Consider the following 72,089-nt stretch of genomic DNA (forward strand, 5'->3'; position numbering starts at 1 on the left):
AGGTCTACTAGGCCTAAATGATTGATTGCTTGGAAAGCATAGGCGAATGGTGATACCCAATTGGGGGAATGAAAAAATAAGTTCATAGAAGGATATTGGGAGGTGTTGGATACCTTAAAGACTAAAAAGATCCTATAGTAGATGTGTGGGGGTGCAAGCAAGGTATCAAGATACCTTGGAAGACCTAGAAATAAGTTTGAGATAAGGGTTAAAGTACAAAGATTCTTGTATTTGGGAGAGGAGAAATCTAGGTAGGAATCTTGTAGAGGTCCTAGCCAAATAATCCTAGGAGGATTGACTTAACCCTAAAAAATCCATTGTGGAGTGGATAAAAGAGCACCTAAAACCTACTACATCAAAAGGACACACATTTGGTGTGTATCAATTCAAGTATATTACACTTGATCAGAAGTGTACTAATAAAGGGTACTATAACAACTGTCATCTCTATGGACACACTACACAATAATGTATAGCTCATTATAATGAGAAAATGATTGATGACTATGCTTCTTTTGCAAAGGTCCCTATAAGTTTGGTCATGATTGTCCTATGAGGCCTAAGGGGAAGGCTAATCGGGCGATGTGGGCTTATTACGAAGGTTCAAATTTAGACATCTTAGAGCACCATGATGAGGATCCTAATGAGGTAAAGGGTGAACAAGAGGTAGATAGTGCTGAGAAAAAAGAGGCTCTAGAGCTACATTTATAGGAGGCACGTCTGTCTAGTATTCAAAGAGAGGGATCTTTCAAATCGGGGAGTCTTGGCTAGATAGAAGGTTATTACTTTGTTGGATATAGGTGCCATGCATAATTTCATTGATGCAAAATTTGTGGAGAGGCATGGACTCATTACTGAGGATTTTGAGGGACTAAGAGTCAAGGTAGCAAATGGATATACTCTTCATTGTGACAGGATGGTGCGAGATCTACCTTTGCACCTGAACAACTATGAGTTTAAGGTAGACTATCATGTGGTCAACATGGGTGACATGGACATAGTACTTGGGATGCAGTGGATACATTCTTTGAAGGAGGTCACCTTGAGATTGGAGGATATGGAGATACAATTCATGGTGGATGGCAGGACTCATGTGCTGAAGGCTATCCATAATGGTGATGTTAGGACTATCTCATTTAGGCAGTTGGAGAGATTAGCCAAGCATAATAATATAGAGTGGGTAGAAATATGTGCCTTGAACCCTACCCAGGAGGAGCAACATAAGACTGAATATCATCTAGATATTTAGAAATTGAGAATCAAGTATGAGAAGGTATTCAGTGAGATTCCACCAGGCAAGCCACTAGACAGAGGTATAGAGCACATTATTGAGCTAGAGGAAGGTGCTAAGCCTATCATGATCACACCATACCGGCACCCAAACTGACTCAAAGATGAGATTGAGAGGACCATCAAGGAGTTTCTAGCAATAGGATACATCAGACCAAGTAAGTCACCTTTTGCATCTTCTATTGTTTTGGTTAAAAAAAAGGATGGAACTCTACGAATGTGTATTGATTATAGGGTGTTGAATAAGAGAACTATAAAGAACAAGTATCCCATCCCACACATCAATGATCTGATAGACAAATTGCATGGGGCTTGTTATTTCACAAAAAATGATTTGAGATTAGGCTATCACTAGATCAGAGTTCAAGAGCAGGATATTGAAAAAAATGCTTTCAGATGTCATTGTGGGAATTTCAAGTTTGTAGTCATGCCTTTTGGTTTGACTAATGCACCTACCACTTTTTAGTCCACTATGAAAAAGGTCTTCCACCATTAGTTGAGGAAATTTTTGCTAGTGTTCTTTGATGATATTTTGATCTATAGCAGGACATGGCTGGAACATTTAGAGCACTTGGAGACAGTATTGAGCATTTTACAGAGGGAGTCCTTGTATGCTAAGGAGTCCAAATGTGATTTGGGGATGACAAAACTATTGTATCTTGGACACATCATTAGTGCAGAAGGAGTGCGAATGGATCCTAAAAAGATTCATGCTATTTTTGATTGGCCACCACCAGAGAACCTTACATAGTTAAGGGGGTTCCTTGGTCTATGTGGATTCTATCACAGGTTTGTCAATGGCTACTCATGACATGCAACACCTATGATAGATTTGCTAAAGAAAGGGGGATTTGTGTGGACTCGAGAGGTACAAGACTATTTTATGCGATTCAAGGAAATAATGACTACATGCCTAGTATTAGCATTGTCTGATTTCACGAAGCCATTTGAGCTTCAATGTGATGCTTCTAGAGAGGGAGTTAGTGTTGTACTCATGCAGGACAAGAATCCTATAGCTTATGAGAGTAGGAAACTCAGAGGGCCTAAGAAATCATTCAACATATATGATAAGGAGATGTTGGTCATCATGCATGCCTTGGCCAAATTCAGACAATATCTTGTGGGCAACAAATTTTGTATTAAAACTGATCATAATAGTTTGAGGCACTTTTTGGGATAGCGGGACCTAAATAATCATCAGAAGAAGTAGGTGGGTAAGTTACAAGCCTATGATTTTGATATCACCTATGTTAAGGGGACATAGAATATTATTGCAGATGCTTTATCCCATAGGTCACACCTCACTTCTATGATTCAGATATCAGAGGACTGGCGACACTTGATTGTAGCATAATATGCCAGAGATACATGGACCTTTGATATAATGGAGGGAAAAGTGATCGACACTAGGTACACTCTCATAGATGATTCGATCATTTACAAGAATAGGATTTACTTAGTCCTGGGATCAAAAGTGAAGCAATTGATTTTGAGAGCATTCCATAATTCACCTACAGTAGGCCATCCTAGGTATTTCAAGACTTACATGTTAGTACAAGAGTGGTTCACTTGGAAGGGACTTAAGGCTGATGTTTTGCAGTATGTACATGAATGTCAAGTTTGCTAGTAGAAAAAACAAGAGCACACTTATCCAAAAAGACTCCTACAACCACTTCCTAGTCCTGATAGGAAGTGGGAGTGCATCTCTATGAATTTTATCATGGGCTTGCCCAGGGTCCAGGGGCATGATTGTATTTATCTGGTGGTGGATAGGCTGACAAAATATGCTCACTTCTTCCCTATTGAAATTACATACTTATCAACTCAGGTGGCAGAGGTCTTTTTCAGGGAGGTTTTTACATTACATGGTTTGCCTCAGAGAATTGTGAGTGACAAGGACAACTGCTTCATGAGTCACTTTTGGCAGGAGATATTTTGGTTGTGTGGCACTGAGCTTACACCTAGCACCAATTGTCACCCATAGACTGATGGTCAAATGAAGATTGTAAACAAATGGGTGGAAGGGTATTTGAGGAATTATGTGGCAGATCAACAATGAGCTTGGGTCAGATGGATATATCTTTGTGAGTATTGTTACAATACTACCTATCATATGACTATACAAATGACACCCTTCATGGCACAATATAGTAATGAGGCACCTAGTTTCTTAGATTTGTTGTTGGGAGACAGTCAAGTACCCCGTGCATGTGAACTATTATAGGAAAGTAAGGATATAGTCGCTACTCTTAGAGACAACATTGCTAGAGCTCAGAACCAACAAAAGTAGTATGTAGACAAGAAGAGGACTGAGTGTAGTTTTGAGGTAAATGATATGGTTTACCTCATGTTGCAGCCATATAAGTAGTCCACTCTCAAGAAGAGTGGTGCAAATAAACTCAAGCCTTGCTATTATGGACCATTCAAGATCATCAAGCGAGTTACTGAAGTGGCTTATGAGTTGGAGCTTGCCACAGATAGTAGAGTGCACAATGTGTTTCATGTATCATGCCTCAAAAAGGTGTTGGGTCAGAATGTGATGCCTTCTGCAGTATTACCTCCCTTGGATGATGAGGGGAAATTGATGTTAGTGCCAGAATCCATTCTGGATAGTAGAGAGAAGTAGCTTCACAAGAGAGTAATTAGAGAGTATCTAGTTAAGTGGAAAGATTTACTTATTGAAGATGCTACTTGGGAGGGAGAAGTGATTTTGTAGCATCCAATATTAAGATTTCTTGAGGCCAAGCAATTTTAGGAGGGGCGGACCTATAATGTCCCATTTTTGGAGGAGTTAATTATTTATAAAGTTATCAATAAAAAAATAATTATATATATATATATATATATATATATATATATATATATATATATATATATATATATATATATATATATATATATATATATATATATATATTACAAGGTAACTTTATATTTAATTAACTTAATAAAGTGATATATTTTATTAAGTCATTAAACAAAACAATCTTCTAGAGGTTGCTAGAAGAAGCGGAGAAAAAAATTAAAAAGGAGGCCGACCTATCGAGAAAAAAAGAATAAATAGGCATTGAGGGCTCATTGCCTATCATCCAAATTTATTATTGATATTTTTTAATGTGCATTGTGGAGCCTAGGGTTTCTACAAGTAGTCACAATTGGCCATTGAGAATGAAAACTCTCAATTGGTATGCAATTATGAGGGTGTGAAAGATCACCTAAATTATTGCCACTGTCGAAAGGACATTTCAGTCCTTTCACTTGTGTTTAATTGGTGGCCAAGGGCCAAGTTCTTTTGCTAGTTTTCAATTGGATTTTTATTTTTATCGTATCTTCTTCAACATTCAATCTCCAACATTTGCTCATTCTAGGTTCTTTCATTTCAGTTTGTAGTTGCAATAAATTCTTAGTTGTATTCAACCAGTATGGTTTGTTTGTAATGTTCCATGTTGTAATGTTTTGATGCTGAAAATTGCATATCGTATGTAAAAACATTTGGTTATCATTCAATGAATACATTGGCACTATTTTACATCAATTATTTAAGTAGATTGGTGCCACACAAATTTTCTTTATTCAACAATATATTAAATTTAGGGTTTTTTTAGTGGCCTATTGGTAAGGGTTATTACAATATTTATCTTGCATTTATTATGCCATCACTTATTCTCTTGTAATGACTTTCCAAATATAATACTAGTGGGAGAGATGTTTCTTGTAGTTGATATTCTTCTCACTAATTGATTTCTGCTTGTTTCGTACTAACCCCTTGGTTATGTTATTTGTTCTTTGTTTTGTTTTTGTTTCCTTTATATGCTCATGCATGTGTGTGGAGTTATGAGCATAATTATTTGTGGCTTATTCTCTTAAACTAAGAAATTTCTTATCAAATTGAGATTCATCAAATTCTTCTTCTCTCTATTTATCCATAAGTGTATGTTGATTCACACTTTTGCTAAAATGGGGGCTGAATGTATCACCTTAAATTCAAAGCACTCTAATTTAATAAAGGTTTAGTACCTATTTATTGCAAGTTCATCATGTTATCCTCCTCTTTCATTTCTTTCTCCCTTCTTTGTCCTTTCTCCTAGGTAGAATTGGGATAAAATTGAATAGATCTCCTTTAAAGGTGCAATTTTTATGGTGACAAGCTTGAGGTAGGATCTATTTTCCATTACATCCTTCCTTTCCATCCACTTTTCCACTTAAAATCTAATCTTGACACTAAAATAGGGTTTCCTAATAACTTAGGCATGATTTCTAGATTTTGAGAAGTAGTTTGGGGTCCCCAAATTGTCACTGGGGTTTGTGTACCTAGAAATAAGGGGTGCATTGTGCCCTAGATGGGCCAATTAGGGTGTATTTCACCAAATATGGGTCAATTTGGGGTGCAATATTCCTCTGATTGGGTCCTATTTTGGACCCTTTTTCTCTAGGTCTCATATTTTAATGATCAAGTACAAACTCCTATGATAATTAGCCTACAGGAGTTAGTTGGTTCTGATATCTTTTTAAGCCCCTCCATTTTCTCTATTTTGAATATTCAAGCATCCAAAAGAACATTAGGAAATCCATACACAAGAAAATACATTCAAGTATTCAAGTATTCAAGTTCTCTTCAAGCATCCAAGGCATTTAAGATTTCATGCATCCAATCCATTGAAGGATTTTATGCTAGATCTTCCTGTTAGAAATATGACCAATCAGTCAAATTAGGTAAGATATGTGGTTGTCATTTATGGTAACATATGTTTTGTAGTTTAATTGTCTAAGTATTGGACAATGTTACAACAACATAATGAGATTTATTGATAGCAAAATATTCCCTTGGAATATTCTCTTGCACAGTTAACCATAGATGCATGACATCACTTTGATGATGCATACTAGTGTGCATGTCTGTACAAGAAACCAAGTTCAAGTTATGAAGGAAATACCCATGCAGTTACTTCATAGTACTACAAAATAGAGCATGTCAGCAAATTGAGTTGTACAACTTACAAATTTGTTTTGATTGCTAAATCTTGATGGGCTGACTCTAAGGATGATGTGTGAGCTGACTAAGAAATAATTTAATGATATGATTGATATAAGTAAAGAAATTCAATTGAAAAGTGAGATGTGAATGTGATATTATGATATGTGATGTGAAGTAATGTTATGATAATGTGAGATATGATGCAAATTGATATATGTGTAGTCACTTCTCATATGAAGAACTAACAATCAAAAGAATTGCAAAGTACAACAAGTGATCCAGTATTGTATGTATACCTATTCTATTGAAGAACTTATTATATAGTTGCATGTTAGGGTAGTGAGCTCTTCTTGCACACATTTGTATATGATCCACCAACTCCTAATAGGATTGAAGAAATCCTAACAAGGTTGAGGCTTCTAACAAGTCCTAGTCTCCTAATAGGGACTCAAGACACTATACATTCTTCATAGACTCGTAATAGGGTCAATATCCTTAATCAGATTCTTATATATAGTTAATCATCTTGTGGGTTTCATCCCCATTGGGTTTTTCCCTTGACCAAGGTTTCCCTAGTTAACAAAATATGATGTTATGAGATCTCATTGTGTATGGTTATTTATACTATTCAACATTATTGGTTTACTTCCTTATGTATGTGTTAAAGTAATTAATAATATTTAGTTGTGGGAAAAAAGATTGAAAATACTAATTCAAGCGCCCCCCCCCCCCCCCCCCCCCCACCCTCTTCTCAATATTATCTATTTCTAAAAATTGGTATCACAACCTACTTATTTAGAAGAGGCTTAATAGCTTGAATAAGATCCCTATGGATATGGAACAATTGAAGAATAATCTTGAAGAAACTCTTGAACAAATTAATCTCCATACTAATGAAAGAGATGGTCTAAAAGATAGATATAAAGATGCAAAAGCTTACATTGGTGAACTAAAGGACAAGATCCCAGCTAAGCAAAATAACATCTAAATTAGAATCTATAAAGTTGGAACATGCAAAATTAGAGAAATACAACACTATTGTGAAAGGTGAATTGTTGCAAACCAAACAACAACTTAATAAAATATATACTAGCAGTGAAAATATTGAAGAACAAATATTTGTACAAAGACCTAGTTATGATAAGACTAGACTTGGATTCTTCTTTGGAAAATCCACTAAGAAATCTATAGAGAGAAAAGAACCTCATAATCTTGAAGTCAAGAAGGATTTAAACATAAGTAAAACAAATAATACATCTGAAGATAAAGAGAATGTTATTCACTCTAAGAAATCTAAAGAATCTGATCAAGATGAGGATAATAGAAGAAAGAAATCTCATGCCAGGTGTAATGAACTTGAACATAGTGGAGATGATTGCAAAGGTAAGTCTTTTAAACCTATTTCAAATTTGTATTTTCATAATCATCATGGATATGGACATCATGTAATAGATTGTAAGAAACCTAAATTTGATGATGATAATCCAAATAGTAGAATGTTTAGGAACACTAATAGTTCATGAAACAAAAGAAGATCTCACAACAATGAAAGTGGAGAAATAAGACAATTTGTTTGTTATCGATGCAACAATCACGGACACATCGCAAGGAATTGCAGAGCACCTGACAACCAGAATCATGAACAAAGAAGGAATGTACTTGTATGTCAATTATGTAATAACTTTGGACACATAGAAAAGTTTTGTAGAATGGATAGAAGAAATTGTAATAGGAATAATAATTACAGAAGGAACAATAGAAGAAATGATGACAATTTGAAGGAAGAAATGAAGGAGCGAATTGAAGAATTTAAGGAAACATTTGTAAAGGCAAAAGAACTTGGAAGTTCTCATACAGTTTAGGTTGAAGCACATCCTAATGTACCTAATAAGATAGTAAAGTCACTTATTGTCTATGACCCATCTTACCTACATTAAGTACTCATAGTAAAATAGTGTGTCAATTAATAATAACTAATGTTAGAAAGAATATTACAAGCTATACAGTTAATAGTATATAATAGACATTGAGATGAGTCTACAGTGAAGTGTGCATTACTTAATATGAACAATATAAGGTTGTGTAGGAAAAATAACCTCTTTTTTATACAGAGATAATGTTTTGGACTAGTGTTAGATACACATTTAATGCAAAGTACAGATTGCAAAATATTTAAAGGACACAAATTGATTTATGAACATCATTTTCCTATGTGAAATCATAAGTGCAATGTTGAAGAGAGATTTAAAGTCCTAAAAAAGTTTGCAGATACATGCGATCGTTGAAAACCCTAAAAAAAAAAATTGGGCTATTTTTCAAATTTGTTGAGCATATTTTCAATAATGGCAACACAAGGAGTGTTTAATATTAGTGATAGACCTAGATATAACTTCTAGAAATACCCATTTGTTTCCTTACTTGATGACCCCATTGGAGCATTTTTGCAAGTATTAGAAAATGTTCTTCATGTTGAAGGCATAAGAAGTTACATTCAATATAAAATAGAAAGCTTAGGAGATACTAAGATTCATAAGGAATTGGAGAGAATGTGCAACAATTATTTTTCATTAAAATTAGAATATGCATACCTAGAACAACTTAACCTAGTTAAGAATATGTTCTATAGAGACTTTGATAACCATGAATGGACAAGAATCATTCTGAGTAGAGTTCATGATGACCTTCTATGGTTGGGAGATTCAATTATATACATTGATAATGACCTAATTCACAAGGTCATAGGTTTGAGTAATGAAGGATGCAATCCCATGAACATAAAGAATGTGTGCAAGTTAGTCGAATTAAATCTCAACACAATTTTTGATGGTAGAAATATGAAGATCAACTACATTCAAGATGATGGAGTGATAGTAGTCAGTAAAATTTTGGGATATAAGTTCATCCATGGATCTAGGATAGATTTAGTCCCTGCCAAATTTCTTCATGCAGCTTATGTGATGGCAATATATGGTGAAAAGGTTAATCTATGTGGTATTATCCAAACTTAGTTGTTGGATAACATATCAAAAATTAGGAAGTCTAGGAGCATAGTCTTTAGGTTTGAATCCCTACTGACTCATTTATTCTTCTATGAAGCAAAGATGTTTCCTGGTATCTCAAATTGATATTGAAACAAGTGCGCAATGCAAACTATCACTCGTACCTATACATTTAAATCAGAAGCAGTTAGGGACAATGATATTGACATAATGATTAAATCATTCCAAGTTGAAATGAAGCAAAGGTATAGGATACCTCATATGCTGATAGAAAAATATAAGGATGAACTATGTTTCATGGTAGAAATAGATTTCACATGTATGGATGTAGTAGTTCCTTGAGTGAAGTTCATTGAACCTATGGGTTATGAAATGAGTGTTTAATTAATTGAAAGATATGTACAGATAATTCTAGACTCTAAAGTTCATTTTGGATGCCCTAGATGGGGTACATATTCTGAAAAGATGAAAGAAGTAAAAAAAAATATAATGGACAAGGATATCAAGAAGAAAGTAGACAAAGTAATTGATTCCGTCTTGAAAGAATCAGGGATGTCTAGAAAGGAATTTGAAGAGGTGAAATGGATAGCCTCAGAAATGAAGGCTAGTGGTCAAACTAAATTACTAACCCCTACACTTATTGCAATGGCTAGACCTATTGAAGAGGTCAAAATTGCATAGACAAGTGTGCAAGCACCTGCAATACCATATGTAGCATTTGCACAACAACAACCTTTGAGGAAACCCAAGAAAATAGAGGAAGAATCAATATCAAGAAAGTCCACAAGGTTTGAGAAAACTAAACCTCCTCCTCAGAAGAGAGCCAAGAAAATAACAAGTGGACCAAGTAAAAGGAGAACAACCTTGCAAATTAATTCCTTAGAATCTAAAGAAGAAACTGGTGATAGACCTATAGAGCTAGGAGATCAAGAAGCAAAGACCTCAGCAAGAAGAAAAGCATGGAAGCCAAATGTAGAAAATATCAATATGCAAATTATTAATGACAAAAACTTTGTGCAATTAAATAAGTATTATGATTTTTACAATAACATGGATAGGAGAGAGCTAGAAAATGTTGTAGTTAGAAATATGATTCTGAAAGATAAAAGGTTTGATAGCATATAAGGTCAAATACCTAAGGATTTGTACAATAGACTAAGAAATAGAAAAAGTAGATCAATTAAGGAGGATGAATAGATAAGGATGGATATGGTGAAAAATATATGTATAGTAAATAATGAGGAAGAGATAAAGGAAATTCTGAAAGGAATAACACCATTGTTGAGAAATAAAAAGATATATATTCTTCTTATGGGAGGAAAATATGAAGAAGTGAATGTGGAAACTCAAAAGGCAATAGTCACATATGTGTCTACTATGGCTAAGGAGTCTAAGGAGAGTGTGCAATCAGAGAAGGAAAGCCCTACTGTGGCAGTAGTCAGTCCACCTCACAGTTTTGAGCAACCAATTGAAACTTCAATTCTAAGTGATTCATCACACATTACCATTGGCAGTAAATCTATGCAAGTAGATAACAAAAATGTAACAATGGATAGAACTAAAGACATATTCAAAGATTTTGGCTTTGTCATTATTGGCAATATTGTTGACTATAGTAGCTCTTCTGATGAAGAAGACGAGTAGGAGCAAAAGAAATAAGATGTAATTTCTAAAAGGAAATTTGAAACTATGATTGAGGCATCTACTACAAGTGTGCCCTTAGCAATAGCTATAGTAAAACCCTCTACACTACCTATACAAGAAAAAATGGTCACCTTTGTAGTATAATTAGATGATGAAAATGAAGCACAAAATCTTATATCTTCTTTAAGTAAATTCCTTGAAAAGAAGAAATCAGTTAAGCTAGTTGAGAAGACTTTAAATTCAGTTTTAGATAGATTGGAGAGAACAATAAGCTCTACTGATACATCTATAGAACTTCAGCACAGAGAAGAAATTGTGTGCAAATTTTTTGATAATGATTTTAGAATTCTTATCAATGTTTCTACAATTTAAGCATAGACAAAGTATGATGGTAAACTTCTTAATACTATGTGTACAAATATAAGAAATGATATAGAAATATTAAATGTATGCATTAAGGTATTGAGGTAGAGTATGGAAGAAGGGAAATAGATATATGCTAAGTGCAACTTGGAATACCTTCACCTTCATAGTTTTTATGAGAAAATCAAAGAGAAGATAACTAAGCTTCAGAGACTCACTAATAACTTTTTGAAACAGAATTAGAAGTTAGAAACCTTTGAGCATACAATGCAAACACTTCATGATAGCATCCAAGATATACAAGAAGAAAAGGAGAAAGCTCTAAAAATATTTACACTTTTGAGGGACCATTTATCCCCATAGGTTACATTATTACAAAATTAGTTAGAGTAATTCTTGGTAGCTAAGACCTCATATGACAAGTTTTTGGCTACAGACTTGAATGCAGCAAAGTTAGCTACGTATGCTTTATGTGCACTAATACGTGTGTCTAATGCACTAAAAGAAAGTTGGAAGAAACATATTATGTAGTTGAAGACTAACTTTAGTGATTTTTTTCTAGGATTTTGTGCATCTTTCAGATTTTGACAAAAAAATCTTTTTTGGTTGACACCTTTGTCATTGATGTCAAAGGGGGAGAAATAAGGAAAATTGTAATTACAAGTTATATAGTTGTACTTTGACATATAGTAGTAAGCTTTGCTTTAAGAAATCTTTGTAATTAGAGTTATAAGGGATGTAATCTTTTTCAAAACATGAATATAATGTTCTTACTGTGTTATGTATGGTTATTTACCTTGATTGGTAGGACAACATTTTTGGGACTTAGCCAATTTTCCCAAAATGTTGTCATCAATTCCAAAGGGTGAGATTGTTGGAAATATGAAAAATTAGTCAAATTAGGTAAGATATGTGGTTTTCATTTATGGAAACATATGTTTTGAAATTTAATTGTGATTATTTGTGAAGGAAAATTGTCTAAGTATTGGACAATGTTACAATAGCATGATGAGATTTATTCATAGCAGAATATTCCCTTAGAATATTTTCTTACACAGTTAACCATAGATGCATGACATCACTATGATGATGCATACTAGTGTGTGTGTCCATACAAAAACTAAGTTCAAGCTATGGAGGAAATACCCATGCAGTTACTTTACAGTGTAGAACAAAGCATGTCAGCAAATTGAGTTGTACAACTTACATAATTGTTTTGATTGCTAAATCTTGATGAGCTGACTCTAAAGATGATGTGTGAGCTAAATAAAGAAGAATGTATTGATATGATTGATATTAGTAAAGAATTTTAATTACGAAGTGAGATGTGAATGTGAAATTATGATATGTGATGTTAAGTAATGTTATGATAATGCGAGATATGATGCAAATTGATATATTTTCAATCACTCCTTGTATGAAGAACTGACAATTAGAAGAATTGTGAAGTACAAAAAGTGATCTAGTATTGTATGTATATCTATTCTCTTGAAGAACTTATTTTATAGTTGCATGTTAGGGCAGTGGGCTCTTCTTGCAGACATTTCTATATGATCCAGTGACTCCTAATAGGGTTGAGGCTTCTAACAAGGCCTAGTATCCTAATAGGGACTTGAGACACTATACATTCTTCATAGACTCCTAACAGGGTCAATATCCTTAGCCAGATTCTTATATATAGTGAATCATCTTGTGGGTTTCATCCCCACTTGGGTTTTCCCTTGGCTAGGGTTTCCCTAGTTAACAAAATATGGTGATATGAGCTCTCTTTATGTATGGTTGTTTATACCATTCAAAATTATAGGTTTACTTCCTTATGTATGTATTAAAGTAATTAATAATATTTAGTTGTGGGAAAAAATATTGAAAATATTGATTCAAACCCCCCCCCCCCCCCACTTCTTAGTATTATCTATTTCTAACACTTCCATTGCATTTTCAACATTCAAGATCTCCCTACATACATTCAATGTCCTTTGTTGCATTTTCTTTCATGATCCATCAAAGGTAGAGTTCAAGCACATACATTCAAGAAGGTTTTGGTGTCACTTTGATTTTCTTCTAGGGTTTCTAAGGTTGAACCAAAGCTATTGCATTTACACACTTGATTACATTCCAAATTCCAAGTTATATTCATAGATTTATATCAATTCATGTTAGATCCATCAGTACTACTTTCTAGCATCCAATTTCAATCATTTTAATTATAGGTTAATTCCTAAATTGGTGTTTGACTGAGACAACCCCCCCTCCCCCGAAAAAAAAACAAACAAACAAAATAGACCCTTTGTTTTGTAGGTTTTGGATCTTGTATAGACAAAAAAGTTATAGATCTAGATACCCTTTTCAACCTTCTTCAAAAATTAAAAATAGAATCAACATTGGACATAATCAGTCAGGCTCACATTACACCCCTAATGTGCCAATTCACTCCTGATGCACCAATTCTCTCGTAAAAGATCATCAAAAGATTTTTGGGTTTTGTGTTTCACACAAATTTTAGACTAGATCTTAGATTTTAGTTTCTTTCTACACTATTTGACAACATATTTTTAGGTTTGTATTCTACAAGGTACTATCTTTTCCTTTCCATTTCCATACTTTCCATCTCAAGCATTACTTCATCTATATATTCTATCCAAAATCCTCTTTAGGTGGGGGTAAGAGGGAGGTAAACCTACAATATCTATTCTTCTTTCTTCATTAGCTATTGGGTATCAACCTAATATAATCTCAAAAAGGGTTAGATCTCAGTATTCTCCCTTCTTATTAATGTAGGTGGGACTTGCTTCATTTTTTCTACCTTGCAGAAGTTAATAAAAATACTTTGTTTCTTTAAGGAATTGTGCAAAACTATCTTTTATTTTTTTATATAGATTGTCCTATTGGATTTATATTACCATTCATAGATTGAACTTCAATACATTCCTTGGATAAGTTAAAATTCATAGACTTTGTGTTTTTTATTTAATTGGTGTTTTGATATTGGAGTTAAAAATAATTAAACTAGGGTTTGGATTCAAGTTCTCTGTCTGGTGATTGATGGTCAACACACATCATCTCTGAAGAGTTTTGATAATCTTGGATCTTGCATTTAATTAACTTTATTCTTTCCAATAAGAGTAAGGAACTAGTCTAAATTTATTTCAATTAAGCACATTATCAATTGAAGTTGGTTGAGTTCTTTACCATACTCAAATTCTCTAAATTAATTAAACCTATTCAAAATATCTTTTAAAAATGTCCATTCAATAAATTATTTAATCCTATATCATTTATTTCTCCTTGGTAACAACTTTCTATCGCAAGAGCATCAAGCATAAGCTACATCAAAACAATTTCATTAGGTATACTCATCTAGGTTAGCAGATCCTAAAGTGAAGAGGGTTTGATCTCTTAGTTTAAATACTAATCATTGGCCAAATTGTGTTAGATTACCCAAAAATTGATCAAGCAAGTCTCATAGGGTTTTTGACAAAAAATTTAAGCAACCAACATGTATCCTTCACCTTCTAGGAGTGATGGGACTTTGGACACATCTTCAACTTGTGCTTCACTTGCTTCTACAACTTGTAGGTTGGCCTCTTCCATAGCCTTCAAGTGGGCTTCATGGTCCTCTTTCCCTACCTATCTAAGTTTCTCCTCCATGCATTCATGTCCTTCTTCTAAGTATCTCTATAGCTAGAGGCTTTCCTTTTCCTCTTTGAGACATAACTCATCCTTTCTTTTCTCCTCTTCTTTCTTTCTTTTTCCCTTCATGGAGGAATAATTCACCCCCTCTTTATTTTCTCTCTAGCTCAAAGGAGGCTTGTGCCACTACTTCTTCTTGATTTAGTTACTTAATCCCTCAAGAAGGATTTTTCCATTTACGAAGGCTTGATGTATCTTCAATGAGTACATCTTGGATGTTTGTCTATGATGGGTCCCCCAAGTTTTTTATATCAAGGTGTCCTATGGTAAGAGAATCCTTTTTTATGTTGATAGGCTACTTGGTGTTACCTTCTATGGAAATGGTTGCAACACTTCCCTTAGGTCCCTTGCTCTTATGTTTCTTCCTTCTGGTGATTAGGTGAGGTCCTTCATCTTCCATCATCTCTTCCTCAAGATCTATTCAGGTGGGCTCCATCCTTGGGTCTTCATGGACAATCTTAGGAGAACTACTTAGAGGGACAATAATTCTCACTACACCTACCTACATAACTACCTATAGTCTTCTAGATTCCTCTAACTTCTACCTTACTTGCTAGGAAATATTATTAGTGGGAACCTATTGCATCTTTGGCTAAACCCGAGGGTTGTTGAATTTTTTTTTTCCTTTATCTCAATCTTATAGCTAACAAAATAAGGATGTAAATTCTTCACACTCTTTGGGAAGAGTGGCACTTTTGGGATATGCCTCACCAAGAAGCTTGTGACTCAACATAATCACATCCTGCATTATCTCCTCCAATGACATAGGCTCACCCCCATCCCAAACTATTGGTGGGAAAGGAAGAAGGTCTAATCCTAATCATTTGTATTTCTCCATTGGATCCTCATAGTATTAAAAATTTATTGAAAACTACAGAGCCTATAATCTTCCATCTTCTTGGCAGTTATTTGATTGTACCTCTTCTTTTTCACATCAAAATTAGTGGGGATTTTTTCCTATTAATCCTCCATATGTACCATATGGAATTTGTTACCCACATTTCAACATCTATCTTGGCTATAGAAATAAAAATACTTCCTTTTTATGCAACACTTCTTAAAACAATAGGCCACCAATTCCTACTTGGCCTTCATAGCCTAGACCAAGGTTGAAGAGTATTTGCCACATCACAGAAGAAAATAGATACTTTTTGAGCTATCATTTTGCATGATGCTTAACAACAGGCATCCTTTTAGATCCCTCTCTTGAAAAGTTAATCTAGGATCAACTCCAAGGTTCTAGGTGACCTTGCAACCTACTAGAATCTGCTCAATTGAAGATAAATGTATTTGTACACAGGGAAGCCTTTGTTGGTTCTGACCAATTTAGATAAAATATTGAATCTACTTGTTGTCTCAAAAGGATAACCACACAAACAAAGAAATTTTTTATTTATTTTTTAATGTTTTTTTAATGAATTTAATTTAACAATGCAACTATATGAATTCCTAAATTAACCAAGGGTTAGAAAAGAAAATAACAAAGATAGGGTAACAAGAAGTTTAAGAAAATGACTTGAAAAGTAAATTTCCTAATGGACATAAGCCATGGAGACAAAATGTCTACAAGTTAAGCCTTTGAAAAGATCGATAGATAACCAATGAAATAGGAGCAATGCTTTCTTAATTCCACTAATGCAATTGTCAATGGGAAGTCAATAACCATAAGATGTTTTACATTTCATCAGATTGCAAGGCCATGGAAAGTGCACTCATGTGAGACAAAAAGCCATGCAATAAAAAAAATGATGATCTCTTCTAAAACTAAGTATGTCAGAAAAATTTGTAAAACAATAGCAAACACCAAAATTAAAAGATTGCACAATCAAAATAACACAATAAAACTAGTGGCTCAATTACATCCCATGAACATACATTCATAAAATATAATACACTTAGGCAAGAATAACTACACTCCAAATGTAAGAATCAATAGCATATATTATTACATCAAAATAATGGCCTAGAATACATATTATATTACTAAATTTATAAGAAATATTCTCCTTAATTTGTGTTGAGAGTGAGAGATATCTTTATGCAAACATATGTTTCTAAACTAATAAAACAAATCTATTTATGTACAAACTAACTCTCTGACTGGTGCTTAGTAGGAATACATCCTTATTTATATTATTAAATGGATTCATGAGCCTTTACATGTCTTAAAACAAAGAAAACATAAGAAAAAAAGAAAAAGAAAGCCCTTAGATGATGTAGGAGTGTCTAGAAATGCCAAAAATAGAAGCTCCATCTTCACTAGATATGTTTAGGAGTTAAGAATGTGTTTTCAATGCATGGAAAGCTTTAAATTTGGAATAGGTAGTTAACTATCAGTACACCTCTAACTTATTCAAAAAAAATTGGTGCACCTCAAAAGTAGTGCACCTACACACCTCAGAAGTAGGTCCAAAAAATGCAAAATTTCACCAAGTGTCAAAACTAAGATTCTAGCTTCTGGGTTTTGTTCCCCTTTATACCAGAGCTATGTTTGGGTATTTGTTCTTGAGTTTCTCTATAATCTCCATGACCTAGGTTGCATCCATAAAATCTAAATTTTCATATTTATCCTTCACTTTCTACCTATAATTACCTATCTTGATGCAAGTCTCTGCAAAATCTCCCAATTTCACATCCAAGTCTAGTAATGCTTCCTCAGTCCTAAATGCTTTTCTAATATCATCATCAATAGAATCTTCTTCATAATTCTTCTAGAACTATTTATCAACTACTTCTATAGTCATCAATTTGTTCCTTGAATGATCTTCAAAAATATCTAAGCACACATCAATGTAATTTTTCTCTGCCTCAAAAATTTTCTCCCGGGTTTAATCCTTGAGCTTATGAATATCCACATGTAATGTTCCCATTACTTTATTTTCATCTAAAATATTCTCTATCCAATCATATATTCAATCTAACTCTTCTATTGTATATACCTTCATTAACATCTGATACCTTTGACCCTTGATTGATTGTAGTGCTTGTAGATCCTTACCCCAAGTATGTACTTCATCCATTAAACCAAAATCCTAGTTCAATATAGCAACTGACTTATTTGCATTATTCTACATAATATTTCCTTATATAATTTGCACACCTTTCTCTTCAAAACTTTCTTGCCATTACTAACAAGCCTTAAAAAATGGATCAAGTTGTACATTCTCCTTATCCATTTTCTCAAGTGTTGCATTTAAAGTCTCCTTAGGATTTTTAGGATCTAATTGACCAATTACTTCATTTAGATATCCCTTTAGGATCTCATTCTACTTCTAAAGATTTATTAGTTTAGTCTCATCTTGTTCTAAGTTCTTAAACACTTCTTTGATTCTTGTTGTCACTATTAATTTCGCAATGTCCACCATGGGTTTTCCAAGCACAACCTCCCTAATTTGATAATTTTTTAGAGTTAATTCTTCAATATTTTCATGTGGAGGAGGGATAGCAACATGTGAAAACAAATTCTAATTCTGATCACTCATCACAAAGGCCAATGTTTGCACATCTTTTGGAGGTGACTTAGGTTTATTGAGAGCTTTAATTAATTACATCATATCCTCTTCCTCATAGAAATATTTTTGCCTTTTGTTTCTAATCACCTCTTTCCTCAACCATCTCAGAGTATGTTCCATTACAGATTTACCTTTTGAAGAAGAATGAGTTTGTTCAACTATTCTCTTTCCCTTATCACTCCTCTCCAAATTTTTCTCCTTTTGTGAGAGATCCACATTAGGAGTCTCTATATCTATGGAGTCCATGATTCTCACCTATGTGTCTTTGAAAGTTTGTTGAGGTGGCTCACATATTTGTCCTTCCTCGAATACTTTCTTGACAACTATCTTTTGTGGCTATTTTTATGTTCATCTTGGACTTGTTCTTCTTCATTTCTCAGAGGGAGAGGAGTAGCTAAACCTTTATATACAAAAAATGTTCGTTAATTTGGTGATGGTGGAGCTTTTTCAAGTCCTTGTGGCTGAGGTGGAAATTGACTCCAATCCTTTTGTTGAGGTTGATTAGTTAGAGTATCCCTTATCTTATCTCCTACCAAATTAGTGCCAACCAACATAAAATCAAAATCAGACATCTAAAAGACATCAACCCCTTCACCTTCTTATTGATCAATCTATTACTATATCTCATCCTCCAATGTAGTAGTTTGAATAGGCTGAGTGGGAATAGATGGTGGTTAATTGTAGAGCTTCTTCTCCACTCCAACTTTGTGGCCCTAGCAAGATGAGTCCTCTAACTCAATGGCTTATCTTCTTCATCCTCATCATCCTCTTTTTCTTCTTCTAGAATACTTATGGAACTAATGGAAAAGGAATACTTTTCTAACCACCTTTTGTCTCCTCTTGACTAGAGTTTTGATATTTCTTCTCTTAGGAGCTGATGCGGAAGCTTGTACCTCTTGAGTAGTTGGAGACACTTCTTGTACTTTTTCTTTAGTTCCTTTCCCTAGTTCTATTAATGGCACTTGAGGATTATCCTAAGTCTGTGTAGCTTCTACATTTTCTAACCCTTGTACATTATCTATCCCTTGTTGTGTTGGTGCTTGAGTTGTTCCTACTTCTGGCTCAACTTGTTGAGGTTTCTTTTCCTCTTGACTTTACCCTTTTGGGCCCTATAATATCCAAATTCTCTGTCAAGTTGGTGTACTATTTCTGGCCTCACTGTGGACTATGTTGTGAAAGTGGAAACTTTTACCTTGGCCCCTCTACTTCTTGTTGGGTGGGTTGTAGCTTGGAAGACTACTGCTAGAGGAATTAGATCCAATTTGAAAGGTCTTCTGTGTAGGAGTTGATGAAATCCAACTCCACAACTCACCAAGATCGACTGCATGCAAATAACTAGTCAAAGGGAAACCAAGAAGGAAGAGGTTGAGCTTGGAAAAACCCTAAATGAACTTGAGAGAGAACATATTGAAAAATAATGAGAATGTATATACAATGAAATATGGGTTGGTAAAATATAATGAGAGAGCCCGAATATAAAGGCTTCATGGAAGCTTGTAGAATAAGTTGGAAAGTGGTAGAAGATAAGGTTGACAACTAAGCACTCTTTCACCAAAAGGTGGAACATGCTAGAAGTGAAAAAACTCCTGTGTTGTTAACAACTCATCACTACAACTATTAACTAAATGCATTAACCTAAGTAAGCTTAAGTAATAGAATAAATAATAAATAATTATTTAATTATTTACTCTAACACCCCCCTTTAAGTGCAACTTAGGGGAATTACAATATCATTTAATATTTTTTTCTTTCTCAAAATTGACAGTTTTTTGAGTGTTAAAATACATGCTTGTAGAATTTTTTAATTACAATAAACTATATCTAATTAAAACGATATAAAATCTATATGAGAATATTCTTGACTTTGAGATCTATAAAATGGTGTTTATATGTTATTAAAAAATTTCATAAAAAATAGTAAGAGTTATTGAAATGTCAATTTTCTAAAATAATTTTATTTCTTTAGTATTTGGATACAAACTAGTATAAAACATGCATTTAATAAATATTTACAATTGGAAAAGTGTGAGACCATATATAATTTAGTTATAATTAATTTATCTAGGTCATATGTTTCAACAAAATTGACTTTTAGATAGAAATACTCAAATTCATTCATTTTGATAAGTTAGCCTAAAAGGGTGTTAATCTCAGATTGGTTTTGACAAGTGAGTGTCTATACACTTAAGTCATTTACTTAGTTTATTCTAAACAAGTAATATATGTTGAGCACAACATACAAGTTAGAGCACGTTGAGTAAAAAGTGAGTGCCAAGTCACTCATATGCTGAGTCACTCAAGTACTAAGCATATAGTATGTGCCAAGTGATTTAGGAGCTAAGAAAGAAATGCATGTTGAGTCATTTTGTTGCCGAGTGATAGCATTGAAGTCATAGTTCATGCCAAGCACCAGGAACTTCAAATGTTGAGTAACACAATTTTGACATAGTTATTTGTATTGGCACAAACTACTATGTAAACCATTTTTATGCCAACTTAATGATTGATTCATGATATTTTGTTGATAAGAATGAAACTTAAGACGGAATCACTATGTATTACATGTACCCAATTAGGTAAAAGGAAGGTTTAAGAGGCAATATGGGTAAATCATAGCCATTGATTCATACCTAATCCTAATATTCTTAAGGAGGGAAAACCCTAATCTTTTTATGAATTATTGGTAAGAGAGTAGATTTTGCATGTGCAAACATGACATTCATGGTGACCAAGGTATTATGATCTAAATTGTATTACAAAATTAGTTAAAGAAGAATAGAGGAAGGAAACAATAAACAACAAAGACACATATGATCAAGAAGGATCAAGTACACATTAGTATAGGGGTGATATGATGTCAAGAAATAGAATGCTAATCATAGGATCATTGTTGAGGCATTCTAATAGGTAATTAGTTAATTCTCTTAACAAAGTAGTCCTAATAGGCTATATTGAAATCCTCTAACAAGGTGCTTACTTAATTATGAGTTGAAGTCCTTTAACCAGACACACTTTTGATAGGGTATTGAAATCCTTTAAGAGGGTGAGACCTAATAGTCTTTGTAAGCTTTTAATATGGAAGACCTTTTACAAGGTAGATCATGTTTCATGATCAAACATTGTAACCTTCATTGGATACACTTTATTACTACAGTAGTAAAGATTTTTTATCCCCACCCCAATTTTACATTCTCATTAAAGGGTTTCTGGGTAATCATATCTTGTGTCATATATGTGTGAATGATTAATTTTTTACATACTTTAGATGTATATGCTCTACATGGTATTTCAATTTACATATTAAATTTGTGAGATGGATGTGTGGTGAATGATTTTATGGGTAAAATTTTAAAGCACTGATTCACCCCACCCCCCCCTAGAGTTTACCTTTCCTATTGTAATTCAAACAATTAATATCAAACCTTTGTTCTCTGAAATTAAAGCTTTACAACTTTTAGGAAAGATCTTGGAAATGGAAGTCTACAAGTTAGGAAAGATTATTGAGAACTAGGAGATTGAAATACAACTCAATCTACATCAATTGAATGAAGCAAGAGAAGATGTAAAGAAATCATTGAGAAGGAAGGAAATTTCTATTGAGGAGAATGAAACACAATACCAAGAGATGGACACTACTAAGCTATTATAAAATAGAAACTCCAATGAATTTGATGCAACAATTGCAAATCTAATGGAAAGGAACAAAACACTAGCTTAAGAGATCAGAAATCTTAAGATAGAGCAAGAATCACAAGCCATATTACTATGTTAGGTGACCAAATAGAAAAATAAATCTATGGAAGATAAAGTCATGATTGAAGATAACAAAAGAGTTTTGACCAACAGACTGGAAGAGAAATCATCAGAAGTAAATAGGATTACTCACATGCAATTGGAAAGAATGAATCAAGTCATGATTTCTAATCATGAAATAAATAGTATAGACATTGAGATCACAACACTGAAGTTGCAAAATGAACAATTGAGCAATGACCTAAAAAGGGAAAAGGAGTTTTCTGAAAGTTTTAATAAACCTAGTGAAGTCATGAAGTACTTTGAACAATTGATGAGATCCCCTAGATCTAACAAGAATACATCTGGAGTGGAATATACTAGTACTGAAGAAGGAGAATCATCCAAAGGTGTTGAAGAAAGAAGTAACAAAGGTAAGAACTCCAAACCTACTTGTCATAATTGTGGAAAGATAGGACATACTGCTAATGTGTGCAGGAGCAAGACTGTAAATCAGAATGGTAAGTAGAAAAATAGGGGTCACTACCACAAGTGCAACAAACAAGGTCATAAAACACATGACTGTAGAACCAAGACCATACACACTCAAATATTTGAAGGATACTATTATAACTATTAGAGGTATGGATATAGAGATTTTGAGTGTAGATCCAAACCCAAGTGGTCATCAAACAGGCTAAAGAATAATGAAAGCTCTTATAAATGGGATTATAATACAAGTTATAGTTGTCACTACTATCAATAATATGGACATGTTCCTAAGAATTGTATTAGAACACATTTCAGAAGTAAATACAAAAGGTGTTTGAGTCAAACCACATGTTTTAGCTATCTGAAGATTGGTCACATCAGTAGATATTGTCCAACAAGGTCAAAGTCACTGAGTTGTGAGTTCAATCAAGCAAAGGCAAGGTAGCTATTCAGAATATTAGAAACTAGATGAACAAGACATGAAAGAGAAAGGAATATTGCAACACATCAAGTGTATATGAGATCACTTCACCCAATAGGTCATGTGATCATACCTCATCAAACTAAGAAATCATGAGGTATGTGGGACTAATATTTGAAAGACATACCATACATTAGTTCCAAGGATTTAGTTTTGAAAATATCATATATGAATAAAGATGCAAAGTGGTGTTAGAAATCAGGGATAAATATTTAAGATTTGTCAATTTTTCATGTTACTGTCGAGCATGAAAAGTTTCATATGGTTGCCAAGTAAAATGTTATTGGATGTCAAGCTAGAAAATGTGTCAGTCAATGCTGAGCTCATAGTGGTTTCCAAGCATATGGAAAGACATGTGGATGTTGAATGAGCCAAAAATTTAATTTATGTTGAGCTTATAGTTATATAAGCACTTAGCATTAAATGCAATGTTTTAAGGGCTATTTAATCAATTTCTTCTTCATTTGACATCATTCAAATTCAAGCAAGAACATGAAGAGCTAAAGGTGATCTAGAGAATTTGATCTAAGAATTTATAGGAGATTTAAATGGTTGTTTGACACCATTTCAGTAGGATTTATAAGGTATTTATTGTATGCTGAGCTGCACAATTTCAAATTTTGTAAACCCTAGATATATGTAATGGTGTCTAGTTCTTTAAGGTAAAAAAATGTAGAGGGAAAAGAAGTTTTAAATGTTCAATTGATTAGCAATAAAATCAAACAACCTATTTTCAAGGCTATCCTAGACATAGCTTATAAGTAGGATCCCTTTGATGTGTTGTCTATGATACCACCACAAGTCTTGATGATTCAAGATGTTAGGAATTGTTACACATACAAGATTGGAAGCATAGGAGACATGGAACTCAAAGAAGTATATGGGAAATTATGTGAAAATAGAGTGTTGAAGAAAGAGTTCAAGATTATCAAGAAGAAAGGGTTAACTTGTGCCCTAGATTTTCCCAACATCTTCAAAATAGAGTGGATTAAGGTTGTTTCAAGAAGAATTCATGATAGCTTTGTGCAGTTAGAAAATGGGTAGTTAAAATCTCAAAGAAGATTGTTCATAGGGTAACAGGGTATCCAACCCTAGATCAGCCAAAGACCATGAGAAGTGAATCAAATGAAGTTATTGAAAAGAACATAGGGGCTATATGGGGTAAAAGGGGAATGCCCATTGATACTATCACAGATCCCTTAATAGCTTTTGTAGTGAGGGTAATAGCACACAAGTTCTATCAATATAGTAGATTAAATAGTGTACCTTGCATTGCAGTGGATATGGACTACAAAATTGTGAATAAGGATCATACCTATGATCTTGTCGAGTTGCAATTGCAATAATTGATTGAGAATTTGGGAGCCATAACAAAAACCAAGAGTGCTCAGTGTAAATTTGGATCTATTCTGATATGTATTTTCTTTCATGTACATAATACATTTCCTACATTTGGTAAGGTTGCATGGAAGGTGAATAGATCAATTATAGTTCAAATAGGAGAATTTATTGAGCAATTAGGTGATAACTTTGAGTTAGTGATGACTAGTTATTTTGAAGATTTTAAGCAAACAATGAAGAAAAGACTAAGGATACTAGTCTCACTAGTGGAGAAACATTTCAATGATGTTTTCTTCCTAGTTGATACTAATTTCACATATGTACAAGCATCAATTCCTAGGGTGAGATGGCTAAGGTGATTAGGTTATGAAATCAATGTTGATAAATCCTCCGCAACAATCACAATATTACTTTTAGAAGAAGTAGATATGGAAGCCCAAGAATTTGGTAATTATGACTTGGGAGCCATAAGGAAAACCAATAGTTCTTAGTGTAAATTTGAATTTATTTTGGTATGTATTTTCTTTTATGTATAGAATACATTTCCTACATTTGGCAAGGTTGTATGGAAGCTGAATAGATCAATTGTAGTTCAAATAGGAGAATTTATTGAGCAATTAGGTGATAACTTTGAGTTAGTGATGACTAGTTATTGTTAGGAATAAGGTGTCTCAACCTTGTATAATTCCTATTCATATTATTATTTATTTTTAAAATGTATTTTTGAAAATAATATGTAAATGTGAGTGTACATGTCTAGTTGGCATGTTGATCACTTACACGTGTCGACATCTTGAAGTGTGTGAAGGAGATCATGGCTGAAATAGTTATGACGGATTCCTATGACACGTAAGAGCTATTTAAGGAATGAGCTATGATAGGTGTAAGAGCATCTTATGACATGAGGCCTATTTGGGTGCCCAAGAATGAGTGGTTGGTGTGTGTAAGAGAATATGCCAAAAATAGGTTGGTATGACAGATTCCCTTACGCTTCTCTTGTGACCACTATTTTTGGCAGATTCTATGACAAGCTGTCATTATCTATTCAAGGGATGGATCCCTTTTCTTGGTATTGGATGTACATGTGGCATTGTGCATGTTTCTTGGTGGTTGAGCCATGAAAAATGCCCAACTCCATTATGGGCATTTTGTTGGGTCTTAAGATGTTCATAAAATGGGTATTGCATGTTGTAATGCAATAGTGTGATAGATGAAAGTTTGCAGGTACTGAGGTGCTACTGGAGTCTTCTATTGTTGATGTTGAACTTGCATTGCAAGTGTATTGTAATCTTGTGTTGAAGATAATACATTGTGCAGGTTTTGGAAGGGTGGGGTTGTTTTATCGAAAGTTTTTTCCTCACCGGCAAATCTTTGTGTTATGTGTTCTTTCTCTATCTAAATTTTGTATGCATGGTTGGTTGCAATAATGTTGTTTGCATGATATTGAATTTGTAAGTGTAGAAGATTTTAAAAGGATTTACACCATACTTTCCTTATGAGATTAGTGTAGGAAGCTATTTCCACACCTGAGTTTCCTTACAAGTGGTATTAGAGCTTGATCAACTTTTGATCCTAGTTGTTGGGTAGGGTTTTTTGAGCTAATCTCAAGTTGAGTGGGAGTCTTGTGTAGAGCATCCTGAATCTTATTTGCAGATTGAGATGGCAAGTTCATCATATGGAAGAATGGAGGTGGAGAAATTTAATGGCACTAATTTTGAGTTGTGGAAACTCAAGATGAAAGACATGTTGGAAGATCATGACCTATGGGAAGTGACTACAAGTGCTACAAGACCAACAACTATAACTCAAGTAGATTGGGATATCAAAGATTGTAAAGCTAAGGGTCTCATAAGACTCTGTTTAACCGATGCAGTCCTTCTGAATGTTCTAGATGAGAAAACCACATATAGTTTGTGGGAGAGACTTGGAACTGTGTATCAGGCCAAATCTCTGGTGAACAAGTTGTTCCTAAGGAAGAAGTTGTATTCTTTGCGAATGGAGGAAGGTGATCCTTAGTGGGTCATTTAAATGCATTTAATCTACTGGTTGCATAGTTGACATCTACTGGTGTCAAGTTAGAGGAGGAGGATCGTTGCTACACACTTTTGTGTTCTTTATCAGATTCATGGGACCATCTTATGATGGCTCTTGGAAGCACATTAGTCACCTTCAAAATGGATGATGTGGTGTCTTCGCTGCTATCAGAGGAGATGTGAAGAAAGGCTTCCATTTCAGAAAAAGAAGCCCTTGCTTTTCATGGGAGATCCATGGAAAGAGGAAAGAAAAATGACAATAAGTCTAACAATAAGGGTAGATCCAAATCTCATGGGAAGTCAAAGACTTCCAATAAGTCCAAGGCAAAATGTTGGAATTGTGAAAAGACTGGGCACTTCCGTAAAGACTGTAAAGAGCCTAAGAAGAAGAAGAGAGCCTCAGATTTTGGTTCTAAAAAATCTCAAGAAGATGGTGATGCATTCATTATAGCTTTGGTAGCCCATGCATCTGATGATGTGTGGTTGGTTGACTCAGGTGCATCTTTTCACATGACCCCTCATCGAAACTGGTTCTCAAGATATGAAGAGTTCGATGGTGGAAAGGTGTACTTGGGTGATGATTCTCACCTGAAGATAGTTGGAAATGGAAGGGTCACTATCAAATTTCTTGATGGATGAGTAAAGGGAATGAATGGAGTTATGCACATTCTAGGTCTAGCACGAAACCTATTATCTGTAAGTATGCTAAACGATGTAGGTGTACAAGTTGTTTTTTGAAAGAAGGATGTAAGATGATTAGAGGATCGATGGTGCTTGCTAAGGGTACTAGGAGAGGTACTTTGTTTTAGCTATATGCATGTATTCCTCTATGTAACAGTTGTTCATCCTCACCATCTAAATGAGCAGTGAAGAATTCTGTGGTTTTTGGTTTCAATGGCAATGCAAACACTTTGGAAAGAAAGCTTCTTGCAGAAAAGACAATGTTGTGGCATATGAGACTTGGCCACATTGGTGAGAAGGGTCTCAGAACCCTGAAAAAGAAAAATCTCATTGAGGGGTTAAATGATTGCAATCTCAAGTTTGACTTCTGTGAACACTATGTATATGGTAAACAAAATCATGTTCAGTTTTACTCTAGTTCTCACAAATCTTCTGATGTTTTGGATCTTATTCATTCTAATGTATTTGGTTCTGTAAAAGTTTCTTCGATCTCCAAGTCTATATTTTTTGTATCTCTCATAGATGATCATAGTAGAAGGAGATGGATTTATTTCCTTAAAAGTAAGACACAAGTCTTTAGTCGATTCAAGGAATTTAAAGCCCTTGTAGAGAATCAGACTAGTAAGAAGATTAAGTGTGTGAGAACTAACAATGGTGGTGAGTTTTGCTCAGCAAAGTTTGAACAATTCTATAAAGAACAAGGTATCAAGAGGCATAAGAGAACTCCTTATACCTCGGAGCAAAATGGAGTTTCAGAGAGAATGAATAGGACACTAATGGAGAAGGCTAGGAGTATGCTTAGTGGAGCTGGTTTAGAACAAAGGTTTTGGGCTGAAGCTGTGGCCACTGCTTGCTATATTGTTAATAGATCTCCTACATCAGCCCTTGTTGGTAAGAAACCCATGGAGGTGTGGTCTAGTAAGAATCCTTCAATTAGAAATCTTCATGTTTTTGGTCATGAAGCTTATGCATATGTTCCAAAGGAGAAAAGATCTAAGTTGGAAAACAAAGCTGTTAAATGTATTTTCATCGGGTACAGTGTTGGTGTGAAAGGATACAAGCTTTGGGATCCTGTGACTAGTAAGGTGTTGTATAGCAGAAATGTTATTTTTAGAGAGCTAACATCTTCTCCTATTGTGCTACAACCAGATGAAAAAGAAAAGAAAAAAGATGTTGTTTAGTTGCCTCCTACCCCTGAGAAGACTGAACAGAGAGACCATGTTGGATCTAATGATGAGGAGAGCTCTAGTAGCTCTGAAATTTCAGAAGAAGAGGAAGAACAACCTCAACCTCAGCCCTTGAGGAGATCCACGAGAGAAAGAAAGCAACTAGAAAGGTATGGTTATTCCATGTTAGATTCCAGTTGTGCTTTTTCTTTGATTACTAACACTGATGAGCCTAGATCTGTGAAAGAGGCTTTGGGCATGGAAGATGCAAGTTCCTGGATTGAGGCTATGGATGATGAGATGGCTTCATTAGAGAAAAAAAAAACATGGGACATTGTACCTTTTCCTAAAGGGAGAAAACTTGTTGGCTATAAATGGGTGTTCAAGAAGAAATTCTATGCAGATGGCAGTGTTGAAAGGTACAAAGCTAGATTGGTTGCAAAGGGGTATTCACAGGTAGAGGGAATAGACTATGGTGAAATATTCTCTCCTGTTGCAAAGTTGACATCCATTAGATTTTTGTTATCTCTTTCTGCATCATATGATTTAGAGATAGAATAGATGGATGTGAAGATAGATTTCCTTCATGGGGATTTGGAGGAAGAGATTTATATGTCATAGCCTAAGCACTACATTGTTAAAGGTAAAGAATCCTTTGTTTGCAAATTGAAGAAATCTCTATATGATTTGAAGCAATCTCCTAGGATGTGGTACCTTAAGTTTGATGCCTTTGTGTTGTCAATTGGATTTGTAAGATTAAAATTAGATCATTGTGTTTATTTCAGAGTTGAAAATGATTGCCTTCTTATTGTTGCATTATATGTTGATGATATGTTGCTGTTTGGGAAGGGTAAGGGTATGATTTTTGATTTTAAATCTCAGTTGTCAGCACAATTTGAGATGAAAGATCTTGGGACAGCTAGGTACATCTTGGGTATGAAAATCAATAGAGACAGGTCTAACAAAAAACTGTGGTTGAGTCAAAGTAAGTATGTGAAGTCTGTGTTGGACAGGTTCAGCATGGTAGATTGTAGACCACTATGTGTTCCTATTTTAGTGGGAACAAAGTTATTTGTAGATGATTGTCCAAAATCTCCTAGTGAGGTGGAGGACATGAGTAGAGTACCTTATGCTAGTGCAGTTGGCAGTCTTATGTATGCTATGGTCTATACTAGACCAGACATTGCCCAAGCAGTGGGAGTCCTAAGTCAGTTTATGGCTAATCCTGGATGAATACATTGGGATGCAATCAAGCGAGTATTCAGATATTTGAGGGGTACATCAGATTACTCCATATGTTATCATGGTAACTCTTCTAGATCTCCACATTCAGTTTGTATTCATGGGTTTGTGGATTCAGATTGGGCAGGTGATATTGATTGCAGGAGATCCACCAGTGGTTATGTGTTCACTATGTTTGGTGGTGCCATCAGTTGGATGAGTAAGCGACAACCTGTGGTTGCTTTGCCACTATAGAAGCTGAGTACATGGCTACTTCTCATGCTTTTAAGGAAGCCATTTGGCTTAAGAGATTGTGTTCTGATGTTGGTGTTGATGCAGAACAGATTACTATTTGATGTGATAGTCAGAGTGCTATTTGCCTTGTGAAGAATCCAACTTTCCATGCGAGAACGAAGCACATTGATGTGCAGTTTCACTTTGTGAGATATATGGTGGAAGATGGAAAGGTAAATTTGGAGAAGGTAGATACTATGAAGAATGATGTAGATGTATTAATGAAACCATTGGGCACTGAGAAGTTCAGATGGTGTTCGGAGTCTATAGGCCTTCCGGCCTATAGCGGTTAGTTCCTATTATGTTCTTGATTACTCTTACAAGGTGTTCGACAAGTGGGAGAATGTTAGGAATAAGGTCTCTCAACCTTGTATAATTCTTATTCTTATTCTTATTTGTTTTGTAAAATGTATTTTTGCAAATAATATGTAAATGTGAGTGTACATGTCTAGTTGGCATGTTGATCACTTACATGTGTCGGCATCTTGAAGTGTGTGAAGGAGATCATGGCTGAAATGGTTATGACGGATTCTTATGACGCATAAGAGCTATTTAAGGAATGAGCTATGACAGGTGTAAGAGCATCTTATGACATGAGGCCTATTTGGGTGCCCAAGAATGAGTGGTTGGTGTGTGTAAGAGAATATGCCAAAAATAGGTTGGTATGACAGATTCCCTTACACTTCTCTTGTGACCGCTATTTTTGGTGGATTCTATGACAAGCTGTCATTGTCTATTCAAGGGATGGATCCCCTTTTCTTGGTATTGGATGTACATGTGGCATTGTGCATGTTTCTTGGTGGTTGAGCCATGAAAAATGCCCAACTCCATTATGGGCATTTTTTTGGGTCTTAAGATGTTCATAAAATGGGTATTGCATGTTGTAATGCAATAGTGTGATAGATGAAAGTTTGCAGGTACTGAGGTGCTGTTGGAGTCTTCTATTGTTGATGTTGAACTTGCATTGCAAGTGTATTGTAATCTTGTGTTGAAGATAATACATTGTGCAAGTTCTGGAGGAGTGGGGTTGGTTTACCAAAAGGTTTTTCCCCACTGGCAAATCTTTGTGTTATGTGTTCTTTCTCTATCTAATTTCTGTATGCATGGTTGGCTGCAATAATGTTGTTTGCATGATATTGAATCTGTAAGTGCAGAAGATTTTAAAAAGATTTGCACCGTACTTTCCTTATGAGATTAGTGTAGGAAGCTGTTTCCGCACCTGAGTTTCCTTACAGTTATTTTAAAGATTTTAAGAAAATAATGAAGAAAAGACTAAGGATACCAGTCTCACTAGTGGAGAAACATTTCAATGATGTTTGCTTCCTAGTTGATACTGATTTCACATATGTACAAGAAAAAAATCCTAGAGTGAGATGGATAAGTCCATTAGGCTATGAAATCAATGTTGATGAGGCCTCTACAAAAATCACAACATTAATTGCAAAAGAAGTGGATAAGGAAGCCCAAGCATTTGGTAATTATGACTTGGCAGCCGTAAGGAAAGCCAAGAGTTCTCAGTGTAAATTTGGATCTATTCTGGCATGCATTTTCTTTTATGTACAGAATACATTTCCTACATTTAGTAAGGTTGCATGGAAGGTGAATAGATCAATTTTAGTTCAAATAGGAGAATTTATTAACTTTGAGTCAGTGATGACTAGTTATTTTGAAGATTTTAAGAAAGCAATGAAGAAAAGACTAAGGATATCAGTCTTACTAGTGGAGAAATTTTTTGATGATGTTTGCTTCCTAGTTTAAATTGGTTTCACATATGTACAAGAAATAATTCCCAAGATGAGATGAATACGGCCATTAGGTTATGAAATTAATGTTGATGAGGCCTTTGCAACTATCACAACATTACTTGCAGAAGAAGTGGATAAGGAAGCCTAAGCATTTGGTAATTATGACTTGGCCAAATCAAAGATCATTATGGATTTGGGGACTACTTCAGTGATGAGAAAGAAGAACAAATTGGTGAAGAAATTGAAAAAAAATTTGGGTGAAGGAGTCAAGGAAGAAGAAGAGAAAGATGATGAAGAAAAAGAAGACACATAGGCTCAAGCACCATTGACACTAACACAAGGTTAGGGAGGATATTAGCAAGAGGAGGAAGTAGAAACTACATAAGATACTAAGGAAGAAGAAGCCGATGAAGCACCTATAACTACTGATAAGAAGAAAAGAAAGGCAAAGACTCAAGTAGTGAGAAAACTAAAGAAGGTTGCAAAACCTAATTAGCTCAAACTCATAGCACATACTACAAGGGCTAGTACAAGAGTCACTACAGGGAAGGCTAAAGAAGTAGCTAAGCCTAAAGAGAAGGAAGTTGGAGTACAAAAGAGACCAAGGAGGAAGTATGTTTCCCAAGCTAAATTTGATGAGGAGAAAACCGAATCATATGACAACAACCAATTCCAAGTAGTGAGTTACAACCCCTCCTTAGATCTGGACAATTTATGTGAGAATATTATAAACAATGCTAATTTATTCAATTTCTCTCACATTGACTTTGATAATCTTGGAAAGATTGAGAAGAACCAAGTAGAAGAGGTAGTATATGCCATGATGGCTAAATTTAGAAAGGCTCCTCTAGAACTTGCCAACTCCATACCTAAAAGTTTATATGATAGAGTTCAGTGAAAATGACACTATTATTTAACCACTAAAAGAAAAATTAGGGAGACATACCTTTCTCAAATTATTCCTAAACTTACTATGGCTGAAATGTCTAAGGCCATTAAGAAATATGTTTTAATATTTGTACCTAAGTATAGGGAATTTAGCATATTGAAAAACAATATAGAGCATGTTGTAAAGAAGTCTAAAAAAATGTGGAAGTTAACATATAGAGTGACATCAAAAGAAGATGACAAGACACCTATTGAGGTAGGAGAAAATGGAGAAGATAATAATGAATGAGGCATAGGTGAGGGAGGCACTAATATAAATGTTGATAACTAGGCACCAGCTGAGGAAGAGAAACAAATAGAATAGAGTGTACAAGATACACAAATTCCAAGTGCCAACCCTCCACAAGTGACAAGTGTAAAAAATGAAACTATTGAAGTAAAGGATGTTTCTGATACTACTAATTAGAACATCAATCCCCTTATAAAGGATTATTTGAAAAGGATACTTATCCAATCCACATTCCAAGCCAAATTATGTGACAACCTTGTACTGGTGAGTGTAGATGAAATTAAGAAGATAGAGACTATAACTGTAGGGGAGGAAGTGAAAACACAAGAGACACCTATAATCACTTCTCAAGTCACAAGAGTACAACCTTCACAGCCCATAGTTGTATACCAAAGGAAGGATACAATAGCTTTCATTGTTAGTACACTCATGCAAGACACATAGTCTCAATAAATGTACAAGAAATTGAAAAAGATAAGGTTGAGACAATTGGAGAAGATAAGGTGGATACACCAAAAAATGATGGGACTCAAAGTCAAATAGGTTAGGTAGATACACCTACACCTCCAACACAAGATCAAGGTGCAATTGAAACCATAGAGAAAGAAAAGGACAAGTCTGAAGAGACAAGTTTGACACCTAAGCCAAAGGAGCTTCTAAAAATCCAAACACTGGTGACAGTGCCACAATCTAGTACTACTTCCAGTCAAGCTCTTCAGAGATCAAGCATAGAGGAAACTCCATTAAAATTTTTAGTGCCAAGTCCTAGCATATCTAAGGTAGAAGAGGTAATTACTTATGGAGATATTATTCTAGATGAAGTATTTCCTAAATTTGATTATGCAGCAATAACAATTGAGAAAATGGGTATGTTACAAGAGGCCCTAGCAAAGAAGAAACATCAAGAATTTCTTAGAAGGGAGCATAGTTAGAAGAAATATTTTATTTATATAAAAGATATTTTCTTAGATGCATTTAACCTACCTACTCCAGATGAAACAAAGCCTATTATTGAAAAATTGACTAACATAGTGGAAAGAGTTAGTGATACAGATCTGGATACTAATGTCAAACTATTAAAATGGTCTAAAAAGAAGTTTCAAAACAAAGTAAATGAGAAGATATCCAGTGGTATTACACTAACACAAGTTGAGCTAGCAACCAAGATAGAGAATGTAAAGAAGACACTAGAGAATATTTTCTCTCTATACACCAAACTATGTAATTGTACACTCTTCACACAATAGATAAGGAATCACATCCTAAGTTTGGAGAGTCAAATGTAGTCATCCAGTGCAACATTGCCCAAGTCTCCAACTCAAAGTGAGAAACAGTTCAGGGCCCTTTTGCAATCCAAAATTTAGTTAGCATCATTACATGCAGATGAAGCCAACATAAGGGCTAAACTAATTAACATTCAATCAACATTGACTCCTCATATAAAAAATTTGTGCAAGGAACTAGGCTATGCAGAAAAATTTATGAAGAAAGACCCCAATCTTTCTACATTAGACAACTTAGTTGACCTTGTTGCCGAGATAGCCATTCAACTTAAGTCTTTGGAGGTAGCTTGTGATAATTGGGATACAACTCTTAAAATTATACTTGAGGTCCATATATCTTTTTTGGAAAAATACACTATTAGTGTAAAACAATTTGACATCAATTTCAAAGAGGGGGAGTAAGAGAAATGGGGGAGAGAGCCATGAGGGAGAGATATCTATCCAAAGGGGGAGTAAGAATGAGTGTGTAAGATACCAACATATTGACAACATCAGTTCAAAAAAGAAAAGAGAAATAGTGTCAGTTGATGCAAATCTACTTAGCAAGAGACAAATTTTGATATAGACTATAGTTTAGAATAGATCAAACAACTCATGGGGAGTTATGAAATTTTGAGGTATAAGTCATGTATTGCAAAATTTTGAGATTTTGAAATTTTGTATAGAAGTTGAATTGACATCTATGTTATGCTTGTAAGGATAAGATTATTAATGTATGACCAAATATTTTTGGCACTCATGTCAATGGGGGAGATTGTTAATCTTAGATTGGTTTTAACAAGTGAGTGTCTATACACTTCAAAAATTTATTTAGTTCATACCGAACAAGTAACATATGTTGAGCACAACATATAATTTAAAGCATGCCAAGTAAATACTGAGTTTTGAGTCACTCATATGCTGAGTCACTCAAGTGCTAAGAAGATAGTATGTACTGAGTGATTCAAGAGCTAAGAAAGAAGTTCATGCTGAGTGTTTCTGAGTGTCAGCAGTGAAGTCATAGTTAGTGCCAAGCACTAGGGACTTCATATGCAGAGTAACACAATTTTGACATAGTTGTTTTTATTGACGCAAACTACTATGTAAACCATTTTTGTGCTGATTTAAGGATTGAATCATGATCTTTTGTTGATAAGGAAAAATCTTAAGAGGGAATCCCTATGTGTTACAAGCACCCAATTAGGTAAAGGGACGGTTTAAGTGGTAATATGGGTGAATCATAGCTGTTGATTTATACCTAACCCTAAGTCACCTAGGTCTTCTTAAGGAGGAAAAACCCTAAATTTTTTATGAATGATTAAGAGAAATAAGGAGAGTTTATATGTGCAAACATGACATTCATGGTGACCAAGGTATTATGATCTGAATTGCATTACAAAATCAGTTAAAGGAGAACATGGGAAGGAAATAGTGAACATCAGAGGGACATATAATCAAGAAGAATCAAGTACACATTAGTATAGAGGTGATCTGACATCAAGCAACAAGGTGCTAATCACAGGATCATTTCTAAGACATTCTAACAGGTGAATTAGTTAAGACTCTTAACAAAGTAGTCCTAATAGGCTATATTGAAATCCTCTAACAAGGTGCTTACTTAATTGTGAGTTAAAGTCCTTTAACCAGGCACACTTCTAACAAGGTATTGAAATCGTTTAATAGGGTGAGATCTAATAGTCTTTGTAAGCTTTAATAGGGCATACCTTTCATAGGGTAGATCATGTTTCATGATCAAACATTATAACCTTCATTAGATACACTTTATTATTGTAGTAGTGAAGATTTGTGGGTGTCATCCCCACCCTAGTTTTACCTTCTCATTGGAACATTTTTGGGTAATCATATCTTGTGTCATATATGTGTGAATGATTACTTGTTTACATAATTTAGATGTATATACTTTACATGGTAATTTAGTTTACTTATTAAATTTGTGACATAGATGTGTGGTGAATGATTTTATGGGTAAAAGTTTGAAGCATTGATTCACCCCCCACTCAGAGTTTACCTTTCCTATTGTAATTCCAAAAAAGGTGAAACAACTTTTTACTTTTATCCAATTGTATTTCTAAGGTGTGTGAGGGAAATCATGTTTTTGTATGTGTGATAAAAGTAATAAGTTTAGGGGAAGAGCTACCAATAGATTATAATTTGAATCACATAGATACAAAGAAAGTTAGTATCATGGGATTTGTAAGTACTATATATTTAATATTTAAACTAATTACTTCCAATTAATAACTCTAATATACAATATACCATTTTATTAATAAGTTTTTTTGCTAAGTTGACTATTTCTTTCATTATGTTGATGTTTTTATATATAGTCTTTGTCATAGGGTGACACGGCCAATCCATCGGATGACAGAGGTAGGGATGTTGCTCCCACCCCTTCTTTAGTATAGGTAAAATTTTTGTATATAAATTGGTGTAATTTTAATTTTACAAAATATCATATTATTATGTTATTTTCCTTAAGGTTTTGGACCTGTTTTGATTATTTTACTGATACTTTTGTCACAACTTAATGCTTAGGAAAAGGGAAAAGAACCAAATAGACTATTACACAAGAGTAATTAGTTGCTAATATGGTGGCCATAGTATTATGCAATGATGACTTCTCATATACCACTAACCCTATAAGCATGTGTAAAAGGAGCCTTAAAAACATCAATCTACAAATTCTTGCACTTGTGATGGATCCAAATTCAATCAAAGAGAAAGAGGTGATGAGAAATGAATTGTGTCAGAGAGCACGTTGTCTAGAAGTAAGCAACAATGAATTTTTAGCTAGTAAAATAGTTCCACAAAGCTTCACATTTTATACTAATTTATGGATCATGAACCAAAATATGTGTTGTTACAACCTTTTTTGAGACCTCACTGATTTTTTGGACCTGATGAGGGTACTAGTTTAGTTCCTACAAGTATGTGATTTCAATTTTCAACCATCAGAAGGAACACCATCAAAATCAACATACACCATGCTTCTCTATTTTAGTCCATTAATAGTCAAAACTGCATAATTATTTTCTTCATGATTATTATTGATAGTTTTATATTAACATTGTCATGTTTTTTTAATCTATGTTTTAAAAAGATAATACATTGTATATATGGTTATTTATTAGGTCATAATGATGCGTATACACCTCCTTTGACAAGGTTAGGCAACACTTTGAGATTGCCAATTGCAGGATTGACAACAAGGAGCTTGCAAACATCCATGCCTACTACAACTAGAGTTGGTAAATCCTTGTTTTGTTACATTTTCTTATGTGTTAAATATGATTTGATTTGTTCTTTCTTGCTCATTTGATCATACTGTATAATTGATTAACTTTGTGTAGTGATAGGTACACCTTCTCATGATGATAGAAAAAATACCACTACTAGTGATAAATTACCATCCTTTCCTGAAGCAGCCCATGTTACTTCTACTAGATCATTGGGGGCATCGTTGTTGATGGCTGAGAAATATATGTTTCCCTTAAAATTTCCTAAGCTTATGGGTGTATATGAGCAATGTTAGTATGCTAATAGAAACCAAATTTAAATAAAGCTTCTACAAACTAAACAAAATTCATAAACTTCAAGATAGACTAAGATGAGCTCTCAATTAAAAATATGAGCCATTAATGAGCTCTCTCAATGAGAAGCTCTCTTGTTGAGTGGCTTCATCTAAATGGATAGGATGTATGCTCAATATGCTTCCAAAGGCTTCAATGGATGATTGTGGATTTTTGGTGTGGATAGATGGCTTTAGTATGGATTTGGCTCTCAAAATAGCATTATAACTTTACTTCATGGATTGTGTTATTTTGCAAAGGGGAAGGATCCAATTTATAGGCAAGAGGCTTGAGGGATTGAGGGCTAAGATGCAAGGATGGGAAAAAGCTCATGGAGGGCTCAGATTGCATGAGAAGAGAGCACATGGATTGTGCTTCCTTATAGCCAATCAAGGAGTGACACATGTCACATGGTGAGAGGATGGAGGAAAGGGGAAGGATGAGTCAACAAAGGAGGCTCAAGGGATAAAATCTTCATAAAGACCATCATAATGACTTGTAAGAGCCATAAAAGGGCTTGTAAGAGTCATTTATGACCTAGTGGACTTCATAAAGTTTTATGGTTGAGATATTTTGAGGGTGATGAGAGCAATTTCGACTTGGACTTGATTAGGAAGGTTTTAAGCTTGTTTAGGCTTGTGCAAATGATTAGAGGATGGATTAGGATGGTTTAGGATTAGCTTAGGGATAGGCAAGTGGATGGCATTTAATGAGGGTGGGTGAAGGAGGAGATATTTGTTAACTGTGGCTTGAGTTAGCAAGTCTTAACCCATGTTTAGGGAATGTGACAAGGTTAGGAGGGGATTAGGATTAGGGTTAAAGACATCTTCTAGAAGAGTCTAGGCTTTGGATGAGGATAAAGACTTTCTAGAATAGTCTAGAATTTCCTAGGATGAGGATGAAGACTTTCTAGAAGAGTCTAGAACTTCTTAGGATGAGGATAAATTAGATTTTTGGGAAATAAATAAAGTTTTATTTATTTCAAGGGTTTGGGTTGAGGAGATATTTATTAAAACTTTTTTAATAAACATGAGGATTAATATTTAATCTTAATTAAATATTTTGAGTTGGGATTAGGGGTAGCAAATGATGGGATTAGCCTTTAATCAAAATTAAAGAAGGATTAGAAGATTTTGGAAGAGGTTAGTGGGCTTAAGGAAATTGGCCAAGTTTTGGGCAAAAAATAATTTTTTTATTTATTTTGGGTTTTTTGGTCAATTTATTAATTAAATAATTAATAAATAAGATTTAAACATTTTTGGGAGGGATTTCTTAATTAAATATTTTTAATTAAGATAAAGGGATTTAATGGCATAAAAATAAATTAATTAATTAAATAATTAATTAATTAAATAATTAATTAATTAAATAATTAATTAATTAATAAATGATGATGTCATCAGGAATTTTTTAGAAAATAAAAATACTTTATTTTCTAAAGGTTTTTTAGGTGTCTACAATGGGTACTTTAAAATTACAAATTTTTAGAGTGTAATTTTAGTTTACTTATTCATAACTCATTTTTGACTAATGATCCCATGATGATTTTGTATGAAATAATCCTCTTTATGAAACTTTATTTAATTTAACATTGAATATATTTGGGCCCACATTACGTAAAAGGTATGTAGCTTCATATAATTGGTAGAATATTTTTCATTCATCCATTTGTTGTAATATATTCAAGGTACATAGCTTGAACTAATTTTTTTGTCTAACAATTTTGGTTTTTGTTAAAAGGTGGAATGAGCAAGGCCCTAAATTAAAAGATCAACTCATAAAATCTCTAAAGGATCTCTTTGGTCATAATATTTTTAACAGAGTCCAAATTCTTAAAAAATTTTGCAAACATCTAAAGTCTGTGAGAGACCACTACAAAAGGGCTCTAAGGTCAACCCAAAGTACAAGAGTCCTCCTATGGTTCTAGAGTTAGAGTGGAATGAAATCATTGAAGATACAAAAGAGATAGGACTTAAAGATAAAGGAATTAAACAACCACTTGATAAAAATATGTATGTGGTAGTCTTGATGTAATTATGCACAAATTAGTGATCTTTATATTTATATAATCTAACATATTTCAAAGTTTACATATATAGGTTGTAGGATAAATCAACGGATACATAAGCTAGAAAAGATAAGGTTGACCAACACCATCTTAGATATATAAAAATTCATTCGCAACTTGTAAGTAGATGTAAATGAAATTTTGTATCAATTTATCTATATAAAATTGAAAATAAGCAATACATTCAATATTGACAATATTATGCAAAAAATGTAGGGCATTGAATTTAATCTAGTGCTCACAAAAGAGGACTAAAAAATTGGCTTCAAGCAAGGCTATAAAGTAGTGGTTACCCACCATCGCATAGATTCTAGTAGCCAAAGAGATGCAGAAGATTCTAGTGCATTAGTTCAAACATAGGCAAATAGGCCTAATGAATAATAATTCAAATTGAGAACTTCATGAGAAATAATCTATTTGATGTTAATTTTGAACAATGATAATAATGTGTATGACATTTCATTGTAGCCTTCTACTCCTGACATAGATCCTACACATGATGAAGGCATAGATCCTACACATGACAAAGGCCCTGATGTGCATCACAATGATAGAGGTATATATTCAATTTCTATTGAAAATTAATTATGTAACCATTTATTAAAATATAACATCTTGAATTATAATTGGTGTAACCTTTATGTAATTTTTTTGAGTGCGCAAAATGTCATGGTGATGGAGTCGAGCATGATGTTAGTGTTGAGCTTGTTGAGGTTGGGGTTGAAAATAATGTGATAGTAGATGATGTGGCACTACCAGGTAAAGAAGAATCACTATTATGTTGTTTAGATTAATGAGATACTTATAACATTTTTAAAAATATTTAGAATTAAACCCATTTATTTGTTATTGTAGGGGTGCATTAGCCTTGTGCTTAAAAAATGAAGAGGAAGCATCATGTCATAAGATCAAAACCACAAGAGCCAGAGGAGAATGCCAAAGATAGTCACAATGTTTCTATTAGCCTTTATCTTTGACAAACATCAAAGGAAAAACAAAAGTAGAAATGAATGTTAAAAACCTTGTTTGATGATGATTGTGTGGATGATTTTTTTATGAATGTTGCTTATTAATGAATTTTATGCCATGTTATTGAATATTTTCATGTGATTATAATGATTGATGTGTTCATGAATTATCCATGAATGTTTTGTAATGCCCCACCTAGAGATCCTTGGAACAATGATAAATATAAGCCAAGATAAAAAAAATTTAAACAAGTATGAATGCACATGAAATAAAACATACGAGGATCACAAAGATTGTAACAAAAGACTAAACAAACATAAAAACACCAAAAGATCTCCAAATTCCACTACTAACCAAAAAGAATAACCACGAAAGGATGCAAAAGATTACAAATTTGAAAAAATACCGAATTTGAAATGCAATTCCAAGGTATTTGAGAAAACCGTAAAGGGTATCCAAAACACCTCTAAAAAACTTCTAGTCAAACCAAAAAGTATCCACTATCCACTTGGATAGGTTTTTCCAAAACCTAGGTGATACTTTAATACAACACAGTGTAATACTTTCTAGTATCATACAACCTTTCTAATGAAGGCATGTGATACTTTTAGGGTTTGGGTGACACTTCTCAAGAAGGCATGTGATGCTTTACAACTATCGTATGACCTATCTTCAATGGACATCTGATACTTTCCAGTATCACATGACATTACTCCAAGAGGCGTGCGATACAATCAAGGGTCGCACAATAAAACTCTTTTGGGCATGTGATACTTTAAAGTATCGCCCAATGCTGATGTATGGTCACTTAGGAATAGCAAGAAATACTCTAAGGATGAATCAAGGGATAAAAAAAGAACTTAAAACCTCCACGCTGGGGTGTACCAGATCCATAGTTAAGGCAAGACACTTGAAACATTAACTACAAGTTAGAAACTACATTGCATCTATCACAATAGTGGAGGAAAATAATTGAAAGCAACATCACAATGTATTGAAACAAGATCACAATAATTGAACAACCAAACTAGGTATGTAGTTCCTCCCAACCATAATAGCATCATGAAACCTTGAAGGTCCCAGCCATACCCTGTGCATAACATCCCAAACTACCGACTAGATCATTAGAACTATCTTATGAGGACACTACTATAAAATTCTACAACATAAGAATAAGAAAATCTAAGATGCCAAAAGTAGAGCATAAGATAATCCTACAAGTTCAAGTCATCATCTAACATATTCCAAATATCATAATATAGGAATTTGTTAAACAAAACTAACATCATCTACATGATATCCAAACATTCCAATGAAATCATAAAAAAAAAGATAACATACTGTGGAATTCGAAGTACCAAGTATAATACAAGCAATGGTCATACTGGAATAAAGAACTGTCTTTATATACTGATCCCTAGTAGTGGTGAAGGTAGCTATGCCTCCCAACCACATTGAACCCATAGGTCCACTCCCGCTATGCTGATGGAGATAATGATCCAACCACAAACACACATAAAGAAAACATCCATGGCTAACACTCACACCAAACAATATGATGACCAAAACCAAGAACATAAACAATGCATAAACTATTGGTCCTGGTCAAACACTCAATGGGCTACTAAGTAAGGGCTGACATCATGGAGAATCACTTAGTATCCAAAATCCCAAGCTCAAATCATGCAGATTCAACTCCCTCAGTAGAAAGATTCTAGCACATCTTATTATCTTAAGTTTTATTACTACCTAGTGTGTTATTTTGTTATCACTTAATTAAAAATTCCTCTGCCAACCTTTTGGGCATAATGGCCACTAGGCTATGAGATAGAAGCCCCCTCCATATTCTACCCTACCCATGCTCATCCAATGATGAGTGTCCATAGGCATGCATATTTCTAACCCAACCCCAATGATCATAACTCCTAGAAGTACCATGGAAGAGCAGGCCTCTCAAGTCACTTGACAAATGTATGTGTACATACTTATGTATTGCACACCACCATCATGAATATCATAACACAAGGACTGGATGAGAACATAGCACAAAATATCACTCAACCAAAAATAGTCTCAAGAGGACAAATGCAGCATGCATCCAAATGTAATATAAAAGTGCAATAATGGTTTAATTGACATCCAAATAGATGATCCAGTTCCATGACCAAACTCATGCCAAGAAAACCTTAGAAAATAGGGTGGCACACAAAATAAAGTAAAAACCCTAAAAACTAGAAAACTTCAAAATTAAAATCCATTTGGTATTTGGGCACAAAACCCTGAAAATCTAATAAAATTTGGGTTCAAACACCGTATGCAAAAATGGCTAGCATAATAGTGTGAAACTCCAAACCCCCATCCCAAAAATAGGGAAAATGTTCATACTCGACCAACCAGATAGAACAAACATTTTGAAATGGAGGAAAACACTACTTCTCAACATCCCAAAAAATTGGTACTAGAAATAAAAGTTTGAATGAAGCAAAAATAAGAAAACAGGAAAGCCCTACCTCATAGCCAAAAGGGCTAAATTGGAAAACAACCAGGTAAAATAAATAACCTATAGAGCCAAAAACAATGACAAACCAAGGTCTCCTCAAGCTGGATCCAATGATTCTGTCCTCATGAAGATCCAGCACCCATAGCTCTCACAAAAAATAGAAGACCAATTCTTCATAAAAGGATTTCAAAAAAAGCTCTCCAATTTCTAAATTACAAAATTAGAAAGTGAGGAATTAAATTCCTCTTTCCATAGTTTTTCACTTTTCAAGTGAATAATTGATTAGGGAAAATAACTAGCCAACCTAGTTAAACCCTAAATAGACCCAAATAAAAATAGGCTATTCCTAGAAATAGGAATTCATTTATGGAAAAGTTACCAAAAATTAAATTCAATAAAAATTAAAGCCCAAAAATCCAAAATCACAGAAATCTCAACAATTTTCATAATGATGCAAACTACTAAATGCACAAACACACTCACTGGTCTAATCACATAATGCAAATGAGTTCAGATTTAACAAATCACTAGAAGGTTTAATGAATCAATAAATAAGGATATGTCGACCATACAAGGATGACATTGGTAAAATATGAATAGCTGAATCACTAACTCTAGGTGCTAGTTTAGGGATATAAGTCCTTCACGCTAAACACATGATCAATTGCAACTACATATAATATCATAGACGAAGCAATCAATGCATTAAATAACTTATTTAACCATTTATTCAATTATACCTAAATAGTCCATTTACATCACTCACATTTGCATAAAGCATAAAGTGACAAGAATGAAGTAAATAACCATAGCATAAAATCCATCACAACATAGAATCAAAGATATTTCCAAATACTAGATAATAAGATATCATTATAGACCTAATATCATCTCAAAATGGTATCAACATAAAAATATGATAAACTCAACAACATAGTAGTAAAGCATCTATGGTACTCAAATCAAAGTATAACATCTGACCCTCATGTCATCACAAGGTACAAATAATAAGAGTATCTCTCAAATCAAAATAAACAAGGTATAGATTGCAAACAAGAGAGGTACTATATGTTTATATGTATTAATGAATTACATGTCATTTTAATGAATGTTATGTGATTATAATGATTGACATGTTCACGAATTATTGATTAATAATTATACATGTTAATGAATTGTATGTCATGATAATGAATATTATGTGATTATAATGATTCAATGTTATAGTTCTTATATGAATGAATAAATGAATGGAATGTTTCCTTAGATGTTAATGGGGAATTTAGAGTAATTATAGGGGGTGAGGATGGGAGAGGCTAAATGAGATTCCACCTTCATGTAGTTGGCCTTATGAAGTATATAATATTAAAGGGTTCTCAAAACCAAGTGAAGCTCAAACTAAACCCATCAAAACTAAATACCAATATATGGTCCCATCATTGAGTGGTTGGACAACTTCACCATAGTCACTAATGACTGTCATTTTTCTATGATGATGTAGACGAGTCTATGATGTTCATTTCTATAGACTCTATATCAATTGCTACTATAGTTTCATTGCATATCTACACTATTAGTTATTATCGCTACATTTCCATTATGAATCACAATCATCTCTTCTAGGATAAATATTATATATTGGTAAATAGACTTGTCACTTTGAAACTCTTGAAAATGTGCCCAATGGAAGTGTGAAAAATGAAATATAACTATAGGATAAACCACTTCATAGTGTGATATTCCTCTACATTTAGGAGGGGAAACTCCCTTGTATATGTTTTAAGAATGAAACAAGAACATATGAACACATTACACACTTGGTAATACTCTCAAATTTGTATATTGATAAATTGTTTGTCTTCTATTTCTATTTTGTAGGTAACTAAAGTAATTGAAGCAACACTTAAACTCTTTATTGCATCTGCATTAGACACTTTGTTTTCTTTCTATGAGTTGATCCTATTAGTGAACATATTCAAGAGAAATTCATAATTTATATGTTGGATATCCTTTACTATTTATGTTTCAAAGAAAAATTAAAATATTATTCTTGAGTGGACAAAATTCATGGAGATAGTATTAGATGTTAATTATTTCAATCTCTTAGTTTTAGGAAATGCAGAAGGATGCCCTAGTTCAATATGTAATCTCAATTGATATGCATAATACATCAGGTGGAGCTAAAAAATGCAACAAGTTTGATTTTTTTTTTACAAGTTACTAATTGGGTTTTTTAAGTTATAAACCATCACAAATATTGTAATTTTGACTCTTATAGCCAAGGGTAATGTCCTTAGCATGAAAGCAAATGAAGACTTTTTATTTTCTCCCTTGCCAAGGATATTCTCTCAGCCATAGCAGCTAGAGTTCTAACATTCACTATGATCTATAAATTTAAAAAAGTTATATATAACTATTAAAATAATGTAAATGTGGTGCATTTTTTCAGCTCCACCTATTGTCCATGCGTATGGAACATAGCTACACATGTATTCTCAATTCAAAGTGGCTAAATCTTATTTTGGATGATAGGGAGAGAAACCAAAGACATATGGGTGCTTTACTAGCTAAAGATAATGATTCTTCACTATTTGCATTGTAGTTCTATTTTTGAATTCCTTATTTTGATTATTGGTACATTCTACATTTTGATATTATTTAAACTAGTCTTTTGTTTCCTTTGTTGAAATGTATCATGCCTACATTCAGTAAAATTGATCTCTACTAATTACAACCATATTGGTAACATGCTGATCTTAGTCTTCTTAAAGTTGTTCTTATAACACTATAGATCTTGATATGCATATAGCACACTCACCAATGCAACAAAATTGGAACATATCTTGAAAATTTTCAACATCTTTTGTAGCAGTAATTGATCATGATTTCATTATATTTGGTTGCAAGATACTAAGCAACATAACTAAATGAGAAATTAATATTTTAGGGTAAAGAAAGAATCTCTCCATTATTTGAGAGCAATTCTAGGAATTCTTGTTTAATGATTAGAGAATATGATCATTTTTAAAATAATTATCGTGCTACATATTCGTAGATGCAATCATTTATTGATGCATACATATGTACCTTATAAAGTGCATTATTTCATTGTCATATTCCTTACTTTCTATATCATATATAAAATCTATAAGTTGGGGAAGAGAACATCATCTCATGATGTAGATGGTTCTTATGATTTAGTTTCCAAAATAGGGATATCATCAAAGTTTTGATGACTTTTCATCAATCTATCAATGGTAGTTGTCATTAATGACATGTCACCATCATCAAGCTCTCATAGGATTTTGACAAAGTTTGGTTGATGTTTTGATGAGGCCTACAGTCAATGGCATGGAAAGCTTGTTGAAATCCACTCATAATTTTCAAAGTTTTGACATTTTTTGGTTATGGCCTAACACCACCTGCATGATAGAGATTAGGATCATTTTCAATAAGGTCATTCATGTATAAATAAAAAGCCCTATCTTTCATCAAAAAATTGATGAGATTATAGCAACAAAACATTTCAACCATTAACTATTGAAAAATTGACCAATCGCCGTTAAAAAGTAGTTCCAAATGTACTAGTGCATAGATCGTGCAACAAATTTTGACTCGTGCCTTAGAACTTCTCAAAATTTCCAAATTTCCATCAAAATTTGGCCTTGGATTCTAGTTTTCCAAACATGTTCATCCAACTATCACTTAGTAAACATAACATTTACTCAAGTTACATAGCATTTGGTTAATACTAACTCGCTTAGGAAATAATGTGTTTTCCTTCTTCCTTTACCAATCACTTGAGTAATGATATAGTCACTCAGTGAATAGTCTCCCTTCATTACCCTCGTTACTAGGTTAACTTTGCATTCTTCAATATATTGCAACAATACATGATTATAAAACAATCAAATCAATTATATATTATCATTTTCTAGCTCATTTAAGTATCCATTGAATACCTCACATATCACTTCTATCTTCATCATACTTTCTTTAAATCCTCTTCATTAATCAAATCCTCTTCATCGATATAATGATATGGTAATTGATTGAGTTAGCATAATGTCTAGCCAACTAAGACTTTGACATCAATGATATTATAAAAAATGATATGACTCTTTTTCATACATTAATAACATCATCACCTAAAAATCTCCCACTATCAATTACATTATTAGTTGGGGCTAACAATCTCCCCATTTGGCATTTATGTCAACACATAACATAAGATTTTACATTACAAAACATTACATAAGATAATCAAATGTATGCATTGACAATAATACAACTTTTTAGTTACGGTTCTTCAAATTAGTACTCAATTTGTATCTTTAGTAGCAACAATTTTCAACATTTCTTCCTCATATTCATCTTTTTATTACTCACACATTGAGTAATCTCTATTCCCTTTTCATCTCATTACAGTAATAACCTCCATTATCAGTAGTCTTCTCCACCTTTAATATACATTTCTCTTAGCATTCAATATATTCTCCTCCTTTAGTCTATTCTTCCCCTTTAACAATAATGCCAAAGGTCATTATAAATTTCAATATGAAACTTATAAAACCTTGTACCTATCCTTGTCCCTTTCATGTATCAATTATTTCATTTTCACTTGTGCATCAACTCCATAAGGTTATTACAATTCATCCATGAATTGATGCGATGCAACATGCAACTTCTCCTCATGAATTTTGATTAAGTGCAAGACTCCCATTTTACCTCTTAGATACTCAAAAGCATCCTTAGAAGTAACTTATTAAATATATCAACAAATTTTTCTTTAGACTTCACATATACAAGCCTCACTTACTTCTCTTGTACTTGCTTCCTTAAGTAATGATACTTGATTGATATGTGCTTTTTTTTTGCATGCATCACTAAATTTTTTTAAATATTTATGACACTAGTGTTGGTCTAATTTTTCACATTTGCAAAAATTATGGAAAAATTTAGTGAAAAATCATTTGAGTTTTTAAATCTTGCAAATTAGGGTTTTGTTCCTTGTATTTTTCAAACCCTTAGATTGCCCTAGTTTTTAAATAACTCTCGAAATATTTTTAAAAAAAATGTTTTTAATGGTATATCTTTTCACCTAAGGAAGGGCTTGCGCAAGCATGAATTCATTATAATTTTGTTTAAACCTTACGTGGCTGTGCTTGGCTTGCAAATTGCTTAATCATTCTATTAGCAAATACCTCTAATGACAAATTTTTTATAATCATTGATCTTGTTCAAATCAACAGGTATCGCATGCCTGCAATTTCGAGATGCAAGGTTTTTAAATAATGCGGGCATGCAACTTGGTGAAACGTAGTCCTTGCCTTTCTAAAATTCTTGTGAACCATAAAAGGAGTCATAAGTTGTCAGAAACTTTTGCAGGTTTGTCAATACTTTTCGTGCACGTTTTGGATTTCCTACAATATCATTGGTTGAATTACCAACAGAGATATGCCTTTATCACCAAGAAGTGTCAACCATTGATTTCATTTGAATCAAGGGCTAGCGCTTTTGCCCAAGAAGGAGATACTCATCAGATAAATAATGCGGGGAAGCAAAAATTGGACAAGTGGCACAGTCTGACAAGATGGGCCCACCATTCTCAAGGATGATGTTGAGGTGTCTTCTGTGGCAAGTGTCAAATGAGTTGGAATGAATGGAGATATTTTATTCATCACTTCAACTAGCGTGGTATTTGAAATACATGATTTTATAACCGTTGATCTGTCAAGGATCAAAGGCCAATGCATGCCCACAATTTGAAGCTACACAAGAGACAAATAATGTGGGCAAGTGGTTTTTGGATGTGTGGCAAGGTGGGGTCAAGAAATTTTAATTGTATGCTGCAGTGTGTCACACTATAAAATGATTGTTGATGTGTACTGCTAGATGTGCCATTGAAGAAGTTTGTCTGCCAAATGGAAGTAAAGCCTTATTAGCCATAGATCTTTCAAAGATCGAGGGTTAGTGCAATCTCGTATTATGAAGATGCTAGAGATTTAAGGAATGCAGGTATGCACCTTTATGATGTTTACTATAGAGGAACACTGGGTCAAGCCATGTGGTTTACCACTCATGCTTAGCTAGAAACACTTATGATGTGGGCATGAAAAGTTTTAGAAATTAATACAATAGTTAGGTGAATAAGAGCATGTGGATTGAAAGTAGTCATTTCATTGACCGAAGTGGATGGTGCGAGCATAAAATGCAGGATTTGTTTCACACTATTGATCCTATCTTGATCAACGAAGGGTGCTTTCCTGCATGAAGAACTTGAGTGAAGTTTTAAAAAAGTGGGAATGTGCCATGCTGACATGTGTCCATGGTAACATCACTTTTCCCATCTTTTAAGGTTTGTAGATTCCTAGTATTACCACCATTGATCTTTTGAAGATTGACGACTGGTGCAAGTTAGCAATTTGAAGAGGCTTGTTAGATAAGAAAAGCAGGAATGTGCCAGCCTGACATGTGGAAAGGATGACATCAAGCACCTACTCACTCAGAAGAAAATATGGGACTCACTGGCGTGGAAGTTGTTAGAAACCCAACTCTCCAAAAGGGTTCCCTATTGGTCAGTATAGCTAACTGAACTTTCTTCAAATATGAATTGATTTGATCGTTGATCTTGTCTTGATCAACGTGCAACACTTCCTCGCAATTCTAAGGTGCAAGAAATTTAAGAAATGTGGGCAAGCACTATTGTGACACATAGCCTTATTTTTTAAAGCCATAAAGCTTGTTGCTTTTTTAAATCAGAGCCATCCGATCTAGTGAAAATCTACGAATAGGATTCAAACTTGGTTGCAATTTGGAAGTAATGGTTATGAGAGTAAATATGATTTAGATTTCATGCGTACGATTTCAATGTATGAAAAGAACCCATGATCTCATTGTTGCTTTTAATTCAAGGAATTATAGAAATGCTTCAATGAATTAGTAGGGTTTATGAGTTTCTAGAAAGGATACTTCATAAGAATGGAAATGTGTGATTACAATTGATTAATTCATTTACAAGTTAATTGAATTAGATCTCCCACCAATTGTCAATTTTCTACCCAATGGATAAGGCACTGGTCATATAAGTCTGAAGTGAACAAGGATAAATCCTGCTACTATTTATCAAACCAATTATAAAATCAAAATCATTTTTCATTCAATTTTTTTCAAAGTTATAAATGCTGGTCAATACTCGTTTATATATATTCTTTGAGTCTTAGGTAGCTGCTATTATCAGGAATATTTGTAAATTCAAGGAGAATGACGACCAAATCTGTTGATAAGGGATGCATACAAGTTTGAGAACATTAAATGAAGTGAAGTAAACTGCTCACGTGTTAGTGGGTAATAGATGAGAATCAGAATGAAACTAAAAGAATCTCTACACAAAAATTTGCATTAGAATCATCCCTAGGTATACCCGCCTTGGTTAGCAGAGCCAAAAGAGTACGAAACCATCCTTTGGTTTTGTTGAAGTTGGGTCATAGTGGTTTATTCATGTAATTTCTATTAGGATTTTGCTAATCCTTAGATTGTATGAGTATTTTCACTGTGATATTGAGCATTTTGTTGTTCAGTAGTTTGAAACACCAACAACTAGTATTATCACAGTAAATAGTAATAGAATAGATTACCTCTCCTTGCATTCCTTCCAACAATTACTTGATCCATACAATATCTTAAAAACTAATAACAACAATAACATATTTGAATTCAACAATAGATTGTGAAATACAACTTTGTTTCTTGCTTTTCCATGTAATCAATCTTTCTCGTAGAAAGAAAGCTCCACCACTTGTGATTTTTCTATCATCAACATTAACAACCTAATCAACTATTGAATACAATTGATTAATTGTGTATTTTCTTTGATGTTACACAAAATTTCATATCATTACAAATTAGTGTATACTGAGCTCACTTCAACATTGAAGATAGTTTTCTATGGCTATCGAGCAATCCAAAGTTTGCCTAGTTCAGAAGGTAGTGTCTATCGAGTTCACTCAGGCATCAAAGGAAAGTCTGTGGAAGATGAGTGTTAACTAAGCTCACTCAATTAATTAAGGAAACATTAGATGGAACCAGCGTTAACCAAGCTCACTTGGTTACCAAAGGAACTTTGCTAATATGTAGTGTTGACTGAGTTTCAATTAATTAACACGGGAAAATCATTTCTGAGTCAGTGTCTACCAAGCAGGGTCAGTTAATGAAGGATTTTCTTATTTGGCATATTAAGTTTAATTGATTTATCTAATGGTTCTAGCTGAATGAGAAGATGAATATTAATTATTCTAAGTTGTATTTGAGCCAACTCGACAATATGAAAGATATAAATAAAAGATCAAATACAGGATTAGAGTGTGTGTGAATACATGACAAATTTTGAAGATCTAATGATGCTGTTAGAATCTGAAAAGATTAATAACTCAGAAAACTAGTGCAAAGAGTAAATATCTAAACTATGAATGCAAATGATACAAAATCAAAATAGCATCATAGAGTTAGTCTCCAAGAGAGTAATGCAAATGCTGGAAGCAAAATAGCATTAAGAGGATGCAAAAATAAGAGATACAAATACAAGCCAAGTAGCATGCTTATATAGGCTAGGAAGAGAGAGGAGGTGGCAACACCAACCAATGAGGAGCAACCATCTATCAGACTAAAGATAGCAAAGTATCTTCCCAAGATAGCTAATGGATGCTCACATGTAGGAAAGTGACACCTCACAACCATTCACCTAATAAGACATGCTTTATTAACCTAAGCGAGATTATTAAAAGTGTAGGAAAAACCTAGCAAAATAGGAAAAAATAAAAAACTACACTAACACCCCCCCATAAGAGAAGCTTAGGTGGATGTAGAAATGGGTCCCGACAACGAGGCCATGTTAGGTACCCAAGTACAATGCAAGAAGATGCAACCTCTGAAAGCGGGGAAAGAGAGAAAACCACAAGGGAAAAACCCTCCCCCAAAAAGAGGTAAGAACCTAGTGAAGAACTGAAGAAGTCTCCCGCTAGGGAAATTGTCCCCTAAAATAGGAACAAGGAGTGATCATGAAGAAGCAGCATCACTGAAGCATGAAGAACCGCAAAACTCTGTCAAAATGCTGATCTGTAGAACCCCCATGGAAATAGAAGGCACGAACCATCAACCAAAGGAACCTCCATGGAAATAGAAGGCACGAACCATCAACCAAAGGAACCTCCATGGAAATAGAAGGCACGAACCATCAACCAAAGGAACCTCCACGAAAATAGAAGGCACGAACCATCAAAAAAAGAAGCATAGAACAACAATATAACCTCCCCTTAAGATAGGTGAGGTGACAGGCAGCTGAAAAGATGGGCCAAAAAATCTCCTACAACACAGGAGCCAAACTCATCGAGAGTGAGGTACAAACACAAATAAAGGCATGTGTCGTCGACACTGCATGAGGAATTAGAGAAAGAGAGCCTATAAGCGGCAAACAACTATCCCCCCCATGGCACTTTATATAATAGTGCGAGTACAATGAATCACAATGATGAAAAGGATCCCGAATCGCAAGAGTGGCACTTTATCTCAGTGCGTTGCATAAAGATGCTTACAGTGAATATCAACAATGATCAGAAAAAACATAAGGCTAAAACAACAGAAGGTAAAGCCCAAAACAAAGCAACTGAAGCAACAAAATCGATCTCCGGACCTGAAACAAACAGAATATCCACCAGAATGCTAAAATGCAAAAGACTGAATAGGATGTGTCTGGAACAGAATCTGGAACAACAACCAACATCTCTGGAAAGAGCACAGAAAGATCTTTCCAGCGATATAAAGAAGTCCAAAAATGGAGATCGGAAGCTCAAGATACGCCTCCCAGAGTGCAAAATAGAACATCTAACTTTGATTGCCATAATAGGCAACCAAACTGTATCAAAACTCAAAAAAACCTATACCAGTATCTCTGTCTCAGAACCAGCTTTTTGACGCTTCTTTCAGATCAGAAAAATACCTCCATATGCAAAAGTTATGGCCAAAAAACCACAAGTAGGTCTTGATTTCAATGCATTACAAACCCTCATGAAGAGCATATGTTAAAAGTGAAACTTGGGCACAATAATCAAGGAAACGAATAGCACCACTACGATCTACTCAAAAAATCATGCACTTTCAAAAAAAGAATCGCCTCGATATGAGGTCGTATGAGAAAGTTATGATCCTCCGAAGTTTCCAAAACAAGAACTCTGCACAGTCACGGCTGAGAATCTGCAATTTCTGAAGAATTCATGCATGAAAATCAAAAAATAACTTCAATAGTGGATAGAGCACAAAAAAATAGCCAAGTTCATAACAAGAATCATCAAAATCGGAGTCCGTATGAGCAAGAACGAGACATTTGAAAACTGCATTCAAATCTGCGGCTGCCAACAGAGAGGGGTATGGCTGTAGCTTTGCATGCTCGATTCTAAAAAATATACAGCTTTCATGCAAAATCTAAAAGATACCCAGATGGTTTTTTGGGGCTGCGAACAAAACCCAGAAAGCGTTTTTCTTCTTGATGAATAGAAGATGTTGCTGTAGTGTAAATCATATGCCTTTAACAGAAAAAAACGGCTTCAAAAATCAGAAAACGACCCCAGCAACCAAAATTTGATATGCAAATGCTGGATTAGCTTCTCAAGTCCATCAATGGCATGCTGGAACCTGCAAAACTGATTGAAAACTCCAAATATGCAAGTTGGTTGTCAGATTTGAGATTGAAACCCCAGAGAAAAACTGTTTTTGTCAAAACTTTTCTGATTCTCAAGATCATCCAAAGATGCAAGAGAAGAGCATACTTCATTTTTCAAAAAATTAAAATAAAGTTTATTTGCCCCCCCCGAATCTCTCAAATAAGGAAACTAAAATCTACTCTTGCACATAGAAAAGCTCTGATACCATGTTAGAATCTGAAAAGATTAATAACCCAGAAAACTAGTGCAAAGAGTAAATATCTAAACTATGAATGCAAATGATACAAAATCAAAATAGCATCATAGAGTTAGTCTCCAAGAGAGTAATGCAAATGCTGGAAGCAAAATAGCATTAAGAGGATGCAAAAATAAGAGATACAAATACAAGCCAGGTAGCATGCTTATATAGGCTAGGAAGAGAGAGGAGGTGGCAACACCAACCAATGAGGAGCAACCATCTATCGGACTAAAGATAGCAAAGTATCTTCCCAAGATAGCTAATGGATGCTCACATGTAGGAAAGTGACACCTCACAACCATTCACCTAATAAGACATGCTTTATTAACCTAAGCGAGATTATTAAAAGTGTAGGAAAAACCTAGCAAAATAGGAAAAAATAAAAAACTACACTAACAGATGCAAAGAGGAAGTGAATTAGAAGGATATGCAATATATCCTTATGAAGCTAAAAGGATACATTCAATCAAGAAGAACCAAGTACAAGAAAAAATTGAGATTTATAATTAACAATTCAGTTGCATCCAAATTAGGTCATGTCATGTTGGATACAATTGTCTAATTGTGTGTTGTCTTTGATGTTACACAAATTTTATATCAATTGTCAGTTAGTGCTTATCGAGCTCACTTGGTCAACAAGATAGTTTTTCCTTGTATACTGAGTGTTCTTGAACTTTACTCTATGAAGACAGTGTCTACTTAGGTGTCAAAGGAATTTAGGTAGGAAACAATGTTAACTGAGTTCACATGGTTAGCAAAGGAAAGTTGGACAAAGTCAATGTTCACCAAGTTCACTTGGTTACCAAAGGATTTTTGGAAGTTCAGAGTGTTAACCGAGCTTCTATTGGTTAACAGAGGAAATCATCCCAGAACTAGTGTTTACTGAGCAGGGTCGACCAATGAAGGATTTTGTTGTTTTGGCATAAGAAGCTTAATTATTTTAAGTATTGTTTCTAGCCAACTACAGTGATAATTATTGATTATTGCATTTTGAATTTGAGCCAACTTGACAATCTGGATGGTATAGATGAAAGGTCAAGTGGATATTTTTAGTGTGTGTGAAAGTGTGTTGATTGAATTGTGAAGAAAAGAGTGAGAGTGAACTTGAAGGATAAGCAAGTATTCTTGTGGAATAGAAAAGTGTTATTTGATTAGGAAGGATCAAGTATGAAGAAAAATATAGATCTATAATCAGTAATTCAATTGCATCACAATTAGGAAATTTCATTGTTACTCTCTAACCATTGTAGTAGTGATCTAAAATCTCTTAATAGAGTTGGTTTAATAGCTAGTTGTAAATCCTCTAACAAGGTGACAAATCTATTGAATTGTTTTAAGACCTCTTGCAAGGCCACTACTAATACAGTGATTAAATCCTCTAACAAGGTCACAACTAATAGTGTGTTTTGTAACCTTTAACCAAGTTGGCTCCTCATAGGGCTCACTTCAAAAGAGTGAAAAATAGTAACTAGTTACATTGGTGATTTTTCTCATATTAGGTTTCCACTTTAAATCCTGGTGTCTCATGTGTTCATGTTATTTCTCTTATGCTTGCAAATTAATCATTGTTAATATTTAAGATTAGCTAAAATTAAATCACACTTTGCATTTACCAAAATATAGCATTTTCTTTGTGTTAACCAAGCAACAGTAGCAATCAGTTTTCTCTATCTAAATTTTATTGTTGACATCTAAGGGATCTAGGATTTATTTTAGTGGTGAATGATTCACCCCCACTCTTAGTTACTCCTCCTATATTTCCAACATTTCATTGTTACTCTCTAACCATTATAGCAGTGATCTAAATCTCTTAACAGAGTTGGCTTAATAGTTATTTGTGAATCCTCTAACAAGGTGGTAGTTCTATTGAATTTTTTGAAGACCTCTAACAAGGTCACTCCTAATAGGGTGATTAAATCCTCTAACAAGGTCATACCTAATAGTGTGTTTTTTAACCTTCAATAGGGTTGGCTCCTAATAGGGCTCACTTCAGAAGAGTGAAAACAATAACTAGTTACAATTGGTGGTTTTTCCCAAATTGGGTTTCCATGTTAAATCTTGGTGTTAAATGTGTTCATGCTATTTCTTTTATGTGTTTGCAACTAAGTTAAAGTATTAAGTAATCATAGATAACATCTTACAATTTGAATGTTAAGTATAAACTGAACATTCTTAGTGTTTACCAAGTTACAATATCTTTGTGCATTTTTTGAGCATAAAAAAAGTTTAGTTTTTAGAGTTTATTGTTTTGTTCTCACATCTAAGGGATCTGGGATTTATTTTGTAGTAATTGATTCAACCTCTCCTCTCAATTGCTCCTCTTATATTTCCAACATCAACATCTCTATAGAATTTAAGATTAAGTCATCTTCTTGCTTACACCATAGCCCATAATCTTTAGTTCCTTTGAGATATCATAATATCCTTTTTACAATAGTCACATGTGTTTCCATTGGATTTGATGTAAACCTTGCAACAATTCAACCAACTAGCGCAATATCTAGTCTACTATGTACAACATACTATAGCTTTACAATCATAGATCTTTATAGTGTTTGATCAACCTCCCCAGTAGTGTCTTCTTTTGATGATTTCACTCCAGTCACCATTAGTGTATAGATTATATTTGACTCATCCATCCCAAAAGTCTTCAAGATTTCTTTCACATACTTAGATTGAGTAACATACATACCTTTCATTTTTTGGTGAACTTATTAACCAATGAATTTTTTTACCTCTCAAAACATTGACATTTCAAATTCAATACTCATTTTTTCAGGAAATCTCTTACTCACCATATCATTTCCTCCAAATATTATTTCGTCATCAAATATTTCAACAATCAAAACCATATCTTCAGATTCATTCTTCAAATATAGATTATTATTTTCATTGGTTCTATAAAATCTAATCTTAATCAAGTTAGAATGTAATCTTGCACACCGTTCTCTAGGGGCCTTTTTAGTCCATACAATGCTTTGTTCAACTTGTAGACCATGTTTTCTTTTTAGTTTCAATGAATCCTTCACGTTGTTCATTGTAGATTCCCTCTTCATGTATTCTATTTAGAAATGCAAAATTTACATCCATTTGATAGACCTTGAATTACTTTTTAGAAATAATAGTCCACCAAGATAACTGTTGGGGTGGTGGGTTGAATCAATTATCCAATAGTTAAAACATTCACCTTTTTTAAACAAACATAACCATTCAACAAGGATAAATATCAAACATACAAAGATGCACATAGACAATTACACTAGATATGTTGACTAGGGAAACCCTTGATCAGAGGGAAAACCCTAGTGGGAATGATGCCCACAAGATGATGTACTAATATAAATATTCCTTATTAGAGGATGGACCCTGTTAGGAGTCTATTACAATGTTTAGCACAATGAGTCCCTGTTAGGAGACTTTGAATCCTTATTAGGAGATTCCAACCCTGTTAGGAGTTAGAGTACAATGTCTGCAAGAAGAGTCCACTGCCCAAACATGAAATTTCAACTACAGGAGGAGCTCACTACTCAAACAAATAGTTTGCTATTATTTTCTTCTTTCCTTGTTCTTTCCTCTATCCTATCAACTAGACCAATCACTATTAGACCTTGTAGGCTAGGTCATGAACTTTAGATCCAAATATCAAACCTTGGATCACTTAGTAAAACCTTGTCAATGTAGTTTCCTTCACTTTTGCACTACTCTACTCAACTTTTCATTCTACACTCTTTGCTACTTTTAGATCATTCATAATTTATATATATCTATTCCATGATAAAGAAAAATATCCTTCCTTTATACCAAGTCCATAAAAAAATTCTTTGAGTCAGTTGTTAGGCCTTCTCAATTAATTATTATAGGACCACATTAAGAACATGTTACACTTAGCAATAACACAAATCTTCCACCTTGCAACTTGAATAACTTTCCATAAATGAAATATTATGATGAGAGAGATTAACCACATCATCCTCAACATGTCTTCTCTGTGTCCTGAACCTTGATCCTTAACATGTCAACTCTACTAAGAGATATAAAAATTTTACTAGAACATGCCTCTATAAACTCTATTTCATAATAGACATCACCAAAATGTACATAACTTCTTCTAGGCTTATCCTTTTTGCTTCTAACATTAACTACATATGCTATATACCTAGAAGTATCTCCCATAACCTTAGGTGGTTAACATGCTCAACTGACCATCCATACCAACTTGAACTTTCTATTATTCTTCTATTAGATACCACAGAAGACATCAAACATGCTATGCTGACATCAATGACAAACTTAGTCATGAATGTAACATATCATCATCAAACCAATCTTCCAACAATCTCCCCTTTGGCATTAATGGAAACATAGATGAAAAACATCGAGTTCCAAGAATTCCAACAAAAGACTATCCATCTTCAAATCCTCTTTATCAATCATTCTCCCCCAATGATTTACCTCAATGTGCTCAATATCAAACTATTATTCCACATACTATGCTTATACTCAATATCTTCCATACTATGCTTATGCCGAAAATCTTCCTCAGCATACTGCCAAACTTCTCATAATTTTTTCCTACAATACTTCTCCTCATTTAGTATAATTTTTTTATGCCAAAATTCTCCCCCATTGACATCAAACTTTACAACAACTGATACTTTTTCAGCTCAAGTGCCAAAAGAAATTGTTTACAACAATATCAATCAAGAGTCCTAGATGACTTTGTCCATCACATATACTCCCCCATAAAAGAAGCATCAATATTGAGTCCAAACAAACAATGCTGCTCAATTACCCTAGACTAATGCATTCTTGCATCTTCTTATTCTAATGTATGGAGGGGAATAACCCCAAGCATACCTCACAAATACTCAAAGGTCTCTTTGGGAAGAGGCTTAGTGAATATATCTGCAATTAGCTCTTTTGTGCTCACATAGTCCAATCTAATTTTTATATCTACAACTTTTTCTCTCAACATATGATACTTAATATAAATATTCTTAGTCTTTGAATGCCACACTAGATTCTTAGACATATTTACCGTGCTTGTGTTGTCACAATGTATAACAATAGGTTCACTAACTTCTGTCCTTATATCCTTCAGCATCTTCTTCATCCAAATAACTTGATTGTAATTATTTGCTACTATAACATTCTCTACTTCTATTGTACTTTTAGATGTACAATCCTACTTCTTGGTTAACAAAGAAACTAATCTTCCTCCAAGAAAGAAGGCTCCTCCACTAGTGCTCTTTTGTCATCCATATTGTCTATCCAATCTGCATCAATATAAGCACTTAGAGTAAAATCATTAGATCTTTCATACAATAATCCAAATTATAGAGTTCCTTTTAGATATGTAAATATCCTTTTCACTATTGAATAGTGTGCTTCTCTGGGATTAGCCTGGAATCTTGCGACAATTCCAACTGCATTAGCTATATCTGGCCTTGTGTGAGTCAAATATTGCAATCCTCCAATCATAGATCTATGTTTCTTCTACTCAATAGTAGGTGTCTCATCCTTTGTAGATAACTTGTGTCTAGTTACCATTGGTGTTCCAATAGATTTACATGTTTCCAAACCAAACGTTTTTCGTAAATCCTTTATGTGCTTAGTCTAAGAAATAAATATTCCTTATTTATGCAATCCTAGGAAATATTTCATTTCTCCTATCATACTCATTTCAAATTATTTCTTCATTTCATCTACAAACTTCTTTCTTTCTTCATCATTACCTCCAAATATAATGTTATCAACAAATATTACCAAAACCATCAAACCATCATTAGTTTCTTTCCAATACAGATTGCTATCTACCATACCTTTGCTATATCTAAGCTTTGTAAAATGCTTGTCTAACCTTGCATACTAGGTTCTAGGTGCTTGCTTCAATCCATACAATGCATTCCTTAGTCTACATACTATGTCCTTTTCATCTATCAAAGAATATCCTTCAGGTTGCTCAATGTATACTTCTTCTTCAAGTTGTCCATTCAAAAATGTTCACTTGACATCCATCTGATATACTTTGAATTTATTCTATGCTACATAGGCTAAAAATAGTCTTATGGCATCTATTCTAGCCACTAGAACATAAGTCTCCTCATAATTTATTCCTTCTTGTTGTGAGTAACCTTTATATACCAATCTTTATTTGTTTCTTACAACTTCTCCTCACTCATTCATCTTGTTCCTGAATACCCATTTGGTTCCTATCACATTCTTGTCTATTTTTCTAGGGACCAATTCCCATGTTCCATTATTTTCTATCTAATCCAATTCCTCCTTCATAACTTATTTTCAGTAATCATCTTTGCATGATTCATCTGCATTCTTAGGCTCAACTTGAAATATCAAGCATAGTTCTTCATTTACTTTGCTTCTTGTCATGACACCTTTGTCTTTACTTCCGATGATCTATTTGAATGGGTGATTCTTTATCATATTCTTTCCTAAAGTAGGAGTTTCTATCTCAACTCTTGGTTATACTGAAGGTTTTGAGCTTTGTTCCTTCCTTGGCTCTCCTTCATTCTGCAAATCATTGTTAGTCTCAAGAAATATCTCATTATTCCTTGGCTTAGTAACATCATCATCTGAATTGTAATCAATTATTCTCTCTTTTATTGTGAACTTCTCATCAATTCTCACATTTTCACTTTTCATAATAGTCTTAGTTCTCTGATTATAACATCTATAAGCCTTGCTTTTCAATAAATAACCAAGAAACATACCTTCATCACTTCATACCTTCATCACTTCTAACATCAAACTTACCAATTTCATCATCTCTTTTTTATCTAACACTTACTTCCAAATATTCTGAAATACTTAACTATAGGTGAGTGACCAAACCACATTTCATAAGGTGTCTTATTTGTGTCCTTCCTAACTTGTACTTTATTCATAGTGTATATTGTTGTATTCAAAACTTCTCTATAGAATGTCTTGGATGCATCATTCTCTGTTAACATAGCTCTTGTAACTTCTATAATAGACTTGTTCCTTCTCTCTACAACAACATTCTATTCAAGGGTTCTCAAAGCTAATAGCTATCTTTTAATTCCATTTTCTTCATAAAACATGTTAAACTCACTTGAAGAAAATTCTCATCCTCTATCTAATCTTAAACATATAATCTTCATACTAGATTCATTCTCAACTCTATTCTTGAATATCTTGAACTTGTCAAATGCCTCAAATTTCACTTTAAGAAATGCATCCCACATCATTCTAGAAAAATCATCAACTAGGACCATAAATTACCTTTCACTATAGAATCCTCTAGTCTTTGTAGGACCGATGAGATGTGTGTCTACAATCTCCAACTTTGTTGTAGTGGTAAACTTCTTGCTAGGAAAAGAAGTTTTGTTATGCTTTGTCAAAACACACTCTTTGCAAATTGTGTTAGTATGCTTTACAATCTTTGGCAAATCTCTAATAGAAAACATTCTACTTGTCCTCACAATACTATCAAAGTTCATATGATAGAATCTCTTATGCCACAACCAATTGTCATCTACCTTTGTAACAAAACATGTCATTTCAATAGGATTCAATTGAAATACATTACCTCTAGATTTGGTTCATGTTCCAATCACCTTTCCATCTTTATCTTTGATCATGCATGTCTTTTCTATGAACTACAACTAATAACCTTTTTCTACTAGCTGCTCAATACTCAAATGATTATGCTTTAAACCATCAAAAAGTATACATCCTTAGTATTAGTTTTACCATAAAGAGTTATAGATCCAATACCTTTTACTTGACATGCTGCATTGTTTCCAACTTTGACAATTCCTCCATCCTGACTTTTGAAGTCAACAAACTTGTTCATGTCACTAGTAATATTATGTGAACAACCACCATCAATTATCCAATTAGATTTATTCTCAACTTGTGATACCAAGGCTACCTTCTTTGAATTTCTTCTTTAATTACCACAAATCCAATTTCATCATCACTAACACTTAATGATTTTTCATCAGAATTATAATCTTCATTTCATACAAACAATCTTTATCTTTTCTAGGCTTATGATTTCCTTTATACTTTTTCTCCTTTTTATGACACTTAGATGCATAATGATCATATTCATCACAAGTCCAACATTTAAAGATTTTCTTACCTCCTTTTTCTCTTCTCACTAGAAGGGCTACTACTTCATCAATCTTTTTGTCTTCTTCAAATCTATTGCTGCTAGCAAATTTCCTTTAGCACTTGTACTTCTTGATAAGTTAGGTTGAATACTTAAGGCACTAAAAGTTTTCTCTACTTTGGTCAATTCTCTAGACTGTCTAAGCTCATTCTCAACTACTTCAAGTCTTCCAAGAAATGTCTCCTTTGTGAAATCTTTGGTACATGATATCAACAATTGTATCATCTGAACTACTAATTTCAATGGTGGTGTTAGAGTCTTTAATATCTTCCATATAACTTCATCATCATCTTTGGTTCCTCCTTGAGATTAAATACCTGTAGTAATTTCTAATATTTTGCCTATATATGTTCTTAAAAATTCATCTTCGATCATCTTAGCATCTTGAAATGTACAAATCCAATTTTGTAGCCTCAAATTCTTAGAGTGTTCATCACCTTAAAAACTATTTTCCAAAGCTTTCCAAATCAAATCTAAAGTAGCAAGTGATTTTGCCTGATTGTACTCAATTTTAGGAAGTACGCTCAATAGTGCATCTCTAGCTCTCATGTCACACATGAAAAGATATTTTTATGCCTCAATGAAAGTTTCCAAATCCTTTTATTCAATGATCATCTTCACTAATTTTGTTAAGATCCAAGATCTTGAACCCATGCACAATAAATGTATCTTCATATTTTCCTTCTAGCTATCATAGTTTGTTCCATCAAACTTCAGACTATCTTTCCTGAACATGTTTTCCATGGATCTCCCAAAGCTATTAAAATTTTCCTTCAAGGACTTGGTGCTCTGATACCAATTGTTAGAAATAATAGTCCATCAAGATAATTGAGAGGGGGGTGGGTGAATCAGTTATCCAATAGTTAAAACATTTATCTTCTTTAAACAAACTTAACCATTCGAGCAAGGTAAATAGCAACCATAAAAAGATGTACATAGACAATTATACCAGATATGTTGACTAGGGAAACCCTTGATCAAAGGGAAAACCCTAGTGGGAATGATGCCCACAAGATGATGTACTAATATAAATATTCCTTGTTAGAGGATGGACCCTGTTAGGAGTCTATTACAACATTTAGTACAATGAGTCCCTATTAGGAGACTTTGAATCCATGTTAGGAGATTCCAACCCTATTAGGAGTTGTAGTACAATGCATGCAAGAAGAGCCCACTACTCAAACATGCAATTTCAACTACAAGAAGAGCTCACTGCTCAAACAAATAGTTTACTATTATTTTCTTCTTTCCTTGTTCTGTCCTCTATCCTATTAACCAAATCAATCATTTTTAGATCTTTTAGACTAGGTCATGAACCTCAAATCCAAATATCAAACTTGGGATCACTCAACAAAACATCAGGATTGAAGTTTCCTTCACTTCTGCATTGCTCTACTCAACTTTGCATTTCACACTCTCTACCACTTTTAGAACATTCATAATTCCCATATATCTATTCCATGATAAAGGAAAATATCCTTCCTTTATACCAAGTCCATAAAACAATTCCTTGATTTGACTATTAGTCCTTCTCAATTAATTATTATAGGACCATATAAAGAACATGTTACACTTAGTGATAACACAAATCTTCTACCTTGTAACTTGAATAATTTTTTGTACACACAATATTATGATGAGTGATATTAGCCATGTCATTCTCAACATGTCTTCTCCATGTCCTCAACCTTGGTCCTTAAGATGTAAACTTTGCTAAGAGATATAACAAGTTTACTAGAACATGCCTCCGTAAACTCTATCTTAGAATAGACATCACCAAAACTTACATAACTTCTTCTAGACTTATCCTTTTTTCTTTCAATGTTAATTTCATATGCTAGATACTTAGAAGTATCTCCCATAACCTTGGGTGTTTAACATGCTCAATAGGTCATCCGTACCAACTTGATCTTTTCGTTGTTCTTCTGTCAGATACCATAGTAGACATCAAACATGCTATGTTGACATCAATGAAAAACTTAGTCATGAATGTAACATATCATCATCAAACCAATCTTCTTCTTCTTGTGCATATCCTTTGCAAATTAATCTTTTCTTGTTTCTTACCACTTCTCCATTCTCATTCAACTAGTTTATGAAAATCCACTTGGTTCCAATTACATTTTTGTTAGTAGGTCTCGATAATAGTGTCCAGGTATTGTTCTTCTCAATTTGATCAATCTCCTCATTCATAATATTAACTCAACATTCATCATCCAACATATATTTTATTGTTCTAGATTCAAAATTAGCTATTAAACATGTTCCTTCTCTTATTTTGCTTCTTGGTTGTACTCTAGCACTTCTATCTTCAATTATTTGTTTAGATGAATGGTTCTTACTCATTATAGGTTTAATTCTTTAATTTTCAATATTTTCTTCACTTAATAGATGTTCAACCTCCTGCTTGGGTTCTACTATCGAATGCTTAGGCATAACTATGTGTGACTTGGTAACAACTATTTGGTTCTTGCGTGTTCTTATTTGGTTCTTGGTAGCTTTGTGCTATAACTCAAATAGAGTATTAGGTGCCTCTTCATAGACATAGAAAAACTTGTTATAATCTTCATATTCTTTCTTTCTTTTCACATTATTCCTTTTTGCAAACTCATCAAATCTCACATTTGTACTTTTAATCATCTTGTTAGTAGCCTTGTTCAAACATGTGTAAGCTTTAATTTTAGATGAATAACCAAGGAATATACCTTCATCTCCTTTAAGATAAAGTTTACCATTCCTTTTATCCTTGTGAATGCAACACCCACTTCCAAATATTTTGAATTAACTTACATTCATTATGTGACCATACCATATTTCATAGGGTGTCTTATTTGTACCTTTCTTCAATTGAAATCAATTAAGTGTGTAAACAACAATACATATTGCCCCTCTCTAGAATATCTAAGAGAGCTCCTTCTCAATCATTAAAGTCCTTGCTGAATCCATGATAAATCCATTTATTCTTTTAACAATTCTATTATGTTGTGATGTCCTCGATACAGATAAATTTATTTTAATAGCATTCTTAGCACAAAAGTTAGGGAATTCAATAGACATAAACTCACCACCTCTATAAAATCTTAAACATTTAAAAGATTTACTACTTCCCTTTTCAACTCTATCTTTTTACCATTTGAACATATCAAATGCATGTTATTTCACCTTTATGAACATTATAGTTATCATCCTTGAATAATCATCCACAAAAAATATGAAGTATCTATCACCATAGTAAATATCAACACCAATTGGAATGCATAAATCTGTATGCACTAATTCCATAATACCATTTGAAGTATGTGTCTTGCTAGAAAAACTTGGCTTTGTCATCTTATCAAATTCACATTCTTTTCACAACATTCTTAGGATTTTGTAGATTGAGTAAGCCTATTACTTTCTTCTTTTTACTAATTTTCACCATATTCTCAAAGTTTACATGACACAATCTTTTATGCCATAACTAAAAATCCTCAATTCTACAAAATAAACATATCTCAATTGTAGGATCAAGGTAGAATAAGTTATCTTTGGTTTGTATTCCTATTCCAATCATATTTCCCTCACTATAAAAAATCTTTACTTTCCCTTTCTCAAATTCTATCTTGTGAGCACTCAAAAGATTATATTTAAGTCCTTGAACTAAATATGCATCATCACATCTGATCTTATCATTCAATAGTAGTGTTCCTTTACCTTTTTCCAAGTATGGAACTTTACTACCAAACTTAATAATTCCATCATTATTAATTTATTCAAATTTATCAAACTTACTTAGATCACGAGTCATGTGATGTGAACAAGAACTATCTACTATCCATTAATCATTCTTAGTAACATGTTAAATAAGGGTAGTTTCATTCTCAAAGATTTCACCACTTTGATCTTCCTTCATTGCAACATAGACCATTTCAACCAGTTCATTGTCATCATTAGAACTAGATTCGGTGTGCTCTTCCTTAGCAACATAAAATGAATTCTTTCCTTTGTCTTTGTAAACTTTGTTCTTCCTATACTTTTAATCTTTATTTTCATTTCTATCATTTGTATTGGACTTTCTTTGATTAGGATATTTAGCAGCAAAGTGACCAACCTCATTACATTTGAAGAATGTCAAGGGTAGTTTACCTTTGTATTTACAATTAATGTTTTGATTTCATCCATATCATCTTCATTTTTAGACTCATTGTCTTTTTTGGTTTCTTCTCTTTCTTTGAATTGTTGATAATTATTTAATACTTAAAAGTATTTCCCATTGTAACCATACTTTTATCATAATTTCCCAAGTCAAATGCAATCAATTGACATACTAACCATCAAGTGTCAGATTATTTCCTGGCATAGCTCTTACTTCTTGAATAGTAGAAACATTGATAATATAAACATTCAAAAGAGTTCTAAGAACTTTCCTAACAATTTCAGAATCAATAATAGCTCCTCCAACATCTCGGATTGCACTTGCCACATCCTTTATTTGGTTCACATATTGAGAAACATTCTCACCTACTTTCATTCTTGTATCATCATACTTACCTCTTGGACTTTTAGCTTTGGCACTTCTTACATTGTCATCTCCTTCATGTACTAGCTTTAGTTTATCCCACATTTTCTTAGCATTTTCACAATTCTTGATATCATCAAATTCAACATCATTAAGAGAAGATGTAATCTCAATCATTATACTATTATGGTTTCTCTTCCCATTCATTTTCTCCATATTAAGAGGTCCAATAAGTGTAGTATATTCATATTGGTATCTCTAACTATTATTGTCTATTAGTGTCAAACACTTAGTCATTTACAAGGTAGAGTCAGACGGTCATCATTGGAATTGAGGTACTCTATATAGGTCAAGTCATGTACATAAGTAAGTATGTACTGAGCTCTATAGAAGCTGAGTAAGTATATGGTCACTTAGTATTTTCTATACAAGCCAAGCTCAATAGCGATTGAGTGGTCTCAAGAATACAAGTGTCGAGTTACATAGTACATGTTGAGCATAATACAGACCAAGCAACAACAATGTCGAGTATCATAAAATAGTAAAAGCCAAGCAATACAGAGTTTATATAAAAGTTAGGCATGATACAAATTTTTAGGTAAATCATTTTCAAGCTAACATGGAGAGAACATTTAATATTTGTAGAGGTTGTTACATAGATTTTTACACGTTAATGACATGGATCATAGATCCCTATGTTTTGTGATTAATGACTCGGATAAAGAGGCTAATTATGGAAGCATCTACAAAACCATTTACATAAATCTTTAAATAGATATCTTAACCTAGATTGTGTGATGTGAGAGGGAAATGAGATGAAAGGAGAAGAGTGTGTATGCAAACAAGGAGAAAAATGCAAGTGATGGAGTAAAAGATTGAGTTCAGATAAGAAGTTAGTGAAAGTGTTCTATTATCTCTCAATAGAGAAAGCGACCTATTTAGAGAAGTGAAGGGGATATAAAAGTATTATTAGATCAAAGGAGAGGATCAATTAGTAAGGAGAAGACTCAAAATTAGATTAAAAAGCATACCAAAAGTCAATATCTAAATTAGTTCTAACCAACTTGAATCAGGGTAAATATCTTAATAGAGTGGTCTTAACAGATCTTTGTAAATCTCCTAACAAAGTCCTTACTTTATTATAAGTGTTACATCCTCTAAAAATGTAAGACCTAGCAGTATCAAAACGTTTTAATAGGGAAAACCCCTCACATGGTAGATCATATATTATAATCAAAAATTTTGACATTGAATTGATTTAGCAATGTAGAAAACACAAGACAACCCATAACCAATATACTTATTGTCTTGTGTCTCATTTGACTCTTTCCTTTTTCCCAAACCAAATAAATAGATCTCATCTCTCCAAATGGATTGACACCATCTGCTACCAATGAAATTTTTAGATTACAAGGTTCTTCTTTAAATACTAACCACCAATCTTCTATGTCCTTAAATGTAGAATGATCTGTAGGAATTCATGTAATATCATCTTGACTTCTACTATGTGCATGGTAATCCATAAATTGTGGCAAGCTAGTGCACCTGAATAATCGTTGTAGACATGGAATAATGGGAATGTACCAAATAACCTTGTGAGGCACCTTTTTCATTATTTGATCTTATCAATATCTACTAATGTAAAAATTAGGGAATTATGTTGCAAAATCATGTTATTTATGATATATAATATGATCATTGGGGCATGCATGTATCGCTCAATACTCCATTCCAATATCTTTCATAATGGTTGATAATTCTCAGTAAGAGTGAGGTAGAATGTTTGATGGTGGTAACAAACACTCACCTATCAACCTATAGAAAAAAATTGTTAATATAAAGAACATTAATGGTATGCTAACATAGAAGTTGACAAAAGTGACACTATACCTTAGTATACATAAGATTGCTACATTAGATATACCATTCATAACCTTGAAGTTCACCAACAACAATATAGTGGAGAGAAGCATTTTTTGGGAGCCTTGGTATAGGGGCTTGTATGCCTTTTCAATTACAAGTATATTAAGGTTCTCTTCATCATCATCACTAGATGTGCTAATTTCATCATCTTAATCATCTTCATCAATTGCACCAGTAAAATCTTCTTCAATCATGTTCTTTGGCACATTATTGGTTGTGTGAATACCAACATCTTCAATTATGTTCTCTACCTTAGGATCATCTTCTTCCATGGGAGCATTACCTTCTGCTTTAATATTCACACCTCTATGTTCCACCAATTGGAAATCTACATTCATTAAAGGAAAAAAATCCTTTCCCCCTTCAATGTGATCATGTTGCCTACAATGTCTCTAAGTTGTTGTGAATAGAATTATTTGACTATTTTAGCCCTTGCATTTTTTGCAAGGACAATAACATTTACCATCACCTTTTCTTTTGAACTAAGATCATAATCTAGTAATTGTCACCTTACTCTATTCCAGGTTCATATTGTTAGGCATGGACTTTCTTTAGTGAGGGTGGCATCTAAACAAATCAAATGAATTATATATATATATATATATATATATATATATATATATATATATATATTCATTGTTGAATCCTAAATGAATGAATGATTGGAAAATATGTTATTTGGTCACTTGTAGAAAATATATATTTATTATTGAATTCTATTTTGATAAGGTTTTCTTTTTTTATGGTGTATTATGATTCACAATTCTAGATGAGTATTAGTGAAGTTAGTTTTTTCATATGTTGACAACAATGCACTACAATCATCATTTCAAAGAGTGTGTTATATCTTCATGAACCATACTTCCTTGTAATGAATCTATGTTGTATCTTATCTTGAAGAAGAAATGTTTACCCTACAAGTCTATTGAATCTTTCCCTAAGGTTGTACACCTAAAGTCAAGTTAGGATCAGTGAGATTCCTTGGTCTAGAACCTAAAATTATGTAGCTAGTGTTCATATAGTGAGAGAGTTTTCACTGTGGTTTTTCCCACATTGAATATTTTTCATTTAAAAATATTATTATTCTTGTGTGTTGAATGTTGAATGTTGTATTTCTATTATTTACTTCTTTATATATGATGAATGGTTAATAAATTTATAGGTTTTAATATATGTTCATTTATTTCCCCAAAGCTTCTATATTTGTTTAAATATTGTGGTAGAGGGGCACCCCTCAAAGAGCTCTTAAATTCAAAGACCTCTTGAAGGATCCTAACATGGAAGAAGGCATGAAGACATCAATTAAAGTTAATTGGCATGTGTTATAGCCAACAATGGCATATTGTGTGGTTAATAATGAGAGAATGATAAAATGTCTTAAGGAGCATGATAAGAAACATAGGACCAAATAATGTAATAGATCACTAGTAGTACCATATGGGGTTTAATTAAATTAGACAAGGAATAATAAGAGTTTTAGAAATAACAAGGGATCATTTGAGATCCATATTTAAAATTTTAATGTTTAAAGTGATTAAAAAGTTGTAAAACATAAAATTGAAAATTTAAATTTTTACATCCTAACAGCTAGTAGCAATTTGGAAGGAAAACTAGTTTAGAGGCTTAAATGAGTTTCTAATCACACCAAACAAATGGAATTGGTTGTGGAAAATCACCCTATATAGCCTGGGCAAGGCACAGGGACGAAAGATGTACTATTGTATCAACAATTTGTATGGATTGGTTAAGGAAATGTATTGAAAAACTCTATTTTGCTAGCACTTTGTTCATGGTTGTTTGATCTCTTTTAATTAATTTCATTATATAATTTCTTCGAAGCATAATAGACATTTTTGGATCAGCATTTCATGTTTTGAAGTTTAGTTCATTAAGTTTTCTTAAATGTTGATGTTTGCTTGAAGGGTTTCATAGTTTCATTTTACTAGTTTTGAGTTATTGATGGAAAGGGAGATCATATTATGGATGTAACCACCTATTCATGTTAGATGATCATTCTTAAAAATTTAAAATATTATATCTAAATACTAATTTGTAGATTGGGAAGAAATACTAAAAAGTGATCACCAAAAGTGTTTGGGAAAAGAATGGTTTTCATGGCTATGGAGCAATAGCCAGAGATCTAGCCAATGGATGGCTATGTTTTATGATTGAAATAAGTTTTTTATGTCCAAAGGATGGCTTAAAAACTCACAAAAGCTCAATATTTTGTTTAGAGAGATGACAGTGAAGAAGCCCTAGTTTAGGCAAGGGATTGGAGGTTGATTTGAGGCTTCTCGGTCTAGAAATCCAATAAGATCAAATTAAGGCTATATTTCCTTGATTTGGATTGAATTATAATATTGTAAAAAATCTAACAGTTTGGGGATGGGTATTGTGAGTAGTTCCTTTGTAAAAGTGGGTGTCTTGGGGCTTTAAATAGGGCCTATAATGTAAGAAAAAGGTCTCCGTACAAAAAAACCATACCTAAAAAATGTATATGTTGTAGTATAGATAAATGGTTATCAAAATATGTAATTTATTTCTCTCATTTTTTAGAAATTTTTGGAGAAAATGGAGGTGGAATGATATTGAAGGGCTAATTGTGAATAACTAGTCCTAGTAGGTCACATTTTGGGTTTGGGAAACAAACCAGCATTTGGGGTTTTGTATACAACTTTAGCTCCACTCCAACTTTACATTCCTTCTTGCATCTCTAGCAAAAATCTAGGAGGATTTTAAATTACAATAAAATGATCACATGGTTTGTGCAAATTGGATTTACTAAAATGGATGCTCTGAAAATGCTTTTGAAACTTCCAAGCAAACATACTTGGAAAATAAAACTTGTTTTTCCAATGAAGCCATTACTATTGTAGAAATAGTTATATCTCCATCACCAATGATCTAACCAATAACTAGTAGTGCAATTATTTTTTCTCAACAACTAATGAAAATTTAGAAAGTATTTTTTAAATTATCACACTTAAGATTGGCATAGAGAAGATTATCTATGAAGACAAGTGAGACAAAAGAAACTAAGTCTTCTCTCTATGTTAGCATAAAGAAATCTTAATGGTGAAGGATTCACTTGGGCTTCTAGAAATATAATTTATACATGAATATGTGAAAGGTTAAAGCATAGCAAGCTATGAAAGTTCACCTTTCTTCCATGTAGAAGGGTGCATGAAGGTAAGGCATAGAATTATAATGTTGGAGAGGAAGAAAGGAATGAGGAGTAAATGGAAATCCATCAAATAATGAAGGCTCTATATAGAATAGCAAAGGTATTCTCAAATTTGTATTGTATATCCTATAAAGGATATCATTGAGCT

Source organism: Cupressus sempervirens, chromosome 6 (genome assembly GCF_028749045.1).
Source record: "Cupressus sempervirens isolate cs-2001-9-10 chromosome 6, ASM2874904v1, whole genome shotgun sequence".
NCBI classification, from domain to species: domain Eukaryota; kingdom Viridiplantae; phylum Streptophyta; class Pinopsida; order Cupressales; family Cupressaceae; genus Cupressus; species Cupressus sempervirens.